Here is a 72,089-nt window from a genome sequence, read left to right as displayed (position 1 = left end):
GAATGCACTGTGTCGGGAGATCGAATGACGAGGGAAACGAACCAAACATTTAATTTATCATGACGGGTATGAATTGAATTTTGTTTCTCTTTCAAGTTCACGCAGGGATGTCAATTTTTTAAGCCCTAATGTCTGCAGATTCGAAAAATCTTGTTTTGAGAGAGCCGCCATTTTGGACGCTATTTTTGACACCTTACACTCGAAAATTTTGATTTCATAGATGAAACCTTAATACACATTTTGCAGAATGGCGCACATGTCTAAGTCATTTTACTTCTTAAAATTATCAATCATTAGGTACTTTTTGCGAAATTATATAACAGGACCCTTTTAATTTATCTAGTATTTGGCTCTTCTTTTTGGGAAAATTTTAATTGTATTTTTTTCATGCAATTAAAGGCGCAAAATATATTTTTTCCCAAGCAAAAAAATTTGGATGAACCAATTTACGTTTGAAGGCACAAAACCTAACTTAGAAAAGTAGGATTTCAATGTTTCGTATTCCACTCGTCAGTAACTGACACCAACTTGCTGTCAGTTATGTGGTGGTAGTTTGGTTTTGTTCCAACGGGTGCAATTTTGTGCAAAATTTAGTTTTTGAAAAAAAATAATGGTTCCAGGATTAGATAATTTAATATGTTAATAAATTTTTGCATTAGCAACTTCAATCAGTCGGAGGGTAGTGGTGAAGGGGCAACTAAAATTGTTATTCTAGACTAAAGTACGTTTTGATATATGCGAAAAACCTCAATCCATTTTGCCTTCCCGCTCTTGTGTCAGAAAACAGAGAACAGAGCCTCCTTAAAATTACAACCAGTATTACATGCACATGTCACATGAAAACATTCATTCCGGTAGAATATATCGTAAAAAGTTGTAATTGTTGTTTATTGCATTTGGTATTATTTATTCAAACTATTTTCATGCTAACGCAGATTGTCTCAAAATGGCCATTTTTTAAATTGTGAATATTAATTAAAAAAAATTCCAAAACCATTTCACAGTGGACCAGAACATAAATTTCGCAGGAAATTTAACTTTTTGTTAATGTTAAATAGCCTAGCTTTATAATATGTTTAGGTAGATTGTTGTACTTTGCAAGGCCTTTCTTTTGGTTTAAACAAAAGCTAGGGCGGTTCTAATTTCAGCAAGATCTAAAATTGAACTTTTGAATGGTTCGAGATAAACCTTGGCAGCCTACGATGTAATTGTAGAGCGACACATTTTCGACAAATTTGCTGAAGACATGTAAGCTCTACCTTTCATACTTTTTAATAGATGTGAAATCCAAATGTAAGCTTCACGGTGTATCTTTCCTTAAAAACTCATTGGCAAATATGCCAAACAATAAACGTATTTCTTGTCTATATTATCAATAGTCATATTGACTGTCACAGCACAAATATCGCGAGTTGTGAGGTCGGATATTAGACAAGCGTCAATATATTCGTAAGCATACATGCACGAGGTGTTTCACGTGGATTTATTATGCCATTTTTGTTGAAAGCTGCGAAGGCGAGATTAAGTAATTTTCCAACATAGAAGTTTTCATTATGGAAACACGGTTCTTGAACCAAATATATGGAAACTATTCCTTCCTGCACAAGGCGGGATAGATTCATGGTTGCTGTACGTTTATGATGAAGATTAATTTGTGCTGCTCTAATCATACTCGATCACAGCACTACATATTTCAACATCGCCTATACTACCCATGATCGCACATTTGTCCCTTTTTCTATGGTATTTCCTATCTTTATGAAACTGATATGCTATCATTGGGAGTATAGCGAACCCCAAAATGGTTATTAGGGACATGACCAGGGATGCATGAAGTACAGTACGAGAGCCTAACACGAGCTGAGCGGCCGCTTTGAACGGACCAAGAGCAATAAGCACTGACACCGCTCGCACTAGGTAACCTTCGTGCTCGAGCTGTAAGATTCGAAGAGCTAGCACAACGAGTTAGCACGATAAGCTAGCACCTTGAGCCAGCTCGGTAAGCTAGCACGAGCAAGCTCGGTGAGCTAGCTCAGTGAGCTAGCACGAGTTAACTCAATGAGCTGGCACGATAAGCTTGTCCGATGAGCTAGAACGGTGCAGTAGTGTAAGCTATGGAACGAAAGAATAGGACAAAGCAAGAAATATGCGTTGGTGAATGTGCGGCAGGTTGCTGAAAAAACGATGCAGGCATCATTACTCACACTAACGCGTTGTTTTTTTATTCTGCTTTGCTATAGCTGAGGTATAGCTCCGTGCAGCGTGCTAGCTATCACCGTGCTAGCGAGGGCTCTCGCTCATCGGTGCTCGTGCTACTTGCTAACTCTAGCTCATCGGAAACCAGCGCAAGCACTAGCTCAATGAATTTAACGCTGACACATTATGAGTCAGTGCACAGCAATAGGGCACGGAGCAGCACCGTTCTTGTGCATGTCTGGAAATGACCACCATTTGAGTCCCCCGATTAGCGAAGAAACAAACGTCCACTGTGTTAGAGTTCCGCTTAACACAGTAAGGGTAAGACCCAGGACACTCCGTGCACGATTGATATATTTTAGTCCTGCCAGCCTCGGTACGGAGAAACACCTCGACTTGAGGAGTCCTGTTTTCAGTCGCCTCTTACAACATGGGAACAAGAATCTAGCAGATTAATTCTTGGTTGATATACTTTAACCCGCCGGATACCACACGTCCTCTAGGCTGGATTTGTCCAGAGAAAGATAATAGGCTGTTATCAACTTCGTAGTGGACCCCAGCCAGATATTCCATAATAATCTATCTCATTATGTGGGGAACGGAAAACAGTTTTTTTGGGAACAGTTTTTGAAGGAAAATACTGTCTCGGTTAGTTGGGCAAAATAGTTATGAAAAAGAAAAAACTTTCCAGTACAGGTTTAGGAATTTATTTTCAATATAAAAACCTCATTCATGCGCCACCCACAGGTAGTTCAGGCATCTGAAGCAGTAGTATATTACTAACTAAATGAAATCCTTGATGATCATCGGACTTGGCATGTGCCTGATGGCGGTGAGTCTCACAATTTAATACAATTTCATCCTTTCAAGTACAAATTTTAAAATATTTTCAAGGTTACCTTCACGGCTCCAGCTTCCATTCTACAGACCACAATTTTGAACATCCTCACAGGCGGCAATAACGTTCTAAGCAATCTACAAACGCAACTGCCTACTCTGACTAGTGCAATCAACGGTCAGGTCAATAAAATTACCGCCGCTCTTTCCGGTGTATTGTCGGACGCCAACAATCAATTGATCACAGAATTGACAAATACTCGCGCTTCCCTCCAAAGTGCTCAGACGGCTCTCACCAGCATTGTTGCCAATGGATTGTCACAAGTCTCTACCGATTTGACCACAACACTGAACACTCAAACCGCTCAGCTGTTGACAGAGATTGCCAACGTGGACAGTACTTTAACTCAAGTTCTGGCTGCTGGAAATAGCGCTTCATCGGATCTGATCAGCGAGCTGGCCAATGCTACTGCAAATCTGAACGCGGCAACAGCTAGCGTGGCCTCAAATGTTAACTCCTTACTCGAAAAGTTGCTGTCCCAGATTACCGGATTGCTTGGATAGTTTGCATTGTGCTAAAATTGAATAAAGAATACCTACTACCAGCGTTGAATAATATGTTTGATTGTCAACGAATTTTACGGAATATCCGGAACATTAAAATAACGTGCGCAATAGAATAACAGGAAAATGAAATTACAGGTAAACGTCGATATAACGTACCCTCAATATAACGTATATCGTATAACGTACATTTTTCCTCGTGCATTTTTCTGGTCCAAATTTCTTTTCAATTACGCATGTATTCCATATTTTAAGAATTGGATATGTTATACACAATCTTAAAACGTACTAATTGGGCTTCTATTGAGGATGTTAGCAATTGGCTACTTCATTGAAGGTTTCGAGAGGTTTTTATCCAATTTTATTTGCGCATGACCGTAGTTTATCAAAACCAACCATTTATCTCAATAAATAATACATGATCAGTAAGTTCTAATTGGAAATAAGAAAAACTAGAATTAATAATATTGGTGTGGCCATTGATGGATGGTTTCGGGACGGCGAAATCTGATTCTCTGGGCTGAATTACAATGTGTAAGTTCCACGTAATGCTGTGCAACATAAAACAGCATGTGAACTGCAATCATACTTAATAACAATCAGATACAGTTGCTTCACGAAACTCCGGAGTTAGGTTCTTCGAATTACAGATTTTTCTTATCATTCACGACGTGTGGCTCACAGGGGCGGCGAAACACTTTACGCCCGAGTGGGTAGAAAGAATAGGGTGAGGGGTCTATTAGTAAGGATTGTTTCCCTTTTCGCAATGCACACGCTTACCTTACATTCACATTAAATCACGTTCGTTTATGCAAATGGAATTGTGGTACATCGATGTTTTCAAATGTGTGTAGTGCGAGATACATGCATTGCGCATCTAAATTTTTGAAAAGGTTCTAAATTTCGAGTGGGTAATTACCCACTCGGTTATTTTCGAGTGGGTAGTACTACCCATACTACTCACGCTTTCCGCCGGCCCTGGTGGCTCATCAAATTACTTCAACCATATGATCTACGAATCATATTGAAAGTAATGCGGACACATTTAACTCCGTTATCGCATATTGCGGAATTCAGTTCCCTAGACTGATGATTAATTTTAAAGCTTGCCATCATGTGACCCATGGAATGACGTCCCCTTGATGACCCACGAGGAATCCAGTAATGTTTATCAAAAATTTTCTGCTAGTTGCTGAGACTCCTGAATCCGGTTACAAGGACCAGTGATTGTTTTCGTATCCTATCATGTGCCATATCAAACAAATAAGAGTAAAAGATATAATTTGTAGTTATAAGGACAACTGTGCACGTTTTACGACCGGTTTGGGTATTTAGGAAACCGGTTAACGGAATGAATAATATTTTCAAAAATTCTTCCATCAGTCAGTTAGTCTATTGTAATGATTAAAGTTTTTAAATTGCTTTTATTTAATGAGACGTATACGGTGTGAATATAAAAAAACCTGTTTTATCCACCTAGTGGTGCAATTGTGCCCCTCTCATTTGTCCAAACTACGATCCCATGGCTGGTTATTTTCAATACAATGATGGAAATGTATATTACATATTCAGTACGATTTGCACATACATACAATGGAACGACAGCCAAGATCTTGAGATACTATGTGTCGACACTGAAACATCGCTTGAAACCAGCGGCGGATCAAGGTGGAAGATCCGGGGGGTCTGGACCCTGCCGAAAATTTTCAACTTGTTAAGAAATTTTAAACTAGTTTTAATTGTAAAGCAGCAACCCCTCATTGCATACTCCTACCTAAGCCTTTATAGGTCAAAAAAATTAGGTTGACGATTTTTAGAGTGATTGCATAACCTTTCTATATAAGAAAGGCAAAAATATGCCAAAGTCCGAAAAAGTCAATCTTTGTTAAAAAATTTTTTTTCGAGATTTCATCAAATCTCAACGTTTCATGCATTTTAAAGTCATTTGGCATGGCATCAAAAACGCAAATTCGATTTTGAAATTTTCCCTTACTGCCTCCTTTGAGAATTTTTCATTTCAGTTTATATGGGAATTTGCTGTGTGGTCGCACTCTTCAACCCGTAACTCCGGAACTGGATGTCGATGGGAAGGTTGAACCTTACATTTGAGACTAAGTTTGTGCAAATCGGTCCAGCCATCTCTGAGAAACAGAGGTGACATTTATTTTCCACATGCACATATACACACATACACACACATATACATACACACACAGACATTGTCCGATCTCGGCGAACTGAGTCGAATGGCATATGACACTCGGCCCTCGGGGCCGGGATTAGGTTGGCGAATTTTAGAGTGATTGCATAACCTTTCTATATGAGAAAGGCAAAAAACATTTTACGAGCTCAGACAGAATAATAATTGACTAATGCCTTAATAATTAGGAAAGGAATAAGAATATTTTAATATAATACTATGATAATTGCATTTTGGTTTAGATTTAAAATTTTATTCTTATAAGTAAAAAAGAATAATTACATGGAACCACATAATTTTCTTATAAGAAAAGTTGTTTCACACTGCTAAGTAGGTTAAATTTTAAAAATTAGATACGCTTTGTCAAAATTCTATAAAATAAAGTACCATGAACAACAATTTTGTGAGCATTTTGCATGCTTCGATATAACGTACAATTCGATACATTTTTTAAATCGAAATGTACGTTATATCGAAGTTTACCTGTACTGCCATCGGGTCACCCCTGTATCGATTCCTAGCTGCACCAGGAATCAGTAGTGACTGGTTCAAATGGCATGTTCCCCATGTTGATCGGAGCTTTGTGCCTTAGCCCCACCATTCTCTGCCCCGAATTGGAACCAAATCGGATAAGATTCTCGGCATTTATTTCCTCAAATCGGTTTGCTATGGTTTCATTTTCCATATGCCTTCTTTTATTTTTCATAAGGTACCATTATAAATTTCTCTTATGTTTATGAGAATCATAGAATTCTCGTATGAAATTCAAATGATTGGCATATTAATCTTATGAAAACATAGTTTTGTTACTTTTCTATGCATCAGCATCACACGTTAATTCTTATGAATTTCGATATACGTTTTGGCTGAGTGTAGCTAACCGATTTGACCAAATAAATGCCGTTTCATAAGCTAATCTTATGATTTACATACGTGTTACTCTTGTAGCTAAAAAAATATACGATTTTCCTATGAAATTCGCTGTATTTTTGTTTACAAATCACATAAGATTAATTGTTGTCGAGCGTTGTTCTGCAAAACCGTGCTGAAACTCAGGGGTCAGGATCGGGATAACAATTTAGCACTGGGTGGAAATATACCCTTTTTGTGTATACACTCCGTAGAGTGTATTGTTTACGTAACATAGTGCTCACCGATGTTTCGTACCGTGTACGTTTATTTGTAAATTTTTGTATAGTTTCGCGTTTGTGAACGGTTTTGTTCGTGCAGATAGGTTAGATAATTTTTGTTGCATGAATTTGTATGATAAATATAAGGTTTAGATAGGTTACCATTCTCCTCTTGCCGTAAATAATGTTCTGATTATGCTGTGCATTGGCGATGACAACTATGCGGCGATGCGGTTGGTGGTTTGTTATCGACGAATTGGAAGGCGGCCATCGAGTTTAGAAAGTGACGAACCACGGTTGAAGACAGACGTCGATTATTTTTGGAAAAGTTTACCGCCACAATAGCTTGTGAGTGAAGTGCGCGTGTGTGACAGAAGATATTCCCGTCGATAGTGCTGGCCCGTGGTTCGGTCAAAAGTTTTAGTGGTGCACGATCGCCGTCGAAGGAAGCTAATTGTAAAGCAGTTTTCGCTTCCCCGGCTAATCGCAAAGGATCCCAAGCGCCTAACCCTCTCGCTGTAGAGTATAAGCCGAACGAGCGTTGCTCTCCTCTACAGTTAAAACCAAGGAGAGGGAACCAGGTAGGGTAACGGCCTTGCCTGGGAAGAACACTGCGGTGTCTTCCGGGATTCTTTGCGGGGAGTAAAGAATCCGGTGATTCATCACCACCGTCTCTAGGGAGGTTTCAACAAAGGAGCCTTGCTCACCTCCCTAGCTAAAAGCAAAGGACCGCTACCGCAGCAGCCAACGAAGACTGCAGGTGAACGCGGCCGTTGGGATCCCGGCCAGTCGGAAGCGGCAAGAATCCGTCAAACATTCCTATCACCAGAAACATCCAGCAAAGGTAGCAGAACGCAACGAGAAGAGAGGAAACAAAAGTCGGTAAATTTAGTTTATTTGCGTTACTATGTTTTAATTACCGCAAGGTTCTACTGTATCGTTTTTTTGGCTTTTTTCGGCAAATTTAAGACTAAGAGAAACGGAAGCAATTTATTTATTTGTTTTTTCATTTTTTGTTTGTTGACATATGACGATTCGAAATTCCGGTAGGAGCACTTAGGCCGCCCTGACAAGAAGGGTCCGCCGGGCAATCAGAACCCGAGTAGTCGCCAAATAGCTACTTACACCGCGATACAACGCGTTGTGAACTATGCTTTCAAATACATTTGCGATGTAGTTCAGGATTTTCTACGTTTTGTGGATTGGAATGACGAATCCGTTTTCCAGGCTTCCGTAAAGGTTGCCTCCCAAATCCATAGTTTGAAGATGTGCGCTATGGGAAGTGACAAAGTATCAGCACATTCCTCTATTTAAAGTGGCGGCAGACCATTGACTCCAGCACCTTTAGAAGTGTCTACTTTCGTGAGTGCGGCGTAAACTTCTTCTTGGCCTGTTGATGATGGAAGATTTAGGTCATAACTCATAATTAACAATGCGGTTCCAGGTGCTAGAGGAAGGTATGCGCACTTCTGTATTGAAAACATTTCGAAAGAATTCGGCTAAAGATTGGAAGAGTCTTTTGGAGGGTCAGCGACCTTTACATCGTAGAAAATGGTTGATGGTATTTGATTACCTTTTCTAACGGGTGTTCAATAAAAAATAAGAATGATTTCAATACATTTCTGTAATTAAAGTAAAGAGCGTAATTTTTTTTTCTCTACAATAGAATTGCTCTCTAGAAATGGAAATGGGTGGCATGTTTCTTTTTGCTCGGGTGCTGTCATTTCAATCGAAGATGGCGTCGAAACAGCAAGCACTCCGCGAGCGTGTTGTACGGTTTTACAAAACGCATGGTCATCGTGGAAAAAAGATTACGGTAGACCACTTTCGAGACGAAAACGTGCCCATGAGTACAGTTTACCGGATCCTAGCATTCCTGAGCGTGGAGCAGAAGACCGGCATCGGCCGTCCGGCGAAGATAATGACGAAGAAGAAGAAGGAAGCATTGAAAAAGCTGTCGACAACAAGGACGGAACGAGTTTGTGTGACTCCGGCCGAAAATATCACTGGATGATGGAGGACATCATCTGTCGGAAGAAGATTCGGTCCCACAAGTACACGGACGAGCAGATAGCGATCGTGAAATAGCAGTGCCGATGGATGACGAATAGGGACGTTGCAATATTAAAATACATCGATACTGGTATCGAATGCAGGTACTGATACTTTCGATATCGTCGTAGTCGTGGTATCGATACTTGAAGGTGTCGCCATTCGATTCCACACTGTTGCAGTATATTCAGCAGGAGCAGAACAAGTTTTACGCTGCTCCTGCGAACAGAAAAATCCGTCCGACAAACACACTTTGGTCCGAATCGTTTGGTGGTGGATCGAGTCGACGATTCTGTCGGACTGTAGATCATTCATCACCTACTGGATTTTATTCATCAAATGCTATGGGTGCTCTAATATTTTTACCAATTCAAACCCAACAACCGATTCCGAAACGGTCGAGACTGAATCGGTAATTGCATTTGATTCGGAAATCATTCCAAAAGCGTTCAGAATTTCGATTCAAATTCTTCGACATGCTGATTGTTTCGACTTTTTTCGATGTCATGAACATTGTATCGATATCGGTAAAACGAGTATCGGAAACAGAAGTATCGATTCCGTACTAGTATCGAAAGTATCGCAACGTCTCTACATTTGATTCATTTGATCCACTTGATTCATTTGATTAATTTGATTTATTTGATCCATTTGATTCGTTTGATTCGTTTGATTCATTTGATTCATTTGATTCATTTGATTTATTTGATCCATTTGATTCGTTTGATTCATTTGATTCATTTGATTCGTTTGATTCATTTGATTCATTTGATTCATTTGAATCATTTGATTCATTTGATTCATTTGATTCATTTGATTCATTTGATTCATTTGATTCATTTGATTCATTTTGTTCATTTCATGATCAGTCGTTCCACTTATTTATTTTATTCAATTTGTTAGTTTGAGTCAATTTGTTCTATTATCTCATGACTATTTTTAAATATTACCCAATTTTCCATTCAATGAGCTAATATAATTTGATTTATGTATTTCATTAATTTGATTTATATAAATCATTCTATTCATTTAATGAATTTGAGAACTTTTTTCGCTCTATTTCTTAATTTCGTTCGTTTTATTGATTTTCTATAAATTCTTCATTTTTTTTTCGAGGTTTTATTCATGGAGGACTAGAAACTATTGTGTGGCTATTTCGTATGAGTTCTGCAAACTAATAAAAGATTCAACAGTGATATATGTAAGAAATGTCTCATCCCACTGCTAGGTGGATTAAGTTGGTATTTTTTTGTTTCATAGATAATAATTTTTAAATACAATTTTTAGAGTATGGTTTACTGTTTTAGTGTTTCGGATGCTCCTCGTCAGTAACTAGCACCAACTGGGTGTCTAGTTAGACGATGTATCTAAACTAGTACCCAAATTAGCACTAGTTAGACACTAAAATCCAAAAAGTCACACGTCCTGCGTGAACACTGGCTTATACCGAGTGATGTCTCGATAGTAAGCACAGAAGTTCTGTTTGCCGACGAGGAATACGAACCGAAACTATCTTTTGGTATAAGCACCAAACGCCTGGTACTATGCAAAATTCCCAAATGGAAAAATTTTGGGAAAAGTGTGTCTTGTGCCGTTATGCCCAAAAATTTGGTCTTTTCCCAAAAATTTTCCCATTTGGGATTTTTGCATAGTACTAGGCGTTTGGTTCTTATACCAAAAGAATTTCATTCTACATTAGAGAGATGCAAAAAATATTCAACGGAAGGACAACCTCGCATATAATGGCATTTCAATTCATTGATAGTATACAAATCGTCGCTATTGTGCTATCTTATGACAAGCGTCATTTAGCACATTTCGAGAAAAACGATTTTTAAACTTTCACTTTAAATATCTTGAAAGTCACAAATGGAAACAATTCAGAGAAGACAGTTGATGCTTCTCTCTATTCTGTATTAAACTGAATTATTACGAAGATCGGTTGACTATATTGCTAGTTTTTACTACAAATGTAAACAAAAAGTCGCACTCATACGTGTCATAGGTGTGCATTGATGACAAAATTTGCATGTTGTGACATAATCGTGCATGGAAAATTTTCCATACAAATAAAGCATCAATTATTAACTTTTATTCATATCTCTGGCTTAATTTGGTCTATAAGCAATCGGTTAGGTGCATTTTGTAGGAAATGAATCAGGGAATCTAGAAAAAATAGTAATTTTTGGTTACAGTGTTGCCAAATATGTTATATTTCCAGTTTAAAACTTAAACTGTATTTTTCTCAGAAATCGTGTATTTTGATTTTTAAAATGATTATGCCATTGTGTTTCTCAGACAGCTTTACATAGAAAAAACATCTAATTCATCAAGATAACTTATGTCAATCCCTAGACACAGCCATTTTAAGCAAAAATCACAAAATTTCTCAGCACGTTTCTCGCTATATCTCAGGAACCCAGCAAAATGTCAATATTTTGAAAACGCCACTTTGTAGAGATTTTTTTGACAAGTAATGTTGCATATCAAACTCAGTTAAATCCAAAATATTGTTTGTCATAGGATCGCACAACAGCGACGAAATGTTTCCGTAGAACTATCATTGATAAAAGAAGGCAGTATTTTATATATATATATATAACGTTATTATGATGTCGTTATAGTATAGAATAATAAAAATAAATGTGAGATTTTCATTTCGAAGAAGGGCGTTTAGCAGACATTTCGCATAACGATTATTTGGCATAATGGCCATTATGTTGGCATAATTTTGAGATGTTGTCGTAGATGGTCATTTGACATAGAGTAAAGCCATGTCAAGTGATCCTCGAATTTTTCGCAAAATCACCGATCTTCATGGGGTATATTTTATTGTATAGGGATTATGGTGAATAGCTTTTGGTATAAATATTTCGTTACAATTCCATTTTTTCTTTAAGATATTAACCCTTAAACTTTATTGCATGATAAAATTGAAAATTTTATATCTCAAAAACTACTGAAGATAATTCAATGAATTTTTGCACACTTATGGCATGATATTTGCACTATCTTATAAAAATATTTTTACTTTATAATTGCGTGAATAACGGTACTTTGCATCTATTTAAAATTTTCAATTGTATTTTTTCTTGTGTTCTTCACGCTAAAAATTTTCAAAACGTATGTTAAGTTATGCGGCAATCTTTCACCTTCAATAATCTGTATTTATAATTTTTCATTTTTGTTCCTATCGAGAGTTATGGAGGATTTTGTAACAGTGCGCTGTTTCAACGCACGGCCCACTTTGATGCAGCCCGCGAGAACGTTCATATTGGCAACGTCGCACGTCACTACGTCAGAAAGCGCATCGTGTAGGAAGTGCGCATCGCATGACTAAAAGAAACCATATCTCTCGATTGGCGCAAAAGGGCAAACTTTTCAATACGAATTATCGAAGGTAATTTTTTTCCGGATATTTCAAGATGCGTTAAATTTTTTTGACTGAAGTGCACAACGAAAATTATCGTTGTTAAATATATTTTTTATTTTTATAATTTAATGCTACTAACGATTAACATCTTTAAAAACACTTTTGTTAGTCAAAATACATCTACGTTATATCCAAATTCTTTTTTAGTCTGCAACATTACTATATGAAAGTGGAAAATCTTATGCCAACAGCATTTTATTTCACGTTTTTATTTTCACCGAGTGAACAACGATGTGTCTTTTGAAAAAAGTTTACATAAAATCTGTTGTTCAATCGCATCGATGTTGGGGTTTTTTATCACTATTGCTTCTGTTAATTCTGTTGATTGGTGGTTCTCCAAGTTCTGGTACGATATTATTTATTTTTGTCGAATTTCAATTATTCATCAACGATCTTTATTTAAAAATCCTCGTTACAGTTTTCCGCGTGTACCTGTTGAGTCATCGAATATTCCAGTTCCATTACTTTGGCAAACACTATAAGAAGAAAAATTAAACGCGTAAATTTTCCTATATTTTAAACGCGTTATAGTGGAACCCATTACTATAAACATTGGATGTAAAATCGAAAATTTAAGGAAAATTGTGTTTTGTTCATGTCCATATTTATTTTCGTTGTATTTTTTGCGCCCATTACGACATATGCTACACATGTGGTGACCAATATAATTTTTAAATTTATCACTCCACATGGATGCCATAAAAACAAGATACGACGAACATATTTATGAATTTTTTTTAACGGAATACATCATTCGTGTGATCGACCCATATTTATAACATAAATCAATCGAATGTTTTTTTGAGCAAATATTGTATATCTTGAGATAATATAGCATTTCGTCCAGTTCTCTCTATATGGGAAACACCCAAGTGCGATCGAAACAAAAACAAACGTCAAAACGTTTTCTCACTCGCACTGATGCAAATTAAATGAGCGCGTAATTTAACGCACGACCCGATGACGCATGGCTGAAAAGGCGCTATGTGGATTTAAGAAAAGATTCACAATCTACTTCTTAGACAGAACCAAGTGAAAATAAAACGTGGTGAAGTATGTCAATTTGTGAAAAATATGCTAACGCAGATTAAAACATGCCCACTGCTCAACTTTGCTCATCGGCTGGCAATAACCGAGCGCACTTGTCCGAGGTATTGAGTGACAGAAAATTAAATAACTCTTGAACAATATAATAACGCTAAAGAGCATGCAAATTACTCAGAAAACATTCACTTTCAATTATCCATAAAGAAAAGCTTGTCTTTTTGCTTTAATCTCAGAGATGCCAATTTTGAACATGAGATACGCTCCTTCAAAGCGATGCGCATTAGGACGTTGCGACGTGCGGCATTGCCAATATGTACGTTCTCGCGGGTTGCATCAAAATGGGCCATGCGTTGAAACAGCGCACAGTTACAAAATCCTTTATAACTCTCGATAGGAACAAAAATGAAAAATTATAAATACAGATTATTGAAGGTAAAAGATTTTTGCATAATTTGACATAAGTTTTGAAAAATTTTAGCGTGAAGAACACAAGAAGAAATACAACTGAAAACTTTAAATAGATGCAAAGTACCGTTATTTACACAATTATAAACCAAAAACATTTTTATAAGATAGTGCAAATATCATTCCATAAGTGTGCAAAAATTCATTGAATTATCTTCAGTAGTTTTTGAGATACAAAATTTTCAATTTTATCATGCAATAAAGTTTAAGGGTTAATATCTTAAAGAAAAAAAGGAATTGTAACGAAATATTTATACCAAAAGCTAATCACCATAATCCCTATACAATAAATTATACCTCATGAAGATCGGTTATTTTGCGAAAAATTCGAGGATCACTTGACATGGCTTTACTCATATATTTTTATCTTCTGGAAAAAATATGTAACTGTGCAAGAAGCCATGCAATTTGCTATAATTTTGAGCTGTGCTACTGTTGAGAGTAATTATTTTTATACTCAGAAAAATTTTAATTTAGCATAATTGTTCGTTTGGCATAGCTATTAAGATTCTATAACATTAACCCGGAAAACTTCCCTTAGAAAATGAAATGCTAAAAACTCCCCAGAAGTACATTTTACAGAAAGTACCAATTCCCAGAGAACTTATCTCCTAAAAATACCAAAGCACAGACAAATTTTTTCCAGAAAGAATAAAAATTCAGAAAACTTCTAACCAGAAAGTACGTCAACTTGTTAAAACAAAATTCGTAAAAATGGTTGCATTTCAACTTGAGCTTGAGCTTGCGCGACACAGTGGGACCAATCCAAAAAAGGTGGGACAAAACCTATTTGAGGCCTTAGATGTCATTTTAGAGCCAGCATTTCTTCTTAGGATATGTTCACAATATTATTCTGCAACTTTTTAAATAGAAATTTTTTTGTTTGGACTAAAGTAGAGTACCCGAGCAAAAAAAATTTTTCAAAAATTTTTTTTAGAGGGTCCATGTCTTCGACAAAGTTGTAGAACATAATGCTTTGAATAACTTCTTCTAAGATACCACAGACATCAGGCCTCATTTTTGAGGCAAAATTGTTGTTTTTTGTAAATATGACTAAAAAATCAGTTTTTCGACTTTTCCATGCTAAAAACCTCAATTGATTAATTCAATATGTTCTACAAACTTGCAGGTATCACTAAAATACAACTTTTTGTTGAAGGAACTAATAACGTAAAAACAATTTTTTGACTTCTAAAACTATTTTTCATATAAATTTGCTCTATTTTCATCAAAGATTTCTGTGGTTTTGGGCACTTTTGGGCAGCCAAACTTTGTCTATTCCGATACTCCATTATTCCTAGAATACATTTAATATTACATGGAAACAGGATATAGTTGGACGTATTGCGTGGGTGACCATTCATGTACGACAGTTTGTAACATAAAATGTGGTTATATTATTTTTAATTTATATACATTATTAGCTATTCCCAAAATATTCCTTTTACACGCACTTACAAGCATGTAGAACATATTGAGTTGATCAATTGCGGTTACAACATGTAAAAGTTAAGCAAAATACAAATTTTGTAATTAAACTACCAAAGAACAACGATTTCGGCTTAAAAAATAAATCGACAGTATGTGTAAGGTACTTTCGACAAAAAAATTCGAAATTGAACATAATACAACTTTGCTGAAGTCCTCAACCATCTAAAAAATAGAAATGTTTGAATTATATTGTGAATGTTTTTTTTTTCCAAAGACGCCAAGGTTCTATAATATCTAAAGCCTCAAATAGGTATTGTTCAACTTTTATGAATTTGTAGAACTAACCTTATTGGTTAAACTAAAGTAGAAATCCCGGACTAAAAAAATCAAATTTTGTTGAAATGGTTCAGATCTTCAGCAAAGTTGCCAAATATTGTCTTTGGAACAATTTTGTTGAAAATACCATATACATACTGTAGATTTATTTTTTTAGCCGAAATCGTTGTTCTTTGGCAGTTTAACTTCAAAATTTATATTTTTTTCACTTTTCCATATTGTAAACGTAATTCATTATCTCAATATGTTCTATATGCTGGTAGGTGCGCGCGAATTATAAGATTTTGGGAATAGCTAATAATGTATATAAATTAAAAATAATATAACCACATTTTATGTTATAAACTGTCGTACATGAATGGTAACCCAAACAAAGCGTCCAACTATATCCTGTTTCCATGTAATATTAAATGTATTCTAGGAATAATATAGTATCGGAATAGCCAAAGTTTGGCTGCACAAAAGTGCACAAAAAAACAAAAATCTTTGATGAAAATACAGCAAATTTTTATGAAAAATAGTTTTAGAAGCCAAAAAATTGATTTTATGTTATTAGTTTCTTCAATAAAAAGTTGTATTTTAATGATACCAGCAAGTTTATAGAAAGTATTAAATCAATCAGTTGAGGTTTTTAGCATGAAAAGGTCGAAAAACTGATTTTTTGGTCATATTTACAAAAAACAACAATTTTGCCTCAAAAATGAGGTCTGATGTCTGTGGTATCTTAGAAGAAGTTATTCAAAACATAATGTTCTACAACTTTGTCGAAGACATGGACCCTCTAAAAAAATCATGAAATTTTTTTTTTGCTCGGGTACTCTACTTTAGTCCAACCGAAAAATTTTCTTTTTAAAAAGTTGCAGAATAATATTTTGAATATATCTTACAAAGAAATGCTGACTCTAAAATGACATATAAGGCCTCAAATAGGTTTTGTCCCATCTTTTTAGGATTGGTCCCACTGTGCGCGACTACCCTGGCTGCTACTCCGTTATTGATCGGAAATTGCTGAATTTGCACATAAAATGATAATGCCCGGGAGTATCCTTCAATGTACAACTCCTCTCAAATTGTGTATTTATCAATACCGGCGCCGGCCAGGCCCAACCGTCGATCGCAGTTGGAAACGGAAGGAATTTTAGTCCGACTTGGTTTCATGTCCACAACTATAGTCATTTTACCTATCAAGCTAAAGTGTCACAATAATCGCCGACTCACGCTCTAGTGGGAGGATTTCACTCGGATTTTCATTTCGGATTTCTGAGAAGAAATCATTCAAGGAGTGAGTCTGTTATGAAACGAAGCTCTCTATCTGTGTATGTTGCGCTGTCTAGGATTCATTCAGAGAGAATTTATGCTACAGTGCCAACATATGCACCTTTTTATGATGAAAATAGAAATGCTTGTGCTCGCACCCGCACAAGATATTGAGAGAGCATAAATGGATAGCGCAAGGAATGTCGCACTAGTGCAAAGCGGCTTGAAAACTCATAAGCCACTGTTGTCATTGTACCTACTTTGTTTATGTTTTCGCTCCCATATATTATGCAATGCCGGCGCCTTTTTCGTCGAATAGAGCTATGTGAAAAGGAAAATTTAATTCATCGCTAGCGGAGAGCACACGCTTTGAAGAACAAGACTGGAAAGTGTGGGAAAGGAAAATATAAATATGCTTGCTCGTAAGGGGGAATCGGCAAGTGGCGTTCCGGATGTTGTGAAGAGCCAAGATAATTTATTTCGAAGGTAGAGGTCGAGTGAAATGTATCAGCCCATTCGCTGCTAGTAACCAACTTTGATCGGTTGCAGAATCGCGACAGTAGTGGCTTTTAACAATTTGAATTCAGCTGAATCAAACTATTCGACTCTAAATAAAATTATGGGTTGCTTCTAGAGTGTTTTCTGCACTGAAAAAAATGTTCCCAAAATCGTGAATAAAGTACCACAAATTCTGGAACAATCACGTTTTTACGTTACGAAAATAGGACCGTGAACAAAAATCATGTGTTTTATAATTATGTTCCATGTATGCATGTATCATTTCTGAAAGCATTTGCGAATCTTTAATTAAAATATCATTGGACGCAATGCCATACTCCGTGACAACTTTTTTTGAATTCTTTACAAAATAATGTAATTTATAAACAACGTAACGTCATTAATATTTCATTTTTTACTCTGTATGCTCAAAATCGTCTGAGAAGTCTAAAATTCTGCAAATGGATTGTAAAGCTAATGTCATTATTTACGAAGCTCTATGTTTACAAAGGGGCATCATTCGCTTGACAAAGGTATCAAACTCCATGGTTGGCGAGAGTATAAACTTGCCTTCATCCCCAACTGTGATCCTTTCTGATGATTTGGGACTTCCATTCAGCGTCCAATGTGCGGCACGATTGAGGAAAACTTCCTTTCGGCTCTGTCACCAAATAATACTCATTCTCTAAGTTATTCAGACGTGTGGTTTTCAATGTTTTCGTTCGTATATGATCAACTATGTAGCAGCATATCCATAGAACCGATACCAGTGAGAGCATAGAACATTAACGGGAGAACGATTGACGGACGAAGAGAGCATATTCGGTACGCGTTTGCGTGAATTTCGGTGGTATGAATTCTGCTTTGTGTTACACTTGCTGTTGCTGCTTCTGGATGCACACGTTCTGCTAGCGTCAGTCAGTTGCCCGCGAGCAGTGAAATGTATTAGACCGCTGGTCGACGAGTAATATCAGTGCACTGTGTGCGACCTGTTACGGAATTGACTTTTCCTTCGGTGGGTGGGAGAGGTGCTTCCGTGGAGTAGTGGATTCTCTAAGGATAACCGCATATTTTCTCTACCGTTCTCGCACTAAAGCTGCTGTCATAGAACGGGGGTGGAAACTGATTCATTCTGCTGCAGATAGGAAAATAATCTCGTATCAGTGAAAATGTGGATAAAGAGGAAAGCGCGCGCTTGTGGGTATCATTGTGCGAGATGAAATTCAACCAGATGTAATAGGTGAAAAAAGGAAATATAATATTCAGTACAGTGAACATCCCGGAGTGTAGCGAAAAGGAAATTGTACCATAGTGTTTTAACCTTCAACATGCTTCTGAGCAAGCAGGAAGGATGCAAAATAATATGTGGCTAAATTGATGTGATAGAAAATCTTACATATTACAACGGAAGTCTGCAGTGTTAAGAGATAGTGTTGAAAACAAATAAATACTAAAGTGCTGGGTCAACATAAGGAAACATGTGTCATTTCGCAACATTACTATCTGCCGCTGCGGATTCTCACTGGCTGCAACGAATATGTTGCGCAGAAATTCAGTACAAGAGAGCAGTGGTGCGAATTTAGGTTAATTTGATAGTAGTGTCACCTGATAATCAAAAGGCGAAGATACCCAAGGTTGAATCAAATCTTCCCCGTTTTTGTTCAGCCTGTTTGAGCAAGTTGCAATTCGTTAGTGTTTTCTTTTGCATTTATTTATTCACTAATTTATTTATTTATATAAAATATATGTACACAAAAATTGCAATCATGACCACAATGCTACTAGCGGGAAAGTCCTCGGTTTACCTACTGGCGTTAATCGTGGAACTTAATCTTCTAATGATGGCCAATTGTGGCACACTTGGAGGACTTGTGGCTCCCATAGGTGAGTTGTTTTGTGGCTACTGTTACAGATAGAATTAATGGGAGTTTATTTTACAATTCAATGCAATAGTCTTTTCCATACCAAAGATGGGTTTGGCAGGTTGCGTTATTTACTATTCTGTGGTACTTTGGTAAAAAGTTGTTTGCATTTCGCTCCTTCAATATGCTTATATTTTAAAAGTAATGATGTTAACCGTACTAGATGATTCATAGAAAAACACGCGTAGGGATTTGATGTCTGCTTGCAGTACTGATGATCTGACGTACGGTTGGTCATATGCAATAATATGAAACTACACTGTGAGGTCGTGCATCACTTAGTAAGTCATTGGTCGGGCTTGTCGCTTTCTTATCACTCGAATATCTTTGAGAACATCTGGGTAGAGGATCTTTTAAATGAAATTGATACCTTCTCTCTTTATTGCGACATCTTTGTCACCGTCTTTGTACCCAAGGATTTTAATCGTCAGACGAATAAGAGTACGCGGCGTTAGGTATAGGTGCGTTAGACATACATGCGTTTGGCATAATGAATAGCTTGTTTTACTATAAGAATTTCAACCTAATTCTCTTTTTTTCGGGTTTCACGAACCTACGTTATACAATACCATTCCCTCGTAGAGTTTTTACGAGAGATAGCAAAATAAACAATACTACGCAAGGTATTTTACATAGGTAGATTTTTATTCTATTTGTTGCCCGTACTATTGCAAAGAGAGGGCTAGATGCTTTTCTCATTTGTGATCAGTTTTGGTTCAATCACATTTCAAACCGATTACATGGATCACTGACAGACTTGCAATCAAGTACACTAGATTACAGAATTTCTTAACTCAGTAAGCTGGTGATCATTTACAATGTAAAATCGTGTGCTGAATTCGAAAATGAAATCCAAAAAATTTACAGTAAAACAGTTTTCGAGTTAGACTAAAAAATGAATTTCACCTTTAAAATAAAAAGTACGTTTAGTAAAATCCATATATTTTCGGTTATAGAGCTTCCATACAAAATATAATTACGATAAATTAAAGGTGAATGAATGTACTTTTGGTCGTCTGAACATTTTGTTTTAGTGTGACTAATGGTTCTGATGTTAGTTACGAGTTTGTTAATCTTTTCTCTTAATTTTTCCTCATTTTGAAGGAAATATAAATGTTTGGTCAAGATTTTGGGCAAGATGAAGCAATTCTAAAAATCACATTTTTAGTGGAACGTAAAACCTTCTAAAAACCAATGAAAGTAAGCCCTTATCAGTTTAAATCGGATGAAAATTGTGTAAACTATTCTGTTGAAACTGTTGAAAACTACAGAGGAATCTCGCTGCTGAACTGCCTAGCTAAAGTTCTGGAAAAGTTTGTGTACAATGCGATGTACGCTGCTTCTTCCAACATAATCGACGAACGACAACACGGATTTATGAAAAAACGCTCCGCCACTTCGAACTTGATGACGTACACGAGCCTTCTAGTTCCAGCTGTAGAGAAGCGTCAACAAGTGGACGCTATATATTTTGATTTCGCAAAAGCATTCGACAAGGTGCCCCACAACATTGCTGTTTTGAAGCTGGAGCGACTAGGCTTTCCTGAGTGGGTTACCAGATGGCTGCATTCTTACATCTCACAACGATCTGCCTTCGTTAGAATTGGCACTACATGCTCAAGCGCATTCGTAACACCAACCGGTGTGCCTCAAGGAAGTCATCTAGGGCCACTGGTCTTTCTCTTATTCATCAACGACCTCAGCACCCGCATCAACTCTAAAAAACTGCTCTAATGCTGATGATCTGAAAATCTTTCGTTCAATTGCTTCAGCACTCGATTTTGCTTTGCTCCAAGACGATATAGCCAATATAGAGGAATGGTGTTTGCTGAACGGTATGCAGATCAACATTGATAAATGTAAGATGACAATTTTCGGACGCTCGGCAAATATAAGGCGTTGCGAATATACTCTTCAAGCCTGTGTCATCGAGCGGGTGGGTTCTATCCGTGACCTGGGAGTGTTATTCGACAGAAAACTTCGTTTCGCCGACCACATCACTGCAACAACGGCGAAGGCTTTTGCAACATTGGGTTTTCTAAAACGGAACGCTGTCGATTTTGTGGATTTTTTGGAGTATGCTGTACATGTATGGGCGCCATACAACGCCGTTCAAAGTAGCCGACTGGAGCGCGTTCAAGGATTTTTTTTATGCGATTTGCTCTCAGAAAATTGCCTTGGAACGACCCTATCCGTCTTCCGCCGTATAATAATAGATGCATGTTGCTAAATTTGCCAACGCTGGAGTCTCGCCCCACATTCTTGCAAAGAATGTTCATTTTCGATATGTTGTCGAACAATATTGACTGTCCCGACATTCTCTCAAGGATTCATTTATTTGTTCCCCCTCGTGATATAAGGCATCGTCCGCTTCTGTGGATTCCCAGGCACCACACAGCATATGGCCAGAACAATCCGCTAGACAGATGTTGTAGCAGATTCAACGAAACTGTTTTAGTTTATGACTTCCATACCACTAAATCTAATTATAAGTTAGCAATTAGAAATTTTTAACATTGACACTAGCAATAGCATTAAGTGTAATCTGTACGATATATATCGAAGATGTAATAAATAAATAAATAAATTTTTGGTGGAATGGAAATTTTTGAGTTTCTCGGGGTCAACTTATTAAACCCAATTTTTCTTGGGTTTGTTTCGTAATATATGAGGGATTTTCTGTTAGAACTCTGTAAAATAAATAAAATGAAGAATTTTGAGAGAATTTAATCTGGGGTAATATTCGATCTCGTTTTTGTAAACTGCACTCTCTATAATGCCCTATGGTAAACTTATGACTGCGCAAAAGGTTAAATGCTCTCACTAGTTTCACAAATGGTGACTTGCTCCTTTTTTCGACACGTTTTGTTCTACTAATAATTTATTTTACGTTAATCAAACGTCTAGAAGTTTGTATTTTCTACGATGTACCTATTTGACTCTACTGGCCCACAAAACTTCAATATACTAGAATGCATGCCATAAGACTTCTAAGTGTAATTGGAAAATGTTCTACGTTCTTCAAATCATTCTGAAGTTTAGACTTTGAGGTTTTAAACGTAAAATAAGTCGTGTTCGATATCGCACATAATTTGAAAATACGAACTCAAATAGATGTTCTAGTAGGGAAAATAAATTATTGGTTTTACAATACTTGACGTATGCATTGGTATGTAGTATCACATATATACTTAGGGATTCGTAAAGTTTGTATTAACATTGTACAAAACATAGTTGAGCACTTATAGTTTGAGACGTGGTGTCCGGCGCATACCCAGACAACGTGATCGATATCGTGATAACCTTCATTACAAGCGCACCGACTACTCTCTGTGAGCCCATTAGAAGAGAGCTATTTTCTGTATGACACGTGTCAGTATTGCATACTAATCATTCGATGATTTATCCCTTCACTGCGCCTGAAATTATTATTATCAGAAGACTGGAATCATTTGGATAAACGAGGTCGTATGATACTCCAGATCAAATTTTCTCAAATTCTTTATTTTATTTGTTCAACACAGTTCCAACAGAGAAACCCTAACGTTTTATAAAATAAGCATTAGAAAAAAAAATGGGTTAGAGACGGTTCAATAAGTTAAACCAGAGAAACTCAAAAATTATCATTTCATAAAAAATTGAATAACTTTCACAATTTTCAATCGATTCAAACTAGCAAGGGCTTATTTTCATTGGTTATAAATTTCACTAAAAATATAATTTTTAAAATTGTTTAATTTTTTCCAAAATCTTGACCAAAAATCTTTAAAAAATGAGAAAAAATATAAAAACTCGTAAATATCTTCTGAAACATTAGTCATGTCAAAACAAAATTTTCAGACGACCGAAAGTGCATGCAATAACTTTTAATTTAACATTATTATATTTCATATTGATGCGCTATAAACGAAAATATATGGGTTTGACTAAACGCACTTTTTTCTTCAAAGGTGAAATCTACTTTTTCACTCTAACCCGAAAACTGTTGTACTGGGATTCGAGTGTGTGTCTTCGTTGCGAGCGGTTGACTCTCGTAGAGCTCTCTTCGAGTCAGTTAATTTTCATCATTTTCGGCACAGTTTACTGCCTCCCGGTGTGTGAATAACGGTGCAATTTAACGATTATACAAAGTGAAGTGGCTTATAAAAGCATTTTTCGGTATATTTTGGACTGACGCGAGTGGTAACAATTTATGAAAATCGAATTCCGGCAAATGAAAAAAATCTTTTCCTCGCATTACGGGCCGTCAATTCCCGATGCAAGGACAATAAAAGTGCACAGAAAACAGCTAGAAACACAGTGTACATTCTAAAAATAGTGAAAAATGGTTTTTCAGAGAAAAAATTCGATCCGAAAAGTGAAAAAATACGGCAATAAGAATAATTGGCATATTCAAATAATTGGCGTTTCACCGGCGACTAGCGACTACCAGGTGTCGCCCCAAAATTCTTCGCCCGAATAATAGGTGGCAAACCAGCCGCTTGGTGCTCAGCTATTTTCGTCCGCGTCCCTTGTCACCTATTTTTATTGGGTGTTTCATCGGCGGTGCCATCTTTGAAAATGAGCCGCCTTGGATATTAAACTGTTTTTTGCGTTCTTGTTTTGTTGCAAATTAGTAGAGGTTTTGATTCTTTTATATTCGGGATTGCAGATATTTTGTCGCATGTAAATTTTGGGTGTACGTTGATGTGATGGCACTGTAAGGAAACACGTATCCGCCTGTCGGCCAACTTTTCTTATGGCTGTGCAAACTAATTTCTATGTTTGTTTGGGGTTTGTTTTACCAAGGGGGAATTGATCCAGAGAGCATTCATTGTGCATAGAGAAAGCACATGGCCTTATTTAAGTGAAATGATCACTTCAATCATATATAAGGTTTGAGAATTGACAATTCGCGAGAGGGATCGGGGACCGCTTGGCAATTACCTGCAATTATGTCAGCACGAAGAATAACTGTTTTGCTGTCATTGGTATGTATTGTGTATGTATGTAGCTTTCAAATTTCTCATGCCTCCATGCGAGTCTAGGTCTATTGCTGACATTTGGTCCTTAGACCGGCGACGACTGGATGCTGTCGGCCTTATGCCGATAGTGGCAGAATGAGAGGGCGCGAACGGATCTAGCCGAGAAGACAATACCGTAAAAATGAATAGTTGTTCAGAGGTCGGCTCCTATGGAACTTTGATTTGACTGGTATCGATGATCCCGGGTCAATACGTACTGAAAATTCGCCGCGTTTGTTTTAATGAATGTAATTTCAAGTTCCGCTATTGGTAACAAGCCCGTACATCAGGTTAAAGATCCTCTGTATTTCCGTTTAATGTTCGATATAATCGTTCGTATACGTGTCTTTCACAAGCAATCCGATATGGAAAATAGGGAATACTTTCGTTGATTTATAACATGTCGAGCTATCATAACTCTTTGTCTGTATAACGTGTTATCACTCGGTAGTTTGCAATCCAAAAATATATCGTAGAGAAGGAATAGCGAAATTAGTCTAAAAAATGCCGCAATAAATAGTGATCCGGCCCATTACGCAGATAAGATTAGCTTTTCTAGGCAATACTCCCACGATCGGCTGTGTGGAGTTGAAATTGTTTTTGTTTAGAAAACATAGGATACTCTCGCCTATGCTACCCAGAGAGAACCGAAAAATAAACAAGATCTTCTTTTTCGAGTGATCGTGTTCTCGAAAACTAACTAAACTACTACCTAATAAACTATGCTTTACGGGTCGCATCAATTGCTTGGAGCGAATCCTAGACTCTATTCCCTTTCAAACCATCAACTCCGCGACATCTATGGAAGAGTCTGATGAATTTGATTCATCATCGTCGCGTAATTCAATATTATTAAAAAATATAAGCTGTGCTCCTTATAGCCGGCTATCCGGAGTTCAAGTTGCTTATTTTGCTAATCGTATTAATACAACAAATGATAAATTTCCCAAATTCTCGGCAGCCCAGAGCAATTATTACATGATAACGCTACTGGCACAATTACTAAAAACTCTCCACTTCCCGTGATACATGTGGAGATGCAGAGGATTCCTCGGTTTCTAGTAGCAACATGTATCGGACTAGCATTCCTTCCTTTCCCAGAAGATCTGCATTCGGACGTGGCCGGCGTCGGTATTGATCAGCATGCAGGGATCAGTATAGATTGCACAATATGGCTCATCGTGTTATTCCCAAGCATGTTGTTCCAATGAACAATTGGTTCTGGTCAATAACGGAGTAGCAACTACGGGCGATCTCTTATGCTTATGCTTATGCTTATAGCTTCATGTCTAAGGTGACCAACTCTGACGAAAAAATCAGTACACTATTCTGCAACGAAGCGCTATCGTTCACCACGGTCAGACACACAGTCCGCAAGGTGTACAGAGTTTTTCGTCAGAGTTGATCAGCTTACTGATACCCAATCAAACTCACATTAACCACTTTTTAACATCTTCGGCGGAACCGAAGGCTTCCGGTAAGTGGTCAAGTTCCTAAATTGAATGCACATTTGCTTCTCAAAAATGTCTTACTCGATTTTTTTTCAAATTTAGTCTCAAATGAAAGCCACAACATCCCTATTGATTGCTATTAAATTCCATTAAAATCGAAGTTCTGGTTCCTCCCGATCAGAATGAAATAACAAGATTATAACAGAATGTCGTAAAATACTGTGTTAAAAACTTGGTCTCGTTAGTAGTTAAAATAACAGAAAATTATAACAAGTTACAGAGCGAGATATAGTTTTGAAATCTTTTTGTTATGAGTTTCTGATCGGGCTGTGTTACGAGTTGAAGTATGCGGTCACATGCCATACAAATCCTTTTAATCATTATTATGATGCAAAATTAATTGAGATGAGTTCTAAAATGCTTGAAATTGTTAGTCCTAATCACTAATCCCAAATCAAAGTCTCTGTGACCACTTTGGGAACCTTCGAGGATTCCGGAAGATCCGAAGAGCTGTTCAAGTTCTCAAATTAGAGTCACACCTGTTTTTCATATATTGCTGAATCGACTCTCACAATTTTAGTCCTAAATGAAGGGTATAATAGTGGGTGGAGGGTATAGTAGTCATTGTCTTAAATGAAGGGTATAGTATTTCTTATTTTTTCATACACCCACTCCCACATGCCTACATAAGCAAAAAGATAACATTTGACTACCGTCAACTTCAAAGCGGTATAATTAAAAATGCCGAAAGGGCAGTATGAGTAATAATCAATTCTAGTTCTATATTGAAACATTTATTATAAAATGAAACACTGTAGAACATGCACTAAGTTCATTGTTTTAGTGTCAAACTAGAACCAGTTTAATTACACTGTATTTCATTTGAATTATCATTAATCTATTAATAAATACTCAATCTCAATATTGTTCACCTAAGCTCATTAGTACATTATTAAAAATTTAAATGGAAAATGAAACTTCATATTTCGTGGAAGAACTGAATATTTCCTTTGGCGAACGTGGGCTTCTTCATCACAGTCCTCAATATGGAGCTACTCGTTTTGAATATATTTTCTAGGCAACTTATTTTTGCTAGATGCATCAGCTAAATAATGCCAATCAGCTAGTGAGATAATTGCTTAATTGAAATAATAGATTAGTTTAAAAGTATAGCAAAGAGCATGTTTTAATGAGGAGGGAGGGAGCAGGAGAGTAAGCTAAAACGTGAGTAGAAAGTTGTGATAGATTAAAATCCAACCCGAAATATTTCACGCTCTTGAAAAAGCTACTTTTTAATGTCACCGTGGTTGTGTCCTGTACACAACCCTTAAATTTTTCATTTCTTCGTCCCGCACGAGTAGCAATTGATTCACTAGTTAGTTCTTTTCAACAAATTAGTTTCGTCGTTCTATCGTTCGAAATAGCGGCATCCCTAACTATATAACCCCAAAAATCGTTCTGTCAAAGTTTAGAGTACAATTCAATATTAATCGCTGCCATATGTGCTTCCACATGACGATAAATTGGGTGTTGAGCCAATTTTCACCCTATTCCTTTAATCGTCCTACTTATTTAAAGACTGGTTAGAGCAGCTTTTGCCATCGCTGTTCAATGCATTAGTTCAAATCGCAAGGTAAATATTGGAGCATTCCAGCAATTATCTAATCAGCGTGGCACTCTCCCAAATAGGGTCAAAATGCGCTCATAATTCTACATATACTATCGATATCGGAGTGTGTGATATGTGTGCAAGGGCTAACATGAACGCATCGAGCTACGACGTAGGGGAGCTGGTTTCGGTTGAACGCATTTGCAATTGACCCAAACGAACATACAGGTACATACAAATACTTTATACAACATGTTGCGAATCTGCATATCCTTCTGATGTCTGCATAAACAAATATGGGGAGAGATTTGTCCACTTCCCATGGCCACAACAGGTATCGTCAATATTGATACAAGAAAAAGAGACGTCCGAAAAGCAATGCAAATGGGTCAACGGCGTTGACCCTTTAGAAATACATGAAGGGGAAGTGTGTCTAAGATGGACATGTCCTCAGTTATGAAATAAAACATGTTTAAGATGGTTTGGCCAATACAACTGTCATTGAATGTATTCAAAAGCTTCTGAACCACACCTATAATACCTATTGAGGTAGCTTCCAGAGTATTGCCAGAAGCAAAACAAAAATTGCAGCCATGAGTTCTCCTGTCTTTCTTTGATTCTTTGTTGTTTGCGCTGTTCCCATTTATGGAGGACACGGATACATACTACCTCCTGTTTGCGCCACCGTATCTCTACAAAATTCCGTATATATCTAATTAAATGACGGGAAAGTTGTGAATTTATTGGAATCAATAATAACAATTCTATTTGACTATAATGCATATCTGAACAAATTTATTTTCATGTGCACAATACAAATAATAATGGTACTGAAAATATCTTACAACACCGTAAAAAAGATTTCAAACCTTCAGGTGTCTATCATAAGCACAGTTCCCCTACACATGTATCAAAAAAACCTTGATCGTTCGAATCTAAAACGGAAACGAAACGAAAGATTAATAGCACGCAGCATCCTTCAACGGTGAAACAGAGGATTCATTTTTGGGTTCTCTCATTGGCTCGAATATATAGATGCGGAGATTTATCGGAAGTATGCATTGGTTGTTTATTCGAAATGCGGAGGAAGCTAGGGATTAAAATTGTTTTCACATGGCCTTTCTAGGGCCAAGCGTTTTGGAAAGAAAACCAGCCAGGCGATTCGTCCATCTATTATTTAGCCACAATAAAGCAGCATTCAATTGTATCAGGAAAATTATTACTTGGTTCGCGGATGTAATATGGATACAGTAACTGTTGCAGTTTGCGTGGGTATTTTTTAGAAATAAAGTGAGCTGTACATATATGAATTTTCATTATTCAAAATTTTCACATTAATTAGATAAGACAAGTTTTTAATCAAAATTCTATTGTATTGTTATATTAAATAAGGCAAGGATTCTATTTTGGCTCTGTTAGAGAGAATATTTATTTCGTTAATTATATTGGTCGATTCCTGTAAATTGAGATCAATCTCGTTGCTTCGTTCTCAAGAAACAATATAATAACAGAAATTGTTTGAGAATTGTGACATACTTGTGTCGGACTTGCGTTACGTTGTTACAATGATTTTGGCGAATTGTATACTGCCTTCATCATGCCTGACTGCTGATTATTATTATTTATTTATATTTATTATTTACTTTACATTCATCGGACAACTAGGTCTACATGAAGAACTTAAGACTATACACTATCCCAAACAAAATTTGGTCAAGTTATATATCGTTTCAGTCTGTTTTTGAAAACATCAATTGTTTCTGCAAAAGAAAGGCAAAATGGACATAGTAACTATTAAAAATAACACATTTTTCCCTAATTGGTTCGTTTTGGCCGTATTCAGTACGCTGAAAATCAAGTAGCAGAAACTCTCTCGATCTGAACTTTCTAGTTGGCACGTTGATGTTAGTATGCGCCAGAATATAGCTTGAATCAATAGATCCGGTTGGAACCTTTCCAATAAATACAGCTCGACTAATGCTCCTTCTTTTGACCAATGTGTCCATGTTGAGCAAACGATAACGATCTTCATAGGGCGTTAATTCTGTTGGATTCTGTTCTGTATAAATTTTCTTTGTACTGCTTCTATTCTGCTGCTCCAGATTTCGGTGTAAGGGCTCTAAACTACAGCCGTTCGAATAGACCGTTCGAGTGAAAATAAAGCACTCTCAAGCAATACGGATCACGAAATTCGTTGGCAACTCTAAAAATGAACCCGAGATTCCTGTTAGCTTTTGTCACGATACTGGAGTAATCCAATTTGTATCCAACAGTATTCCAACTACACGGTCGTTCTGCACAGCATTTCACCGGACACGTTGTAGTCCCAAACAATTGGATTCTCCTTCCGAGTGAAAGTGATCACGGTGCATTTCGACACACTGAGTATCAGCAAATTGTTTGTGCATCATTCTTCGAAAAGATCTATGTACCTCTGTACCTCCAAAGAGTCTTGAACTGATCTGACTATATGAAAAATTTTCAGATCATCGGCGTAAATTAACCTGCAACCTGGAGGAATCATGGAGGAATAACGTAGCAGACATCATTGAAAAATATGGAAAAAACAGCGGGTCGAGGTTGCTACCTTGTGGTACGCCGGACGTATTTGCGAAGCAGTATGATTCATTGAATTCCAATTTCACAGATAGGGAGCGGGATGTGAGATACGGCTTCAGCCAATCCACATAATTGGAAGCCATACCAAGTCGTTCCACTTTTGCTAATAGTAACGTGTGGTCGACGCAATCGAACGCTGCTTCGAGGTCTTTATATACGGTGTCAACTTGTGAACCTTCCTCCATATTTCTAATGCAGAATGAAGTAAATTGAGCCAAGTTTGTGTTGGTTGATCTTCCTGGAAAGAAACCATGCTGATCTACGCAAATGTACTGTTTAGCAGAATTGAACAGTCGATCGTCGACTAGGATCTCCAACAGTTTTAAGCCGATAAGAGTTACTTAGGAAATGGAAAGTAGGAATTCATGTCAGTTCGATCCATATTGAAACCTCAACAGCGTGATAGCCATCATTGCAGCCGCCCTTGTATTCATCTTTTACGACTAAGGATAAAGGATAAGTCGGATGGGAATAATATGTGTCGTATAAGGTATATGATTAGTTCTAAACAAGCGATGAGACCTCCTGGCCGTTGATTCCTGATGCCGGAAACTGAAAGTTTATATCTAAGATTAAGATCGCGTGAAATGTTATAAATTAAGGAAAACATTTCCTATTCTTCAAATCGGATTATTTGTAAAATACGCGTATACGGGCGATAATAACGTCTATTGAAAGAAAAAACAAGGTATTGGTAATCTGATGCACGGGTTTGTTAGCACTAAAGGAACATAAAATTAGATTCATAAATGCATACGAGCCGAATTTTCAGTATCTATCGACCCGTGATCATGGATACTAGTTAGATTAAAGTCGTATAGGGACTGTTGTCCGATCAACTATTCATTTTTACGATAGTGTTTTCAAGCCTACATCAGTTCGCAGCTTCTAATTTTGCTACTATCGGCAGAAGGCTAATAGCACTCAGTTGTCACCGGTCTAAGAACCAAATGTCATCAATAGACGTAGACTCGCATGGAAGTAAGAGATAGTAGACTTGTGAGAACTATATTATCTCACCATTTGACAACCATGGCATATTTTTGTTTGATTTTAACGAACACTCTAACCTAGTGCCCCAATCATTTCAGCCGATGAACAAGAGTGTGAATTTCGCAGGCGTTTTAGTTGTACTAAAACTTATAAGTCTTATAATAAGCGTAGGAAACTTTTTCTGCTTTGCAAGGCCCTCTGTTTCGTTTAAATAGCAGCAGGTGGTTCTAATTTTATTTAGAGCTGAAATGGAGCATTTTAACGGTTCGAGATAGAGCTTGACTGCTTGCAATGTAAAATTTCATTGCAGACAGTAATGCTAGACAAATTTGCTCTATCTTTCATACGTTCCATTCCAAAAAAATCCAAAAGAAAGCTTTAAAGTGTTCCTTAAAAACAGTTTTATTCATATACGTTTCGTATTTTTTACAATACGATAAAGTTACCTTTAGACATCTTCATAACATTAACACAAATAATACATGCAATCTATTGACCTCATTCAGGTGAGAAAATGAGGAAGTGGCAAATGATGTGAAATATCATGAAACCGCGTTGTTGAAAAAACATTTTTTTCAGTAGCTGCGTCTGGCTTTGTACTTGCGAATGATTTCTTTGGTGTTTTCGTCATCGCAAGAGTGTGGAATCGAAGTTGTGCATTCCGGTTCACGTGGTTGCTTATTTTACGCTTCGGAGAATATTTTTTGTATTATTTTTTCTTCTCTTTTCCGATCATGTTTTTTCGATTATCTACTTCAATAACACCTTAAATTATTATATTGTTCACTGACGCGAAATATCTGATGCACTTTCATTCATGACGAGAACATAATGTTTTCAATGGAACCTTGAATTGCTGTATTGATTTTGTTGACTATTTTCGGCAAATTTGAGACTAAGAGAAACGAAAGCAATGAAATTGAAAGACGGATAGGTATTCTAGAGCGAATCAATTCGAAACTTAGAACCGAAAACTAGGACTAGGCAGGCTCATATGGGCATGATCGATAGGAAATGTGAAGAGTCTTTTGCCTTCTGCTAAGTAGGAGTTGGGCGTTGCATCCAAGTCTACCGCATGGTCATTCATAGAACCTTGAATTGTTTAGAGGCTGATCAAATACTGGCGCCATCTTGAAGAGATGCAATTGTGTTCTTTATGTCCTTTTCACTTCGTTTTGATGTTTTTGGCATGAAATTACGCACAATTTTCCTGTCAAAATAATTCTAATTTACATTTTATCGAGGCCCTTAGCGTTTGTTTCATGTTAATATCCGTAACTTCGTAAACTCGTGTCCAGCATTAATTTTTACATAAGAAAAACTCATTTGACATTTATTTACATTGCACAGTGGTCCAGATCGCTAATTTAGGAGGAATTTTTACTTTCTGACAAACCTGTATAATTTAGCCGTATCATGTCTTAGGATGAATTTGTGTACTTTAGAAGATGCTTCTTTTTATTGGAATAGTTATTAGGGTGGTTCTAATTTATCTAAAATACGATAATAAACTTTTTACTGATGAAAGATAGAGCTCCACAGTCTTCCACAAAGTTGTAAAGTAACTTATTTTGAATAAATTTGTTGAATATATTAAAGCTCTATCTCTTTTGGTTTTTGTTATACAAGAAATTAAAAAAAAAAGATTAGGGTGTTCCTGAAAAAACGTTTTTTTAGTATAACTTTCGTATCTTTTACTTTTTGTTAACACAACCTTTGAACAGCTTATTGAAAACTTCAAGCCGAGTATTTTTCTCCAAGACACCGAAGGTCTAACTTTTTTCTTTAAAAAGTTATGGACACTTTTCGTTAAAAAAATAGCCTATTTCAAGGCTCAATATCGCTGATGCGGGCACCTAAAATTGAATTCTGTTTCCACCACATGAAAGACCATACTTATTAGTATATTTGAGCAAAAATTGGCGAATACGATATTTTTTTAAAATTTGCAATTTAGATTTAAAGTTTGTAGTTTTGCAGGTTCAACGCATTAAAGCATTTACACACATATCGTTGTATTATGAAAAAAGCCACTTTCAAATATCATTCTCTCATCGCAGCAAGCTTTGCATAAGTGAAACGACTGTCAAAAAAGGTTTCTGATTTTATTCGTTTTAAATAAAACTAGTAAATATGGATATTAGTCGAAGAGAGTTGGCGAATTTGCTTATTGCTGGTAAAAAGACAGATGAACTGCTTAAGTTCATTACAAGTAGTAATCCAAATGTAAAATTGAGACTTGTTAATGTTCGAAAGAAATTTTATATTTTGTTAAAACAACCTTTGAACAGCTTTTAGAAAACTTCAATCCACGTTTTTTCATAACTCTGAAAGTCTAACTTTATACTTTCAAAAGTTATGGAAACTTTTCGCTCATAAATAGCCCTTTTTCAAATGTCATTATCTCTGATTGGGGCAAATAAAAGTAAGTTCGGATTGAACCATAGAAAAGAACATACTTTTAAGTATATTTGAGCAAAAATTGGAAAATATTATTTTTTTAAGCATGTAATTTTAAATTTACTAACCAAAGTTTTAAATTTTATCGCATAGCGACATAAAAGAAATTGCCTAAAGCCTTTGTATTTCCTTTTCTGTTTTGCTTACATATCAACAATACAGAATGTGTTCATTAAAAATAATTTGGCTATGACAACAATTTATGATTTATATAAGGAGAATTTATTCAATGCCAATTAATTCAAAAGTAGATGCATTGCATTTTCAGGTATATCCAGCGGTGCTCGTTGAATTCGACGTTTACATTTAAGAGAAATTATAGGATCTGATGAAACAAGAAGTCTTTTGAAAACGTCATCAAGATTGACGAGTCGATCGAATTTGCGTGCGTGGAATTCTCGGAATCTGCGAATACTTTTATTCCTGGTTTCTTGAACTTCTTCACTGCACATACCTACTGGCAGCATGTTATGTTGAATAATGCTTCCTCCATGGACCAGGAGTTTATGCACGGTTGGTGAGAGAGCGTACCAACCATACAGGCGTACATAAAGCAATCGTGTATCTTCGGCGTAACTCCGGTAAGCATCCGCGTTAATTCCCAATTTGCTGTTGATGATTGTTAATAGCACATACATACGTTCTGGCAACATTTCGTCCAACCCGGTTTCTTCTGCAACGACATCTCGGTTTCTGAAAAATTTTCGAGCTGTGTTACCATCGTTAGAATTTCCGCCACCTGGCAAAGGTTCGCTAATACGAAGAATTTTTATTTGTCGTTCCTTAAGCTCGCTGGTATTTTTGCCTACGCGCCAACGCGGTTTTGCTAGAGCTAAACGGTAAGCAATATTCAATAGTAACTCCATTGCTCGTATTAATGCATGTAAAGGTGAAAAAACATATAAACTATCCGGTGGATCGCTGGCTTCCAGTAAAGGATCATTCAATCGCTTTCCGGAGCGTTTGCATATATAACACGCTTGAGACGGTGTGCCTGTTACGTCATTCACTACCTTCGTATCAACCATGGAAAATATGAAGCTTGAACTAATCGGAATCTTGCGCATATTAACATTTACTATAGTCGGGACTAATTCATCGATTTGCTTGTTCATCGCGGCAACTTCATCCTTTGTTAGTTCAGGATTTTCCTTCTTGAAAATTAATTTTACTGGTCGGCACAGGGATACTGAAGATGGAAAATCATTATTCCAAAGAATGCAATCTCTTGACTCATCTTTCCGGCGACTAACTACACGTAAAGGTACTATAGATAGAGCAAATATATGCGAATCGTTATACTCGAATAGTTCTCCATTTTCATCTTCGTCAACGCACATTTGCTTGTATCTATGTTCAAGTGGAAAAGAGACTGTCAGTCAAAGTTTAGAAGAAAAATAATGTTGCCTACCGGGAATGGTTGCTGCTTCCATCGCAGCCCCACTTAAAGATAACAAACGTATTATCCTCAGGATGCAGTGGTAGAACTCCAATATTCAGAAACGAGATGAGTCGTTCCACGGTATGGTTAACAAGAGCTTGAAGGGGAACATACGCACAAGAAGGCTGAACAGAAATTCCTGAAAAAAATTGTTGATTCAGGGACGAATCTTTGAGAATAGTACATACCGATCGGATAGCATAGTTTCTTTTCTTCTACTATTTTATTATACGCGGGATAAATGTCCAAACCCTTCTGCATAACTGAGCTGCGTATGTTTTGGTACTGCGCCTTAGAAAAATCATTTTCACAAATAAATCTAAGTGCCTCCTCCGCAGTAAACGCTTCTGCAATCGGGACAGCCATAGATCCTAAATTCTCTACGGTAGATCTGACGGGACTTTTCGACAATCGTTCGATTTGTCTGCCAACTAAACGGAAACCAGTAGAATTAGCGTTGACGGCTGACGCTAAACCAAGTTCTTCCGTGGAATACTTATCGCGCAACTTTCCTAATCTTTTTATTTTGGCTCTGCGACATATTTCGGAAAATGGTTTCCTCTTTCGGCCTTTACCTTTACCTTCGACTTCGAATCTTAGCTTTCCTTCAAGCCACACAAAATTTTCCAGCTCAAACCGAATTTGCGTGCGCTTACTCCGAATCCACAACCTTCTAAATTCCAACATGAAGATTTTTATTTTCTTCCGAGCACTAACAAGTCTCAATTTTACATTTGGATTACTACTTGTAATGAACTTAAGCAGTTCATCTGTGCAATAAGCAAATTCGCCAACTCTCTTCGACTAATATCCATATTTACTAGTTTTATTTAAAACGAATAAAATCAGAAACCTTTTTTGACAGTCGTTTCACTTATGCAAAGCTTGCTGCGATGAGAGAATGATATTTGAAAGTGGCTTTTTTCATAATACAACGATATGTGTGTAAATGCTTTAATGCGTTGAACCTGCAAAACTACAAACTTTAAATCTAAATTGCAAATTTTAAAAAAATATCGTATTCGCCAATTTTTGCTCAAATATACTAATAAGTATGGTCTTTCATGTGGTGGAAACAGAATTCAATTTTAGGTGCCCGCATCAGCGATATTGAGCCTTGAAATAGGCTATTTTTTAACGAAAAGTGTCCATAACTTTTTAAAGAAAAAAGTTAGACCTTCGGTGTCTTGGAGAAAAATACTCGGCTTGAAGTTTTCAATAAGCTGTTCAAAGGTTGTGTTAACAAAAAGTAAAAGATACGAAAGTTATACTAAAAAAACGTTTTTTCAGGAACACCCTAATCTTTTTTTTTTAATTTCTTGTATAACAAAAACTAAAAGAGATAGAGCTTTAATATATTCAACAAATTTATTCAAAATAAGTTACTTTACAACTTTGTGGAAGACTGTGGAGCTCTATCTTTCATCAGTAAAAAGTTTATTATCGTATTTTAGATAAATTAGAACCACCCTAATAACTATTCCAATAAAAAGAAGCATCTTCTAAAGTACACAAATTCATCCTAAGACATGATACGGCTAAATTATACAGGTTTGTCAGAAAGTAAAAATTCCTCCTAAATTAGCGATCTGGACCACTGTGCATTGATTAAATGTGCTATACTGAGGACAAAAGATAATGCGTTTTCGCAGAACAATACACGAAACGATGCGGTAATTAATACAGCTAATCCAAGGTAACAGCCGAAATGACAGTCGGCAACGATGTTCTCTATCGTGTATCTAATTCACGCAACATAAGCAACCTCTGCAATAACATAGCAAAATAATATAATAATACCCTATACCTCTTGTACCCCCTACCTATTTAACCCCATTCTACTCTACTTATAACTTGATAACACAAGAAACTACAGGTTTGTTATTTTGAGACAAACTGTTCTCTTCCAAAATATTTGAAAATATTTCTGTAGCCAACTTGACCAAAAACAAAACCTGCACAACTTATACAGGGTGTTTGGTTCATGGTTAAGAACCTCTCGAGGGGTGATTGACTGTCATATTTGGAGAAAAAAAATCGTTCTACACATACCATCAAATCTCAACCATTACAAAGTTATTGAACTTTTTGTGTTAAAAGCTTATTTGTCTTAAAATACCTCTAAGTATACTTTGTATTTCAAATATTTTAGGTCCACTGGGAAGGTGAGAAAATTTCGCATTGAGTGATGCTCTCACATGTTTCAGCTAATGAGTTTAAGTAGCCTTTTCAAAGCAATTTATTGAAAATTAAACAATTTTAATCGATTTTTCGTTCATTTCTTCAAAATCCTAATAGTTAACCTCATCATTTTAATAATCCAGATTGTTAGTCTTGAAGAGCTGCATAATTCGTTCTTTGACATAATACACTTACCTTTTCTTATTTTCATGAGTTTGGGTTATTCAACTTGGATATTTTTATCTCATTTTCATTAATACCAGCTCTAATTGAAAAAGTATGGCACTTATTGTACTTCTTTTTCTTTTTATTCGAAAGCCAGGAAAATTTTATAGAGAAAAATGTATAATTACCTTTCAGTTAACTGAATTTAGTATTCTTTTAGAAGTAAATTAGTTTAAAGTTAGTGCTATTATTAGCATTTTCATTAATTTTCTTAAAATAGTAAATAATAAACATCACTATTATTATCATGGAAATAATGCATCTCAGCAAGTTCTACAGTTTTTTCTTTGACTCCATTCATTTATCTCTTTTGGTTTTGACGCAAAATCGTTTTTATCACATCGTTTCATATGCAAAAATAACGATTTCGAACCCACTACATTTGTGGCGATGTCATGCTGTGTTAACTATTCAATACCAGCAAAAGGAAAAGAGATATAGACAAAGTGTCAAATAAAAAGTTATAGAGAACATTAAGGGGCATCAAATGAACAATAGTAACGATAAATTTTGTTGATTAATAATTAGAATAATTAAAAAAACTCCAAAAAACACAAATTTTGAGTTATTTTGTTAGTAAAAAAATTATTTAGTACACTTAACTAAAAGATATTTGTACATACACTCATAGGACATTTTCTCAGCTTTCCAATGAAATCTTGTAAATAACGATACAAAGCATATCTTTTAGATTATAGTCTTTTAAGCACGTGCAAGTTGGTTACATGAAAAGTATAGTAATGATATTACAAAGAAATGAGAAGAGATAGGAATATGACGTCCAAGAACAAATTATGAATCGTCCTAAAACCAACCTTTTGGATAATGGATATTGCTATAATCATACTTCATTATTTCGAGAAAATTAGCAAAAACCTCCTCAAAAACACTAACTTTTAACTACTTTACAGCCAAAAGGTAATTAAAACTAATTAACTAAAAATATGAGAACACCATTCAATAGGAAATTTTCTCACCTTACAAATGGAACTAAAATATTTAAAATACAAGGTATACTTTTAAGATTAGAGATATTTTAAGACAAATAAGTTTTTTTAGACAAAAAGTTCAATAACTCTGTAACGGTTGAGGTTTGATGGTAGGTGTAGAATTTTTTCTCCAAACGTGACAGTCTATCGCACCCCGAGAGGTTCTTAACCATGAACCAAACACCCTGTATAAATAAAATCATTTTTAAGAGACACCCTCGTTTTTGTTCTTCGATAAATTTTTTCCAAATATAATTTTCTTCATTCTTCTGGAAGACTTCAAAGGTCTATTTTGAGTTATTCTAGAAGAAGTTTTCAGTTTTTGGTGAAATGGAAACCTAGCCACTATTCAATATAATAGAAAAGTTTTGGGCAGCGCAAATTTTTTTCGTATCTTTATTGTCTATTGTAAAAATGATTTAAACATATTGTTAAGTGATATTTTTTTTTAAATCAAATTTTTGACATGACCTATGTAGTTTTCATTTTTTGCTAACGTCTTTTTTAGAGTGGTTCACGAAGAAAGGTTTCATACGATAATGCTCTAACCGAATTTTGAAAGTATAAGCAAAAATAAAACAAATTACCCTTCTTTCATGAAAATTGCAACCGGGACCACTGGCACAATCCAATTGAAAATATTGTAATTTTCACTGTTTCATTAAATTAACAATCTTTATGCCAACTTAGTTTGTAATAGATTATTGGAAACATCCTGCATTTTGCATCAAAACATAAATTTCTCATCAATACTCATCGAAGCGTATAATAAATTCTCATATTGGAGATCAAACTTCCTCAATGATGGATCCTTAATACACTCAAAACATTATTAAGCGAAAAACCATAAAATTGAGGTAACCCAAAATATAATAAGAAAATAAGGCATATTTTGGTATGAAATGTTTAAATTCAATATGGCGACCAAACCAAAATTCTCATAGGTGTTTTTCTTGAGAAGAAATTGTCCAACTTTACCTTTTTGGGTTTTAATTGAGGAATTTCATATTTCATTTCATTTTTTATTAAAAAGCCTCGGGCTCCCCTAATGTATGCTAATAAATAACTGGAAGTGTTATAATATAATATTCTTTCGTATCGGGGGGCATATCACAAAACGACGATTATGAAAATGTATGCCTCATTTATACAAATAATACGAACCCTTTTGACATATGGACTCTTGATTGAAGTGTAGCAAGCTTCCTTCTTAGCGCATCATTTAAAGCTCCAGGAGTTTGAATTGTTCGTGTTCCAGGAAACTAAACTTAAACTATTTTCGAAACTAGTTTCGAACTGTTTCGAAACCTTTATGTATAATTTTTCCTAAAGTGTTAATCTCATCCATCTATAAAACTCAGCTTGTTTCCTGTTCGCCCTGTAATGTTTTACAAATATACCAGCATAAATCAACGTGCAGCTTGCTAACTGGGTCAAAAGATCCGCCATTATAGGACTGCAAGAACAGAAAAACTTTTTCTTGCCATTTTCGGCGAACTTTACCGCAGAACAAAAACGAATACGAAACGAAACGCTGGGAAACGGAAAATTTTCCCGTTATCGATCGCATACCGCAAAAGTTTAATCCTTTATTCTATCTTATCACGTTTTACTTGCTGCTAAAGTTCAATTCTTCTTCTCTGTACCAACTTTCGTTTCATGCGCTACCTTCTGGAACTTCTGGAACTACCCTATGGAAAAACATGTCCTGACTACTCGCTCTGAATTGACACCGTTTGTATTGGCCCCGGATGATGATGATGATGGTCTGGAGAGCAGAAGTTATCGAAGAATGGGGCTGCTACGATTCAGAAATTCGGTTAACCTGTGGGAATTTAGATTCCACGGTGGCAGTCTTGGAAGCCAAATTTACACCCCGCTGTTATGAGGACCGAGCCGAGGACTGTGTCTATCTGGACGAAGACAGGTAAGTGTAGTACTAGGTGGAGCAATATATAAACTTCACTTCCAATAAAATAGAAGCAAACAAAAGTTAGTAGTTCGCTTGACTTGAGATGACCGTATTTGTACAACCGTCAAAATGGCCCCCGTGTCAAAAGAATTCGATCCACGTTATTGCCAAGATGTGGCATTTTTCTTCAAAATGCTGCAAGTTTTTTTCTGATTATTTTGAATTACATTTTCGGTATTATGTAGCACTTTAAAATGAAGGCATCGACAAACAGATTCAACTAATCAATGATTTTGATAAACTGATGCTCGAATATCGTTTTATTTCATAATTCACAGCTTGGAATTTAAAATACCAGTTGATATTTTCTCCTTTCCCTGAAACGTGTCCATCATAGTGCAAATTATTCATTTTTGGATTACAACGAGCATAGAGAACGACTTCAAAAGCTCTTTCTAAAATTATTCCCTTGAAGCGGGTAAATTATTTACTACTGGTTGAAATAACACAGGATAACACTTAAGACTCGGACAGTATAGTCCGTCACTGACGAAGCATCCAAGCCCAATTAAAGCAATATATCTAACTATGGGTTGCTCTCTGCAGTGAGCGAGACGATGTTCGGTGCTTTAATCGTGCCAATCTCTGCGGAATTAGTTGATACATCAATTGTAGGGAAAACCGTGGTGAATTGAACTAGAGGACTGTTGAAACAGTGACCATTGCATATACGAAAGATGTAGAACAAAAATGCTTTTACCACGAACAACATTCCAAAATTGAAGATTGGTCGGTGAGTTGGTTCACAAGATATTATGATAACCGGAAATGATATAAAAATATTGACATTCAAGCACAATAGCTGCAGTTTCGAGAATTTCCAATGTTAAACATGAATTCTCTTTCACAAACACATCAAAACATGTAGGGTTGATGTACCAATAAAAATCGAAGAATAGATCTATGGGAAATGTTAATACGTTTAACGAAAGCTTTCAATCCCTATTTCATAGAAAAATATAAAGAGTGTTAATTACCCAATTTATGTATTCAAAACCGCTTGTACCACTATAGGACCCCATGTACCAATAGTGGTGCAATCGCCATGAAACCCGATGGCGCGATGCGGAGAGCAGGAACGGAATGGCAGCAACTTACGGCGAAAGTCACACGATGAGCTAGGAGGTGAATCGGTTCAACCGTTGTATCGTTACAATATGTATAATACTTGCCGAGAAAGGCGGCTTGGAAGACCCTTTCTCCACCCACACTTACAGCTCCGAGACGACTGCTGAACGCTATCGGCAAGGGGGAGTGTAGCGAGGGGATCGAGGGCTTCCATCCCAGTATGCGATCGGCATCGATACTCATTCACAAGGACGGTGTAGCTTGGTATAGTGGCATGGCCAATCGTTGTGCAGAACTAGAGGCTCCAAATGTGCTGTGTACGGCTGTCCTCAAATTCCCTGAACAGGATGCCTTGCGGCCATGTATCAGGGTTAAGAGCTGCATCACGGTACTTTGGGGGAACTCCAACTTTGAAGGATATGCAGTTCAAAGGACTGACGTCTATGCTTTTTTTGACAAGTGGAATAACCTTTATCTCCTCGTTACAATTTAATCCTTCTTTAGACATTTTTTCGACAGTCTCTTTGCTAACGCTAGGTTGAAATCGGGAAAAATACATCCAGAGCAACGGCGCGGGAGGGGGAACCGTAACAATGTTGCTATTATCGACTAGCGTTCGATGACCAACAAGAATATTGCTCGGATCAGGGCCATCCTCGCGACGACGTTTCTGAGGTGGTCGAGAGGATCCGGAGTTTGGCCAGACTGGAGTAGCTGTTGAAACCTTTCTAGCGAGTCGCGAAATTTGTTGGTTATTTTTGGATAACTCAGCCTTTAGTTCAGCACAGACGTCATCCGTTTTTCCAGCGATAGCAGCGATAACACATCCAAGCGAAGAAACGGTGTCGCGAAAGCCAGCAAACTTCATCAGCTTGACACATTCATTGCACATCCAAAATAAATTTGGGTTTTCCGCAAGTTTTTTCAAAAAACGGCTTGTTAAGTAGTTTCCCACATTGCATATGTACCAGATGGCGCTGCGTTCGGTGGAAAGTTTTAGTGGTTAAATCACAGAAGTTCACTCAATTGCGTTCTTCGCTGGTTTTTTCGCAACACAAAAGCAAACAGGAGACACTTTCACACTGCACAATAACAATGTTAAAAACAAAATTCTCGGTCGATTAACACGATGAACAACGATAAAAATTTCACAAATCTCGTCAAAAAGTAAAAATAGTTGAAGCGATTTATGTAAACAACTAATCGGTAGGAATACACTGAACCAAAAAAAGCCATTAATGATCTAGACTTGTAAATGCAATATATGGAAATTTACTGTGTGATCGCACTCTTTAAATCGTAACTCCAGAACCGAAACTTCGAACGACAATAAATCAATAGCAGCCTATAAGAGCGGTATTCTGTTCGTTTGAAACTAATAGCATTTTCGTGTTCACTTGCCGTTAAACTGATGTAGTGCAAAAAAAGAGATAGACTGATTACACCCAACTTTGAATGGGTGTAGCACCGACTACACCGGTGCACAGTGTCTTCAGCCTCACAAAACATCAGAATTTTATTTTGGATTTTTTATGATTTATCTTTTTGTCTTTCTCATATAAAGAAAGGCTATGTAATCACTGTAAAAATCGACTTTTTAATCGAGGCCCGGAGGGCCGAGTGTCATACACCATTCGATTCAGTTCGTCGAGATCGGCAAATGTCTGTGTGTGTATGTATGTATGTGTGTATGTGTGTGTGCATGTGTGTGTGCGTATGTGTGTGTCATTTAAACTCACACAATTTTCTCAGAGATGGCTGAACCGATTTTCGCAAACTTAGTTTCATCTGAAAGGTATAACGCTCCCATAAGCTGCTATTGAATTTTTAGTTGATCCGACTTCTGGTTCCGGAGTTACGGGTTAAAGAGTGCGGTCACATAGCAAATTCCCATATAAACTGGTACCACCATGATGTTCAAATGATGTAAAACATATTAAAATTGATGTAACATTACTCTAGTTTGCGGGTATGGATCACTAATGATCAATCAAAGCAGCTTTGACCACATTGGCCACCTATGGCGGTTCATGACGCCCCCGGGGAACCCGCCAAGTTCCTAAGCTAATATCACACCTATTCCACAACGAATTCTCTACCGATTTTTACAAACTTGATTTCAAATGAAAGATACAGTAATGCCATTGACTGCTGCTGAATTTCATTCGGTTCTGACTCTTGCTTCCGGAGTTACAGGGGTGTTAGTAAGGATACACTGGAATTTTCCATATAAATCGGTACAATCGTAATACCTCAGAGGCTAAAAACTATTGAAATGGTCACCAAATTACTTCTAATCGCAGATCTAGATCACTGATTGCCAATCAAACATTCTTTGAATATATTGTCCACTATCAACGATTCCGGAAGTCCGGAATTCCGGGCATATTCCACAATTAAAGTCACATCGGTTCTTCGGTGATGACTGAACCGATTTTCTCAAACCAAGTCTCAAATGGAAGGCAAAATATGCAGTTGAGTATTGCGTCGCCGCCCCTCCCCCCACTCGTTACCCTTACACCTCCCTCCTTCATCACTCCCCTCCCCTTGGACCACCCTCACGCCCGCATTTCCTTCATCCACCCCGTATACCAAAATAAGATGAAGGATTTCTGACGCATCCTCCACTCCCACTCTACTAACCCCCCATTCCCTCCACTTTCAAACCCATTCCACCAACATTTCAAAATATAATCACATGAAGATAACATTGAACTCATGCTGATTAAGCTAATTAAATATTATTCTTTTGCCTTTCTCATATAGAAAGGTTATGCAATTGCTCCAAAAACCGACTTTCTAACCGAGGCCCGGAGGGCCGAGTCTCATATAACATTCAACTCAGTTCGCCGAGATCGCAAAATATATGTGTGTATGTATGTGTGTATGTATGTATATATGTATGTGTGTATGTGCGGATTTGTTAACAAAATGTCCACATCGGTTTCTCGGAGATGGCTGAACCGATTTTTACAAACTAAGATTCAAATGAAAGGTATAATATTCCCATAGGTTGCTATTGAATTTCATTTTCAACCGACATCTTGTTTCGGATTACGAGTTGAAGAGTATGTATACAAAAATTGTTGATTTGTCCACATCGGTTTCTCGGAATTTTCTGAACCAATTTTGACAAACTTGATTTTAAATGAAAGGTCCATCAGCTGCTGCTGAATTTTGTGCGGATCCGAGTTCTGGTTCCTGAATTACAAGGTGATACGTACGATCACGCAGCAAATCCCGATTCTAACGAATTCTGCGATGAATGTAAAAAGATAAATTTTTCCAAAATGTAAACACAACTGTTGAATTTGTAGATCTAGGTCACCAACAGTCATTCAAAGTCTCTTTGGCCACACTGGCCACCATCGACAGATCCGGAAGCATCCAAATTCAGAATAACGGTTATATTGGTTTCTCGAAAATAGCTAGACCGATTTGATCAACTTAGTCTCAAATGAAAGGTGTTGCGTCCCCAGAAACTGATATTAAATTCCATCTCCATCCGACTTCCGGTTCCGGAGTTACGGGTTGTGGAGTGCGATCACATAGAAAACTCCGATTCAAACCGACACCGCGATGAATGCAGAAAGGTGCTCTTATATATACTTACCAAGTGGTATAAGAATGAAAGACATTTCCATAATGTTATATTGTACGAACCAGCTATTAAATCATAGTTTGGAGAAATGAGAAAGGCACAATTGCACCTCTAGGTGGATTAAAACAGGTTTTTTTTCTATTGTTTTAATAGAGTCTTCTCAAATTATTAAATCTTGAGGACGAAAGTTAGATTTTTTACAGAACTTCAAAGGTGAAATGGATGTTCAATTATGGAAAAAATTGTCTTGGAACCTATGCTATTGAAATGAAATTCATTTGAAAGATAATAACCTTTCAAATGAATTTCATTTTAATAACATAGATTAGACTTATAATTTAGTCGATACAAGCTTTTCTTCTCGCTCTGATATGAAGAACAAATAATAAATAATAAATAGAGCATTAAATTCAAATAATAATGTTCAAAATGGCTGCACTTTTTTTAAACAGTTCTGAAAGATCGCTTGTAGTTAATGACACTTGAAAATTAGTGTACTTTCCGAAAATTAATGTCTCGTTCAGCCCCTTTCTGCCCCAAAATATGAAAAAAGATGTTTTTTCATGATATGTTTGAAGGAGACGCATGGTAGTGCTTGATTACCCAGAGTCCATAATATCTATCTATCTTTCTATATATATAAAAGTCAATGCTTGTATGTATTTGATTTATGGACTCCCAAACGGCTTAATCGATGGTCGTCAAAATTTATACATAGTAGGCATTTGTTCTGGAGCATGTTTGTGTGCTTTTTTTTATTCATTTCGTTTATTTGATAGGCACAAATGCGATAGCTTGGCGGTGCCAAATTCTTTTGTTTTTACATTTTGGATATTTTAAAACTAGGAGGTTACAATGTTGAAATATTTTTTTTATAAAAGAGAAAAATTGTACAGCTATCTTAAGACTAGAAATAAGTTTCTATATACAAGAGAGGGGCCAAAAGATTTTTTTTTTCGAAAAATTTTAAAACAAGGAATTCATTAGTAATAGTTTTTTAGGAAATATTTACAGTTATCTTAAAACTAACAATAAAATTTGGTACACAAAAGAAGGAACAAATATTTATGAAAAAATTTACAGGTGTTTTAAAACTAGGGATACAATTCTATTTACAAAATAGGGGACAATAGTTTTAACAAAGAGGTAAAATTACAACTATCTTAAAACTAGGAATACGGAATACAAATTTAAACTTTTTTACCGGAGACTTATGCTTGGTCAAGATATTCAGAGGGAGGCTTGTTTCCAAAATCGGTGTAGAAGCAGTTGTATCAAGGACAGGGGAGAGAAGGCGTAGATGGTGACCTGGAGAGAAGAGCAAAACTTGCAACTTTCGGGCAATCGGGAGATCAGCGAAACAAATTAGCGCCTCAGTCTAGTAGGTCGGATTGGCGGATGGTATTCTTCGGACCCGCGGGGAATCCTTCAAAAGTTATCGGACCTCGAGCCGCACTCGCTTCAGTTTCCGTAGTGGTAAGGGCGGCGGCGGTTACATAGTGGCACTCTGGAGCTGATCGGTTCCACAAGGCAGGAGGAAACTTCTAAAAACGAGAAATAAAAAGAGAGGGGCTAAATTCGTGTTTGTGTGCTATTGGTTGAGGAGTTTCTGCCCGACAGATGGCGCTTCGGAACAAATTGTGTTTTGCTCCTATTTTGTTGAAAGTCGCAGCAACGCGCGATGAGTATCAGCTAGTATTTTATAAATGTCTCTCAGCATTATCCACAATTGAAAAAATGTATATTCTGCCAAAAATTCACTGCACCAAATTTTTCATTAAAAACGCTTTTAATCCACCTAACAGTGTGATGAGACATTTCTTATAACTCTTATCACTCTTCGGATATTATATCTTTTGAGAACATTTATAACTTGATGCTTCGCGATGTTTTTGATAACACATACTACATGGGATTGTGGCAAGACTCAGAGAATCGCTCAAATCAGCATAGGACAACATCAGTGCTAGAAATCTCAAACCAAATCAATGGGAAAGCGAAAAAATGGCCCATAAAATAGACATACCAACGAATTTTTGTTAATGCTCTGTTAATAAAATATCTAAATTGTGGTGGGAAAACTGAATTTTCCTAAAGGGGTTATATATTGTACTGAGCCAAAAAAATCGAATTTTTTTTTGAATCGATTTGAAGTTTATATTTTACTCAAATTTCCAATGCGACTGCGAACTAAGAAATCAACGCTTTTTCTTAAAAAGGGCGATACTAGCAGTGATACCATTCAAAGAAAATCAACAGTGAATATTTCCAGACTTGGTTTTATTTCCTATTTAAGAACTATTGTGTTTTTTACATCCTAGATTGCATGATTCAGTGATCGAAACCCAAAACTTCATAAAGTATTTAAAATTATTAAATTAAAATTTGTTTTTGCTATTGAAATTGACAAAATGATAGTATCGCCCCTTTGGCGATTGTTTACTTTTTCGGTCCCACCTATCAGCATTGAAGTATCGCCCTCACGTTTTTTTACAATAACTACCGTTTTACACCGCCGATTTCGTCCGGGTTTTTTCAATAGCGATCATTGTTACTATTTACAGCTGGTATCAGCTTGATAATCCAAAAAAAAGGAAAATAACAGTTTCGCCTCTAAACTGCTAGCAAAAAAAGTATCGCCCTGTTTGTTTGCATGGAGCGTGGAGGGCGAAACTTTAAATAAAAAAACAAAAATACAGTTTCGCCCGTTGTATTTTTTGTTGTAGTTTAAGAAAGCAATATCGTAGAATCAAAATTTTTAGGTTAATTTGTTGCGTTTCAAATCCCTTATTCGCATGTATGAAAAAAGCCTTATGTTTACATTTGTAATTATCGCCCTTTTCACAAAAAAGCGTTGAAATGAAATCGCAGCTCCTGATATCACGCTATCTCTGAAGTGCATGCGTGCATAGTTTCAAATTTTACTTCGACATCGACTTTTTCTAAAGGTGACTTCCCAGTCTCCCAGTATCCTTGATTTGAATTATTATCGCTAATCCTAATGCCAAAGAACAAATAAAAACCTCTCGAAAACGAATCGTTTGGGAAAATCATCATCATTACTGGAATTTTCATTTTCACGAATCTTTTCGATAACCTTCCGTCACTTGCGTTAATGCACTGGGTGCACAGTGCTCTGAAAATCTAGCGAAATCGTCTTAGGGCACCAGCGGATCTAATTCAGAGCCATCTGCGCGGCGAGTTAAATCTGTAAAGAATACTAAAAATCAATTTCTATTCCATAATTTTCAGTTCAGCAATTCGAGAGATCTTGCTCACCGCAAGCCATGAAAAATAGACTACGTTGTGAAGCGATGGTCACTATTTATTAAAAAATCACGGTTAAATAAAAAATAAAACTATTAAAAAATTTCAAATAGTTTATAATTTTCACAAACATATTAGGAAAAATTGTTTAATAAGCTTTCGTAATATTGTGTATGAAAAAAGCTGAAAATTTCAGTATTTTCTCTATCTGCAACATATAAACCCTTAAGTATACCAATTAATTGGTATACGAATTGGAATAGGTTCGCCAAATTTTGGAAGAAATCTATAAAATAACCCCTTGAAAGCTACCTAAAAATTGTTGTAGTTCGATGCAATAAAAAAATCCCCGAAAATGAAATGCAATAAAGACCCATTTTTATCAATCTCATGGTGTATTTTAGGCTGATAAAATGGGGACATTGACTAAATCGGGCAATTTTTTTCTTTATAATAAACTGAAACTGTTAAAATATTCTTCCCGTCCCTTGATGTAGTCTGATAATTATTTCTGATTATGATGAACTTTTTATTTTTGCATATTTCCATCTTCATGATAAGGAAAACATGCTCAAGAAAGAATTTACTCGAATTCAGTCTTATTCGTCTGCTAGAGCCCATCAAACATATGTTCATATTTGGATGATAAAATCGGGGTTTCAATGTATTATAATAGATATTCAGCATTCGAAGAAGTTTCTTGTGAACGAGTGTAGAACGACTTTGTTTCTACTTACTTGAAGTCAGCGGCGTAGCCAGAAATTCGGTTTAGTTGGAGTTTGGTGATAATCGATCATTCTGTCCAAACGGCATAATTCCGAAACCGTAATTTTTAAAGTTTTAAAATTATGCAGAATTAATTTTTCAGAAAATAGTAACAGAGTTCGTGTCTTTAGCGAATTTGTTGAGACCTGAGAAAAGTCACCATAAATACTTCTTGGACGATATACCGTCAAAATAATTTTATCAAATGATGCGCTGTTTAACGTTTGTAAAACTCATCGAAGATACTAAACCTCCGAAATTGGCGGTTTCAAAATGATGTTATCTTGACCTTAAATTACTGTTTTTGACCTATACATATAATTGGTCATACAACAAAAATCAAATTCCCATCAAAATCGATCAGGACCTGCTAGAGTCGAATGGAAATCGTCATTTTTCATAAATTTCTCTCTACATTCGGAAAGTGTTATCCTCGTTATTAATCATATTACGTTTTCGTCTCAACTCGACGCATTCCCAAAATAAAAACCTGTTTTAATCCACCTAGTGGTGCAATTGTGCTTGTCTCATTTGTCCAGACTACGATTACATGGCTGGTTATGTTCAATACAATGGTGGAAATGAATATTTCATGTTCAGTACGATTTGCACATACATACAATGGATCGACAGCCACGATCTTGAGATACCATGTGATACTGAAACATCGCTTGAAACCAGCGGCGGATCATGGAGAAATATCCGGGAGGTCCAGGTCCTGCCGAAAATTTTCAACTTGTTAAGAAATTTTAAACTAGTTGTAATTTTAAAGTAGCAACCCCTCACTGCATACTCCCTCCGGGCCGGTATGATTGACGATTTTTAGAGTGATTGCATAACCTTTCTATATGAGAAAGGCAAAAATGTACCAAAGTCCAAAAAAGTCAATTTTTGTCAAACATCTCAATGTTTCATGCATTTTAAAGTCATTTGGCATCAAAAATACAAATTTGATTTTGAATTTTTTTCAATTCAGTTTATATGGGAATTTGCTGTGTGATTGCACTCTTCAACTCGTAACTCCGGAACCGGAAGTCCAATCAATAAAAAATTCAATAGCATGGGAAGGTTGTACCTTTCATTTGAGACTAAGTTTGTGCAAATCGGTCCAGCCATCTCTGAGAAACAGAGGTCACATTTTTTCCACATACACACATACACACACATACATACACACACAGACATTTTTCGATCTCGACGATCTCAGTCGATTGGCATATGACACTCGGCCCTCCGGTTCGGGATTAGATTGACGAATTTTAGAGTGAATGAGAAAGGCAAAAACATTTTTAGCAAATGTTGAAAGTTATGCATTTTTTTGGTGAGCTGTTCTATGTTTCATAGACATTAAATCAATTTTAACTTCGCATCCTATTAAATAAAGACCCTTATTACAGTACATCTATACAAAAACGAGCTCAATTTGAAAATAAATTTGAGTGGGGGGGGGGGGTTGTATGGTGTAAAACCCCAAAACCTTCTCTTGGCTACGCCGTTGCTTGGAGTTATTTACTTCGCTTTTCATTTTCCGATATGTTTCAGATCGATCCGATGGTCATAAGTTAGAAAAATGGCAGTCAGAAGGTTAGCACAAATGAACATTTTTGCACTGATAAGTTATCAAGTTCCTTCCAGACAACTTGGAAGTATTCGGTGATTATTTCTAGCGGTTGTAGATAGAAAAATGAAACACGAAATTCGTTTTATCGAAATAATGTTTGGCTTATTTCAATGGATTATTACTATATTGAACAATAAATAGGCGACAAAGAGTAATCCCCAAACAATAAGCCATAACTTTTAAAGTATTCAAAATAGATATTTGAAGTCTTCAGTAAAGTTATTCGCAAAAGTAAGAGCTACAAATTTGCTGAAGGCATCATTTCGATATAATCACTTCCACGAAAATTTGTGAAAATATCTCACTCATAGGGGGATTAATCAGCAAAAGCACAATACCAAAAGAAAGGGCATATTGCCTCCATTAAATTCTCCGAAGATACTATTGACCTAAAATAAGCCGTTTTGGCGTTAATAATAGATTACATGTTTTTGGTCATATTTCTGGCAATGGGAAATGATAAAAATCTTTCGTCCGCATTTAATATTGAATATCTCTTTTGATAATAGTCCGATTTCAAAAATCTATAGCTTGTTCGAAAGGTATTCGTTAAAGCTGTCTAAAAACATATAAATTGTTAATCTATATTGTCAATTTCGGCAGATAATTTAGAAAAACTGCAAAAAACGCCTTTTTTACGCATTCAAACATTTATATCTTGGAAACTAAACATCAGAATCAAAAACAAATTAATAGCGTTCATACTGTTTTTTAGTTCTTTCATTCAAAATTGGTTTGGATAAGATCGGTTCAGCCATTGCTGAGAAACACGAATGAGAATTTGTCCGTTACATACACACACACACAGACACACACACACACACAGACATTGTCCCAAATCGTCGAGATGAGTCGATTGGTATATAAGACTCGGCCCTCCGGGCCTCGGAAAAAATCTTGAAAGTTTGAGCGAATTCTATACATTTCTTTTATAAGAAATGTAAAAAATATATTCGTAAATATTACATTTTCGAACCATTCTTATAGTCAAAATTTTGAGGCAAAAAGAATTAAAAATTAACTTCAAATATGTATTTAGCGCCACCAAATTACCCCAATGTGAAGTTTTCATCAAATTCGGGTCACTTTGATGTTTTGTCCGACTTTTGTATGGAAGGTGATCACTGTACGGTGTAGTGCACTGTTAAAAACGAAAATGGCATAAGTTTGTGCAAATCGGGTCAGCCAACTTTAAGAAAACTATTTAAGTTTAAATTACACATACACCTAAACACAGACATTTTTGATATCGACGACCGAAGTCGAATGGTATTTGAAACTCGGCCCTACACACTGCATAGTCTTTCTTTATAGCACTTTAACTTCTTGAGTTTTGTAATGTATTCGAATGTATTAAATGTATATAATATATTGTCAAGTATCCAAAGAAGAAATGTTCGTAAATAACCAAAATATCAGAATCGATATACTTCCTATATCTATAGATACAAATAATTCAATTAGAAGTAAAAGTACTACTTAATTGATAACTGCAAATGTTAAAGGTATTCATTCTGGACAAGGTAGCAATTTAGATATTTTACCTAAGTATGCTGTTTATCGCGTAGGGGAAACCGAGGAGAGTTGAAATAGAGGAGAGTTCAACAATGCCCATTACTAGCGAAACCAAGTCGTTAAAAATCTGCGCATTTTTGCAAAATTCCTTGCTAGAAATTGGCTTTGCTTGAACTCTTCTCGGTTTCCCCTACTTGGCAGTGATAAATATATGATACATACATGCATACCTTTAAATTTTTCCAATGTAGTTTCCTTATTTACTTGAAAAGCTAACGGAATTTATATTTGTACATTAAATTTGGCCATACAATATAAATTGTTTTTGCAGGTTTTTAAATCATTTCTCTGAAAATACATACGAACGTCTTAAAGTATATACATCGTCAGATAAAGGGTTAAATACATTTGGTTCTAGCCTAAACGTCGGTTATCCGTGGTAATATGCTAAGGTGTCGTTCACCGGCGGATGTTTTGGTAAACAGGCTTTGAACTTTCTGGGTAACGTTTTCCTAGCTAATTTATTGGCTACTTTGTGGAGCTGCTTCCTAGAAACATGCCTTGCTTGTGACACCAAGAGTATTATAAATGAGTAAATAATGACTTAGCATCGTCTAGTAGGTAGGTAGTTGTTTCGCCCAATTCGCGAAAGCTGCCTCGGAGCATGGAGATACAACATAATGGAACCGTTCACAAATTACGTAATCCTTTTATAGGGGGTACGAAAAAATGTGACTTGTTGTGACATAAGCTAAAATGGTACTAGGATTAAAGGAATTGATGGCATTTTTTTTGTATGGGAGGAGTCAATTTAGAGCAATTTTCACGTTCGTAATTTTTGAATGGTCCCTAACAAAGATAACAGCAAAGTATAACCTTGAACTTGATAATGTTTTTTCGATATTTTGCTACTGCTACAGTTTGTTGTCTCGCAGATTCTTTCTCATGTTGCTTTCCACAGCTTTGGAGAGCTGACAAGTCGTAGCAAAATTGGAACAAATTACCATTTCATATTAAGGGACTAAATTCAAGTCTCCATTTTTTTTCGCTCACTGAGGAAAAGTATGCAACATCGATGTTTGGATTAATGAGATGTATCACGTTTGGATTGAATCGTTTACAGTAAAACGTTTTTAATCCAGTTAACAGAGTGATTAGACATTCCTTTTAACTGTCAAAATTCTCTCTTCGAATATGATATCGGTTGAGAACGTTTATGATGTTTTGCGATGTTTTTGATAACACACACTACATGGGGCAGTGGGAAAAACTACCAAATCAGCATGGAATAGAACCTTTGTCAGAAATCTCTGAAGTAAAAATGAAATCAAGAGCAACGCTATTTTCTTTTCCTAAATTAGATGAAACAATCGGACAATCGAATTATTACTAATGCTTAGCGGATCAAATATCTAAGTTTTTGCATTATATATGGAAAAACTGAATTGCCCTCAAGGGGTTATAGTCCTTTCTGCGAAAAAAAGCGGAACTTTTAGATTTTTTGGGTGTATAGCCATGATCTCATTACATCAAAGTTATAGTACATTTCTCAGTGAAAAAAACAACATTTGTTTAGAAGAATTAATAATTGGTGAAGTTATGGGCCTTACCACACAACCCCGTCATTTTAAGATGAGGTTTTTTTGCAGCGATCACGAGCAGCAGATCAACTAAAATCTTAACACACAAAAAATCGATTACACCGAAGACTTGTTTTTATCAGCCCCTTTGGTGTATTTTTGGTTGACAAAATGAAGGCAATGACAAAACATATTTATTTATTTTCTTTAATAAACCGAATCTGTTAAAATATTCACCATTGCTTCGTGGACATAACATAACATAACATTGATGGGTACGTACAAAAATCGTTACCAATAGTTGGTGGTACTGAGTTTGGATAAAAAACATTCCTGATTTTACGCCGATCCGGCTCTGAACACTATTCTCCATGGCGGGTAGTGTCAACTCTAGTATGACCTACCTGCTCGCATAGATCACCATGGGCGACAATGACACACAAGAGGCGACTCTGTGTTGATACAGCGGCCCAGAGTAGAGACCCAACAAAATGGAGAAAGAGCAAGAAACCAACACATACGGAGTAGACGCGGCTAATCCGTTTGAAAGGGGTGGTTTAGTGAGGTCGCCACCACCACCAGCAGCTGAAGTTATTCAGCAAAAGCAGGAGGAGGAGAAGCAACTGCAACAGTCGCAGAAGCAACAATAGCACTGGCAACAACAGTAGCCGCAGCCTGAGTATAGCGGGGTGAGCAATACCCCACCGAAGCCAAAAATAGTGACAGTGAAGTGCTTTACAAGTTTGTGGATGCGAGAAGCAATGTCCGTAAGGACATTAAGGAGAAAAAGTCCCAAATGCGCTAGTGTCTGCTGTGAAGGAGTATGACATGGCAACGTTGAGGGCTGATGTAGTTTAGCGTGCATTGGCGTCGGTTAAGGCTCCCCCCACCACGAAGCAGAAGAAAGAAAAGTTAGATGAAGTGGAGAGCACACCAGTGTCCATGACTCCAAAGAGGGCAAGATCCTCGTCCGGAGATGGAAGACCAGGCGGACTCAAATGGAAGACGCGCAAGGGCGCCCTTACTGTCGAAGGGAAGGACGTCATTCAACAAGGAGAAAGCTGGAGTACCGTTGTAGGCCGAAAGGAGAAACAAAGGAAACAGCAGAAGCGCAAGGAGGGTAGAAAAGTGAAGTAAAAGAGGAAAGAAAAAAATCTCCGGCTCTTCAGAAGAGAGAAGCCGTGCTCATTAAAGCTAATGACGCGCTCCTCAAGAAGATTAAACAGGATCCTGAGCTGAGGGATTTGGATGAACACGTGGTGAGAACCTGGCGTTTTTAAAAAGGTGAGATGCTCTTCGAGTTTAAGGAGGATTCCACGATTAACAGCTCGAGTATACAGGAAACTATGACCAAATCACTGGGTGAATAGGCAGAAGTCCTCAAGCCCGGAGATAGTGATTGTGTGCAAGGACCTGGATGAGATCACGACAGTAGACAAACTGAGAAGTGCACCGAAGGTACAGTGCGACCTGGGCGACGTGCATATGACGTTCGGTAAAAGAAGGGATACGGAAGACGGTCGTGTGTTTTGCGATGATTCGTTTACAGTTTACCAATAAAAGGGGCTGGAGTAAGGCAAAACTACGGGTCGAGGGTCGAGATGCCCATTGAGAGTCGCCCCACGAGTGAATAAACAAGCTGAGAAATTCTTTAATTGTTTGGGGTTTTGACATTTGGCAGGGGCTTGCAAAGGCCCGAATAGATTCAGGATATGCTATAAATGCGAGAGACAGATCGTTTTGCGAGGGACTGTACGGAGAAACCGAAGTACTTACTTTTCACTCCAGCGAACGATAACGACCATCAGACGGGTGGCTTTAAATGCCTTGCCTACGAGGGCGACTGCAAGCCAACGGTAATGGAGATAACCTAGATGAATCTGAATCACTGTGACTCCGCACAACCACTGTTGTGACAGTCTTCGACAGAAGCTATGTGTGACGTCGCTTTGATTGCTGAACCATATTGAGTCCCACCTAGTAACGGTAACTGAGTGGCGGATAGAACGGGAACAGTTGAAATACAAGTTATGGGTAGATTCTCCATTCAAGAAGTGGTAGAACGTTCGTACGAAGGCTTCGTGGTCGCCAAAATCAACGGCGTCTTCATGTGCAGCTGTTACGCACCTCCAAGGTGGACAGCGGTGCAGTTCAGCATGGACTGGAGAGCAGGTGAAAAGTAACCCATAGCGACCACAAGACTCGCTACCGTGTACCTGCTGCAGCACGGAGAAGGATGACCGGCGAGCGAAAGCGGAAGACGAAAGCCATTAACAAAGACCTCTTCGTGGAGGCACTTTGGCTGGACAGTGGGTCCGAGGACGTGGATGCAGTTGATCTTCCAAGAAGGATTGTGACGGCTTGTGACACCACAATGCCAAGAAGACTGAAATCACGCAATAGACGGCGTCCAGCTTACTGGTGCACGCTCAGTATGTTACATGCTGCTAGTCTAAAAGCCAGAAGGCGGACTCAAAGAGCAATTTCGAAGCCGGATATAGAGAAGCGCAAGTCGACGTTTCGGGAATACAGGGCCGTTTTAAAACGGGATATAAGCTTAGAAAGTCAAATTGCCACAAGGAGCTGTGCCGAGAAGTAGACGTTAATCAAGGGGGCGACGCATACCGAGTCGTGCTGGCGAAAATGAAGGGCTCGTCGACGCCAGTTGAAATGCGCCTGGGTAAGCTCAAGATAATCGTTGCGATCCTACCATTCCCGGATATGTTCAGGATTCTTCAGAATTGTCTAGATGAAGGCAACTCCCTCGAAATGCGGAAGGTACAGAAGCTTGTGAAATCCACTGGGCGATCCGGCCTCGTATAGGCGTATAGGTTTGCTGGATACACTCTGAATACTCCTTAAAAGAATCATCCTTAACAGGCTGACGAAATGCACGGAAGGCGAGCGCGAAGTGTTCAAGATGCAGTTCGTATATCGTAAAGGAGTATAGTCAATGGAGGCAATTTGGACAGTGCTAAGAAGGCACGGCAATACGGAGAAATGAAGCTAGACCTATCGGTTCATCCTAAATCTGTCGACATGGGTCTATAGAAAGGAGGAATTTTCACCTGACACAGCTCCTGTCGAGCCACGATTGCTTCAGGAAGTATCTTCATCGGTTCGGGTTCAGAAAGTATCTTTACCGTTGCTTCCGGAGTGTGAGAACGTCGAGAAGACACTGGAGCATGTGGTCTTCGAATCTACGAATCTCGGAGAAGTGACGCGCAGAGAGATGCTTGAAGCAGGAGTACTGGACAGTACGCAGATAGTGATCGCCGTGCAGCGGAAATGGCGTGATGAACAGCGAGCAACGGTTCGGGGAGAGCAATAACCGCCGGGGAATTCTTCGCTGGAGTAGGCTAGATCCACTGCCGGGGACTAGTCGAGTATACTGCGACAGAGCACCGAGTATGGGTCGTCTGGGCGCCAGCGGACCGGACGCCACACTCCACCCGGTATCGCCGGATCGACCACGACACCCTTCCGCTTGGCCCGAGAGAACTATACCGAAAGCCAAAGAAGAATTGGTATCGGGAGAACTTCTTTCGCTGGGGAACTTTCCGTCAGCGTCAGCTGCATTCACCGTCGGTGGCTAGACTGAGTGTGGATCGCGACGAGACACCACCAGTCGCGGGTCGTCAGGATACCAGCGAACCTGACGCCCTGCTTCATCTGAATCGCCGAACTGACGTCAGCACCTGGCCGGTTGGCTCGGTTTCAGGAGAACTTCTCTCGCCGGGGAATTCTCTATCGGAGTAGGCTAGGTTCACTGTCGGGGCCTAGACCGTTTAGTTCGCGAACAAGTCGGGAGCTGAATGGGTCAACGAGAAGATGGTGGTATACGACACGAAAAGGGAGCCAAAATGCTTAAAGGAGTTGCGGTTCTTAATGGCAGTGGACAGGGAGCCAAAGGGCCCAAGAAGTTGTGGTGCTGAATGGCACAAGGGAGTCGAAGGGCTCAGTAAATTGGACAATCTGGATTTGTCTGCCCAAATTTTCCTGCTAGGGGAAGAGCACTAATGCTCGACCCAAAGCTAACTTTCGTACTGCCATACAGAAATTGTGTGTTGGGGAGTGGTTCTGTAACCCTGCTGAAGGAACTAACTCGTTGAAGTAGTGCCGTTAGGTAGTGTCGGAGAGGAATCAGCCTAGGTGGCAAGCGTAGTTATTTTAGCGGGTCGTGGCGGCGGCCTAACCCCATTTCCTGAGTTCAGAATGTTTTTTGGTTGAATAAGAAAAAACACACACATGGTGAGGCAAAGAGACACACACGCACACAAACACACACACACAGCCGCACACCTGGAAAAACTCTTAAAAGGTTGCGTGAATTTTTAGAAGAAATCTAAATGTGTTACACTACTTAATCTATTTAGGGACCATTCGTGAATTACGTAACGCAAAAATTACTAAAAATTGACTCCTCCTACCCCCATGTAACGTAAGGTTTTAGCTTACTCCTCTTCCTCTATATATCACAACATGTCACGATTTATCATACCCCCTCCCACCGGACTAAAAAACAAAATTGGACTGTTGAAAACATAAATACCAAACTGTAACGTTAATTATTCGCACTCATCCACTAGGGTGGTCCTCTCTGGAGGAAACTTTCGCGTTGATAAAGAAAGACTTACAACAAAACTACGTAAATTGTGCTATATGTTCCAGTGCGCTACATGGTTTTAAAATGTACCCTACACCTATAGAAATCTACCGACAATACCGGAAATGCATCGCGAGGATGCCACCCCTCATGTTAATTAAACCGATACTGATTAGGTAGCAGTACACATTCTCAATGCAATGTACAGTTAATCGATGTCGCGGTCTTTTCGTGCGGTGTCACTTTAATGTTACAGTATTAGATAGAACAATTCAAGGTGCCGCCACACAATTAGAAGGCGAGAATTGAAATTAGGCATTTAAATACGTGTTTCCAATAGCAATGAGGGTGATTGGTGTGAAGACCGATTGGGATGAACATTCTCTCGGCCCAACAACCAGGGCTTTCTGTGTGTGTTTAATTTTATATAATTTGATTGAACAACGATGTGTACAAGGATAGAGACATTGCTTTTGTATACCAAACACAAACACTGGCAATGGTAGTAACTGCAACGATTTGATGCTAGGTACTGTTTCTTATTATTGAATGGAAATCTAAATAATATTCAAATCACGTGCGAGCATGAGTAGAATATGTTGTCGGTGTGACAACGCGGGAAGTCAGCTCTTTAGTCGGAATGCATATATATAAGCTTCCACGAGTAGATGTGATGTAGGAATAAAAACCCTTGATTTTTCTTTATCCAGGAAAGATTCCCTTTTGAGCGAATGCTCGTTTATTTTCTTCGTCCGCAGTTGCTGGATCACATTTTAAGTGTGTCACATCCGCAAAAGAATAACTATCACGTGCGTTTTTTTTCGATCGGTGTACTCCATGTTCTATTGCATTTGATCCGTGATTTTTATCAGATGGAGAATACATTCTGGTTGCTCAACATTCAATGTGTTTTGCCTGTCATAGTTTTATTATTCTGAAATTGTTCCGCAAAATATTTTAAAATGGTTTTATTTATTCATTCACAGCATCACCCGTTCGTTTTCCTCTCGAAAGGTAGACAAACTGACGTTGGAGGAAAAGGAAGCTGGTGAACGATTTCTCCACACATTGAGACGAAACCATGAAAATAGGCGGCTTATCGAGGAAACTAGTCCATCCGTCGGTGCAGTGCAAGTAGCCAGCGTGCCGCGAACCACGAAGGATAAACGTAGCTCTCTGCGGAACACTTTGGAGCATATGATAGTTCGATATTTGCGACGGATTACTAGCAGTGATGAGGATGAGGATGGTAACGAGAACGGTGGTTATGAGTCTTCCTCAACTCGTTATCGTCGCCAGGCGAGGATTGATGGCAATGAAACAACGGACGTGACCAGTAACGAAGGCTTGGCCAGTTCGGTCGAAATCACTTTGCTCACCAATGATACAGATAGTGAAAATGGAAGTGCGTTTGGTGATACAAGTGAATCAACCAGATTACCATCAACGGATGGTGTCTTTGAAAGTGTCGTGGAAAGTGTCAATGTGCCATTAGGCACGCCCGTGTCAAGTGTCGGTGGAAGTAATTCGAAAATGATCGACGATAGTGATGATGGTGAGAAGCTGACCGATAAAGAGTGGAATCGTAAAACGAAATCGCGCGAATGTACCAGCATTCGTAAACGTGTCGCCCAGTTGGATAAGATCGAGTTGGAAAAATCGCTGCGGAATGATTCCTTCCGGGAGTACAACATTCGCAACGCTCTCAATTACCGGTAAGTCGTTAATCCATCTCAATTCTGTTATTAATACTCACCATCCTTAATGTGGTTGCACTTTGATTGATTGGAAACGTTCTTCGCATATGCAGTCAATTGGAAAAATAAGACTAGGTTAAGTTACGAATCGAAAAAGGAAATTCGCATTTGCTTGGCAATGCTCGATCCAGATGACACGCACAATTTGAGTTGATTGAATTTCTTGTATTGATGTAGAATAGTAATATACTATAGAGCTATGTGTATATTTAGTGATAGGCTTCGGTGCAACTGTCTTGATGAATTGGTTTACCACTGAAGCGTAACGATGTTATTCATTTAGTTGCTCTATTTAATAACAGAACGTACTGAGTGCAAGTGATTTGGGAATTAAGGTGTTTTTCTTGAATTTGATATTACTACGTGTTGGGAGCACCAACTTGGTGTACCATTGTGTTTTTGAAATTATTTCTACTGAATTATTGCTTTTGCATTTGTAGAGTAGTCAATATAGATAGGCTACTGTTCACAGTAACTTATGGACAGTTAAATGACTTGAACAGTGATGGAAACCTGGGATTCTAATTGATTGAATTCTAAACTCAACTTAATCAATATCTTTTCAGTTGTGGACATATACTTATGAAAAGGAATATAATAAAAACTAAGTTCAAAGAAGGGTATATTTGAATTTGGACCTACTAATGGTTTGTGAGCTATAGGAATGAAACTTGTCTTATTTTTTAAAGTCAAACGTAGACGACGTAGTAGACGAGACCCAATTCTTGACGAGATAGATAGTGCTCTTTTGCAGATTTGAAGTAAAGCATTAATGAAACGTGGATAGGGAATACGTGGGAATTCTGAAAAAAGCTTTGGTAATCTCTTGATTTATGCGGTTTACTTTATTGGAAGTTTTTACTCAAAGGCCCATTTAAACCCTCAGTAAAAGGGAACGTGAACTCGATTCGGCTAACATGTTATTTTTTTCGAGAGTTGTCCTACTGGAGCTATAGAGCGCAATCATCATCCAGGGAAGGGCTCCCCGTCAGAATCACACACTACAATTGCAGACGAGACAGGCAATGTCGCCCTGTTTAAGTCGGTTGTCACGGTAAAGATTGACAAGTCTGTCTATGGCAAGACACATGCTGGTGAACTCGGGTGATTCGTAGTTATGCTGCCCAAGCTCGACCCTCATCAGCAGAAGACAGAATTTAAGCCTGTTCTAATGACCCTGCCACTTCTAGTTTTCCGATCTGTTTACTTCACATCCTTGCTTTCACTTGAGTACTATGGCTCTAATTTTCATAACTTTCCCTACCCAGTAATCTCTATCTAATTGAATGTCGTTAAAGTAAAAAAATAATTTTGACAGATAAATCTTATTACGCAGTTTTTTTTTTGAAAGGAGATATAACGTATTTCATTTTTTGGCATCCTCAAAGCAAAAATAATTAAAATGGTAAAAACCGTGATTAAAGTAAAAAATAAAATTGAAAAAATACCAGGAACATATTTTGGAAAGCTTGAGGCCCCTATTTTATGGAATGATTTTTGTTTGGGTGAAAACACAGATATTTTCAAGACGCACACCACTTTTTTGCAAAATGAGCACCCCGGACCCCCTATTCCATCAATTATCGTTCAGCGGCTTGCAGATGCGCACACGATTGCCCACACCACAGCAAAGAAAATACATGATGCTCTAATCGACAGCTGTGACTACCTAGATTATATAGATAACACAACCTAGATAACACTATTTATTTTTGTTTTCATCTCCAGGAGTTTTCTCAATAAAGATTTCATGGTAAACACAATTCCATTGTAAAAACAACTGCCGCAACACCTCTTGTGTAAACCTCGAGTGTTCTTAAAACTTTAACCGCATTTTTCTCGAAACCACTTTTTTTGAGCTGACCGGAAATGTAACTCGAACAAATGATTTTTGATTGCTTTGAAATTTTCACAGTATATTTGAAATTGATATCTCAAGTGACGTACGTTGGATTTTAATTTTTTATTCCTTAATTTTTTTTTAAATTAGCATTTTTGTGTCGATTTTAAGACATTTTCGGCGTACGTTGCTTCCTATTGTCAAAAGAAATCAGAAAAATTTAAGTTTTTGGCTCTAGGTCAAAAATTGCGGGAGATAGTTTTCCGACCGTGGACCCCTTCCAAAAAAACGCGCATGGGGAAAATGCCGCGATGGAAGTATAAATTGTAACGCATTGTAACATTAAGCTACATCCTCTAACAGTACATTCAGTATAAGTTGATTCTGTATTTAACAAAGGTTTTGTCATTGTTTCACTGTGTGCTGTTTGTAAGTAGTCCCATTTACGCGATCACCATCGTGAGTATTCGGTGTTACACAAGTGTTACACAGTGGTTTTACATGCTATCACCATAATTACCGTAATTACTCAGTTCAGCCAAATATAATAAAATGACGTCATCTGACAAGATAATGTGTTTGTTTCCGCCATATCATTAACCTAGTAGCTCCCCCTCTCCTAGGTTGAGGGGATTCGAAGTATTGCAAACATCTTCAAGCATATTGCGTGCATCAGTGCTAAAGAATATCTGACAGACAACAGCTTCAATATGGTTGGTAGCATTACACCTTATGTTTTGTGTTTTTTCATACTTTACACCAGCCCAAACTATCGGATCGCCGTGGATTGACTTTTTCTGTGGGCTGTGTTTGCAAACATTGTTCAACAGCTTTGTGGGCAATCGGCCGGTTTCATCATTGCACACAGGCTAATGTAATAATAGTAGCATGTCTGTAATAACATACGTACATGGAACTATTGAGAACCAGAGCTACAGGTCCAAAGCCCTGGTAAAGGAGGATGGTTGTGATGATCCGGGCCGAGATCACCACGTAAAGCAAGGTAGGGCATAACCCCAATTCCAAGGCGTGAAGCGACCCGTGCCGAGGGATGAGTGATCGAGGGGGTGAAAAAGATGCTCGATCGTTAACGGAGCCTGTGGGGTACCTGGGCAACCCCCACAGTAAGCGTCCCTTACCACGCTAATGCGGAGCTCTGGCGTGGCGGACATATATTTCTCGCGCTACTCGTGGGACTATACATGGAGGCAAATAAAAATAAAAACAAACAGACGGAGGTGCCAAACCCCTTCGCAAGAGGTGGTTTGGCGAGGTCTCCCCCCCGTGGGGAGAGTAGTGGAGCGATGAGTGCTGCACCCGAAAGCACCAGTGACCCCCCAGCAGCGGTAGGCAATACCCCTACCAATGCATCGGAGGGGCCAATAGCTGCGATGCGCAAAGTAGCGAAGCAACTCGATTCTATAATCGACTTCGCTAGCGCAAAGCAGAACATAGCCAAGGAGTTGAAGTTGAGCCTTCTGGAGCTCCGGAAAGCTGTTCGTGTCGCAAGACAGGAACAGCAGGCATATGTTGAGAGGGTGGAATGTCGGGAGAGGCCCGACAGAGAAACCCAGACAGTGGCCTCCAATAGGGAGGAAAGAGAGAAGGTCAATAGAGGTTCACAGACAGTGGCCTTTACCTTCTACGGAGCAGCCACGTCGATCGGAGCGGCGACCGAGTTCCCCTCGAAGGGAAAAGGAAAGGGCAATCGCAAGACGGCATCGAATGCGAAGCGCCCTAGGAAGTCGCCAGGAGAGGATGCCAAAACCGACACCACTCGGCGTGCAACCGTCAAGGTCAAACGCCGCCTGGGTGAGGTAAGCGAGGGCGAGAGTGACCTCGCTGTGGAGAGCGATGGTACCAGCAACCCGACACGACCGGGGCAGGGGGGCTCAAACCCCTGGACGCTGGTTACCAAGAAAAAGCCGGCACCGAAACCGGAGGTACCGCGGCCTGCGAGGAAGGCCAAGGACAGAGGCGAAGCCTTGTGGTTAAAAACCGACAAGGACAAATACGCCGATGTCCTTAAATCGATGAAGGCGGCCGAAAGTCTCTCGGCCCTTGGGCAGGATGTGCGTAGCGTAAGACGCACCAATACGGGAGAGATGCTCCTGGTGCTGAAGCGAGGCGCACAATCAAGTGCAGTATATAAGGCCTTGGCCCAAGAGGTCCTTGGTGAGGGCGCCCAAATCAGGTCGCTAGGTGCGGAAACAACTCTCCAGTGCAAGCACTTGGACGAGTTCGCGACCGCAGAAGACGTCGTCGCAGCCGTCAAGGAGCAATGCGGCGTCACAATCGAGCGGGCCTCTGTGCGATTGAGGGACGGACCCTCTGGCACCCAAGTAGCCTACCTCAGGCTACTGAATGCGGATGCCAAAAAGGTAACCGAGAAAGGGAAGCTGAAGATCGGCTGGTCGGTATGCCCTATTAGTATACCCCAGCCGCCTTCAGTGGACAGGTGCTATCGGTGCCTAGAATCCGGCCATAAAGCTTACGAATGCAAAGGCATAGACAGGAGCAAGCTATGTCGTCGATGCGGCGAGGAGGGGCATAAAGAGCGGGGGTGCACTAAGGCATATAAGTGCCTTATCTGCACCGCTAAGAAGCAAGCCCATAAACATGCTATGGGCGGACCTTCGTGTCCCTTCGGCGAGTTAAATAAGAAGAAGCCGTGAGAGTCACACAGCTAAATCTTAACCATTGTGCAGCAGCCCAACAGCTGCTGTGGCAGTCGGTCTCGGAGTCGAGGACAGATGTTGCCCTCTTATCAGACCCGTACAGCATCCCTGCCGGCAACGGCAATTGGGTGTCGGACGAGTCTGGAATGGTGGCAATCTGTACAACGGGAAGGTTCCCGGTTCAAGAGGTAATACACCCCTCCGCCGAGGGTGTGGCGATTGCCAAGATCAATGGTGTGTTCTATTGCAGCTGCTACGCCCCACCAAGGTGGCCAATAGAACAGTTCTACCAGATGATCGACAGGCTCTCGTCGGACCTCGTGGGCCGGAAACCGGTAGTAATAGCGGGAGACTTCAACGCTTGGGCAGTGGAGTGGGGCAGCCGCTGTACAAATAGCAGGGGTCAAGCGCTAATGGAAGCGTTTGCGAAACTCGATACTGTGCTAGCTAATGATGGCTCCGCTAGTACATTCCGTAGAAATGGAGTGGAGGAGTGGATTGATTTGACCTTTGCCAGCCCGAGTCTGGCTCCAGGCATGGAATGGAGGGTAGACGAAGGCTACACCCATAGCGATCATTTAGCAATCCGCTTTAAGATCAACTATGGTGTGCAGCATCCGAGGGCGGGAGATCCCTGTCAGGTACGCGGATGGAAGTCCAATCACTTCGACAGCGAAGCTTTCACCGCGGCCCTGGGACTGGAGGCCAACACCGACAGTCTAAGCGGGGATGCGCTGGTAGCTGTTCTATCACGCGCGTGCGACGCCACTATGCCGAGAAAAACACTGCCAAGAAACGGTAGATGCCCGGTATACTGGTGGAGTGCCGAGATTGCAGCTCTACGGTCAGCCTGTCTCAGAGCTAGACGTAGGATGCAAAGAGCTCGCACCGAGGATGCAAGAGAGAACCGCCGTGAAGTGTTTCGAGCTGCGAAATTAGCCCTTAACAAGGCTATTAAAAGCAGCAAGAGAGCGTGTTTCGACAACCTGTGTGAGAGTGCCAACGCGAATCCGTGGGGTGACGCCTATCGGATTGTTATGGCCAAGACCAAAGGGGGCTCCTCACCCCCAGAACGGTCTCCGGACCGGTTGGCAACGATTATCGAAGTACTCTTCCCGTCTCGAGCCACAAGCCCCTGGCCACCTGCACTACGAGACAGTGCGGGCACGGTCGAAATGGTGGCTCCAGTGACGAATGAAGAACTACTCGCAGTGGCTAAATCCCTAGCAATGAACAAAGCTCCAGGGCCGGATGGAGTTCCAAACAACACTCTCAAGGCAGCGATCATAGCGAACCCGAACATGTTCAGGCTAGCTATGCAGAGATGCCTTGACGAGTGCCGTTTCCCCGATAGATGGAAAAGGCAGAAACTGGTGCTGTTGCCGAAGCCCGGGAAGCCGCCAGGCGACCCATCGGCGTACAGACCAATCTGTCTGATAGACACGACTGGCAAACTGCTTGAGAGGATCATCCTCAACAGGCTCACCCCGTACGCGGAAGGTACGGACGGTCTGTCAAGCAACCAGTTTGGCTTTCGGAAGGGTAAGTCCACAGTGGACGCTCTCAACTCAGTGATAAATACTGCCGAGATAGCGATCCAACGAAAAAGGCGAGGTATTCGATACTGTGCGTTAGTGACACTTGACGTGAAGAACGCATTCAACAGCGCAAGCTGGGATGCCATCGCGCTCTCGTTACACCGGCTTAGCCTACCGGTGGGTCTGTACTGGATCCTGGAAAGTTACTTCCAAAACCGCGTACTGCTATACGAGACCGATGCCGGTCAGAAAAGGGTTCCGATTACCGCCGGAGTCCCGCAGGGCTCGATCCTAGGCCCGGTGCTATGGAACCTCATGTATGACGGGGTTCTGAGACTGAAGTTCCCTCCTGGGGTCAAGATCGTCGGCTTTGCCGACGACGTAACCTTGGAGGTCTACGGGGAGTCAATTCCTGAGGTAGAACTAACCGCAGAACACGCGATTAGCACGGTGGAGGAATGGATGAGCGCGAGAGGCCTGGAGCTCGCTCATCATAAGACGGAGGTAGTTATCGTCAACAACCGCAAGTCGGCACAACATGCAGTTATCCATGTGGGAGAAGTCGCGATCACTTCACAGCGAAGTCTGAAGTCTCTCGGAGTCATTATAGACGACAAGCTGACCTTCGGCAGCCATGTCGACTATACGTGCAAGAGAGCGTCGACTGCTGTTGCGGCACTATCGAGAATGATGTCCAACAGCTCAAAGGCGCCAGTAGACGTAGGTTACTGGCAGGCGTTGCCGTATCTATCCTCAGGTACGGCGGCCCGTCATGGTCAAGAGCACTGAGGGTAACCAGTTACCTACAGAAACTGGAGAGCACCTACCGCGTGATGTGCCTCAGAGTGATATCTGCCTACCGCACAGTATCACACGATGCATCCTGCGTGATAGCGAGCATGATGCCAGTCGGGCTGGTCATTCGGGAAGATGAGGAGTGCTTTGAGCTACGTGGAAATAGGGGAGCCCGCGAGCGCACCAGGGTGACCTCGGTCGCCAGATGGCAGCGTGAGTGGGACAACTCCTCGAAAGGTAGGTGGACCCACCGGCTGATACCTAGCATATCGAGCTGGGTGGGAAGACCCCATGGGGAAGTTCACTTCCACCTGACACAATTCCTGTCAGGCCATGGCTGTTTCCGTCAGTACCTCCACAGGTTCGGGCACGCGGAGGTCCCAGTCTGCCCGGACTGCCCAGGTGTAGATGAAACTGCCGAACACATACTGTTCGTATGTCATCGGTTCGACGTCGAAAGAAGAGCAATGCTTGACGTCTGTGGCTGGGACACAACCCCGGATACCCTTATCCAGCGGATGTGTCAAACGGTGGAGAAGTGGAACGCAGTCTCGGCTGCTACCATCCAGATTGCCAGTAGGCTACAGGTAATCTGGCGAACCGAGCAACAGACGGCGGGCACGGCTAACTAGTGATCGGTTAGCTGGAGCGAAAAAGGCCAAGCGCAAAATAAGAGAGTGAATGGTCTGTTCATGCCGAGGTAGGTTGGCGCAGCGAATGGCAACCGCGTAAGGGGTAAACCCAGCCACCCCGAAGCAAGACAGAAGAGTGAGTGTATAGGCGTATAAGTGGACTGCCTCATGCCAAGACGGGAGGGTCGTAGCGTAGTATGTTGGAACTAAGCTATCGATGCCTCATGGCGTGGCAGAGGAGTGAAAGGGTGAGCATCCAAGTCAGTCTCACATTGCATGTTAAGGGTGAGCATAAAAGTCAGCCTCACAGGTTGGTAGAGGCTAGCACAAAAGTCAGCCTAGCAAGGAATGAAAAAGGTGAGCACAAAAGTCAGCCTCGCATGGTATGTCAGAAGTGGGGCCTAAGAAAAATGTCCCACATGGGATGCCAGAGGGAGTGACAAAGGTACAATAGAGTGGCACGATTGAGAGTGAATCAGGTGATAGGGTGAGCACCCAAGTCAGCCTCACATGGATGGGTAGGGCGAGCACAAAAGTAAGCCTAGCAAGGAATGAGTAAGGTGAGCACACAAGTCAGCCTCGCATGGAACGTAAAAGGTGAGCACAAAAGTCAGCCTCATGTGGGAGTGTTTGAGAGTGAATCAAAGTGTGATTGAGAGAGCACCCAAGTAAGCCTCATACAGGATGTATGATCGCGCAAGTGAGAGTGAATGAGTACATTGAGTACAGCCATCCCCCCAGAAGTAATACCGAGAGGTAGTTCCTGGGAGGAATGATGGCGGAGCCCAATGGAGTTTAGTCGGTATTAATGGCTGGTCACCATTCGAGTCCGACACGCCCCCAGTGCACCCCGTGTGGTAGATTGGACCCTACCGTTAGCACGTGTACTGGGCTAGGACATAAAGGTCTTCTCCATTGTAAAAAAAAAAAAAAACACAGGCTAATTAAGGTTATGTAGTAATAATTATTAGTGATTGTGTAGTAATAATCGTAGTTTTTAGCACTAATGTACAATTTTTATGTGCTACTCGTATGTCTACTTGTGTATTTGTTCGTCTGAGTATTTGGGTCAGGAAGTAGATGTAAAACTGACGTATATAATAGAATAGTGGGTTCCTAGGATTTATTGGTAATTTTTTACCGGTGCTCCATTCGTGCATTCGATAGGATTCATTCTGGAACATCGGATTGGATGAATTAAGGTACGATTGATTGACTGACGCACGTGAAGCATTCCCAGTCAGCATAGCATAAAAAAACTATAACAGAATGTAATTGTCGTTAATGGCAAACAAGTATCATTTGCTGGCATTTAGATGATTCCAAGTAGTTTGATTGCATATTACATGTGTTCTTTTATTCTGTCTGTTTTTTGTCGTACTTTTGGTATTTTGATTTTCCACTATTCACCAAAAATAATATCGATCAATTTATACGCTTCTGCTTAAGTTCTTTACTTTTTTTTCTTTATTCGGCATGTTATTCTTACTTTTATTATTGCATTTTAAAGTGGATTTATACTAATACTAAACTAATACAATAAATTGCTTATTCTCTCATATACATTCACAATCTCTCTCATTCCACACATACCTAGTCACAAATGCGAAAATGCAATTGCAATCATCCACACATACTTACGCCCACGATCTCACCATCATTAAAACACTCCGGTAATTAAGTAAACGTTTTAGTATTTATAAATGTACAAACGCGTTCTCAAGCATTTACCCACCGCTCGCGCTATCATGAATCGGTCACGTCCGAAACTCACTACCCTCGATCCTAGCTGCTTAGAGTCATGCCTTCAGTTGGACCAATGAAAAAATCACATTCATATTCACTGGACAACACGTCGACATGACCGGGACTCTAGTTAAATGGGAGAACTCACTCTCTCCTAGCATCTGAACCATACAATAAAAATTAAGTATCAGATTCACGGTCCCCTTGCGGTAATTCAAGAACATGCGAATGACCCAACGGTTATCGAAACTAATTTATACACACGATGTTACGTACACGCTAGCACACGCGACAAATACGTTAACATACAAACGCTCAAGTCTTTCGCGATCATCCACGCGCGCATGCGTCCGCGTTCTGGCAAACAGGATAACACCCAGGTGACTAAGTGATCGTTTGAGCACTTATAAATTCACCAATGCGGTCTCAGGAGTGAACCCACAAACGGTTGTATTCTCGCGGTCATAAATCGGTTTCGTCCGAAAGTCCCTATTCTCGGCCATAGTAGCATAGGTTCAATGCCTTCAGGTGGCCCAAGCAAAAATTGACGCTCTTGTTCACTAAACAACACGTTCCAAGGCGACAAAAAATCGAATGTATACACGCGAAGTCACATATACGCGACAAACACGTTAAAAATATAAATGCTTGAGCCCTTCGCGATTTTCCACGCAACGATAGCATGCCGATGATAAGATGAACGTCTCAGCACTTATAAATTCTCAAACGCGGTCTCAAGCGTGAACCTGCATACTCCCGCTCTCGCGAGATCATGACTCGATCACTTCCGGAAGATTCTATCGCCGGTACCAGCAGTCTAGGTCCATGCCTTTAATTGGACCAGCAAAAAATAAAAGAAAACTCATATCCACTAGACTACACGTTCCATGGCGACATGATCAGGAACTCTAGTGATATAGAGTAACTCACTCCCTGTCAGGATGTGAACCGTACACCGAAAATTAAATATCAGAATAACGTCCGCGTGATCATCCATGAACACACGCGAATATGTGAAACAAAATCGAATCGCTTAAGCCTTCGCGATGATCCACGTATACCTACTCCCGCGATCACGCAAATAGGATAGTACCCCGGTAATAAGGTGAACGTTTTAGTATTTACGAAGTTACAAACGCGGTTTCAAACGCGAACCCACAAACGCCCGTGATCGCGCGATCTTGAATCGGTCACGTCCGGCAATCTTTACCCTCTGTCCTAGCACTTAGATCCATACATGCATTTGGACCAATTAAAAAATAATCCATTAGACAACACGTTCCATGGTGACATGACCGGGAACTCTAGTGATATGGAAGAACTTACTTTTTTCTAGCATTTGATCCGTAAACTCAAAATTATGTATAAGATTCACGGTCCGCACACGACCCAAGAACACACGCGAATATGTGAAAGGACACACGGTTATAAAATAGAATTTATACATGCGAAGTTACATACACCTTAGCACAGGCGACATAGAAACGCACACACGTTAAAGCACAAACTCTCGATCCCTTCGCGATAATACACGCGATCGTGAAGTACCTACGCCGGCACATATCACGGCCCACTGCAATTTGATTTAAGCAGTATTTTAGTGGGTGACATTTCCCATCTCGTCCGCAATTGTAGTGAGTGATTCTGACGGAGAGCCCTGCCGAGACCCTAGCTCTACAGCTACAGTAGGGCAACTCTCAATAAAAATGTCAATGACATAGTAGCTCCGTAGTGACATTACTATTTTCGAGTTTAGTTCGAATAAAAATGATAACAACGAAGAAGAATCAAGAACTCGAGCGTGGTCTTCCAGCGCCCTTGGCGGAAGCTTTTGCTCAATTAGACTTTCGAATAATAACTTATTGTGTACATGGAAATGGCACACTATTTTTGTTTCTATTATAGACAATTTAGTCTTAGGGTCATTCGTCTCATTTTTATGAATTGGTAAAATCTCTTTGTAGAAAAATCTCCCAAACACTATGTGCGGGGTTGTGAATCGAACCCATGGTGAACTGCGTACAAGGCAATCATTTTACCAATCACGCTGCGTTATTACATTAGATTAGCAAATATGTTCATCGCCTATTATACACTGAGCAAAATTTACTTTGAATTTCCATAAAAACGTCTTATGACTTTCAGACATAAGGATTTTAAATGGATTTTATAAGTTTGTCTTATGATTTGGAGGGGAAATTTTCCAAATCCATCTCTTATTATTTTCATAAGACAGTCTTATGAAATTTATGAAAATGTCCGAATGAACGCCATAGGTGCCCATTTATGAAAATTGTTGATATTTATAAGCAGAAAATATAGTAGAAATAATGAGTTCCATAGAACAGTCTTATGAAATTCATTATGATGTTCGAATGAATGTCATAAGTATTTTTATGGATATTATTGCACATTGATATAAAAAATAGAACATGGCTGACATTTCTCGAGCATTTTTAGTAGACAAAAAATCAACAGTAAAAATCAACCTTTAGAGGATATTAGGTTTTACACCAACCGATATAACCCCAAAATGAGCCGGATGAACTTCGTTTGACAATTCTCAGTCGTTTGTTTACATGGGAGTACGTGAGATTGAAATTAACAGATGGGAACCCGTTGCACTCGAACTCACGCAACTGACAAAGTAAACAAACCACCGAGGATTGTAAAACATGAACGTCATTCATAATGAATTCATTAGTGTGGTCATCTTGTTGAACTAAATTCGGGACAAATGAACCGCCAAGTGTAGATCCCTTCAGAAGA

The 72,089-nt window shown here is 38.8% G+C and overlaps 2 protein-coding genes across 2 annotated transcripts in view; both read left to right on the top strand.

Moving 5' to 3' along the window:
• The window catches only part of LOC131696071 (uncharacterized), a 7,413-nt gene extending 3,787 nt beyond the window's left edge, over window positions 1-3,626 (top strand). The window contains exons 2-3 of the mRNA XM_058984602.1: window positions 2,944-3,028; window positions 3,091-3,626. Coding sequence (XP_058840585.1) covers window positions 2,984-3,028; window positions 3,091-3,597 — 552 coding nt within the window. The 5' untranslated portion in view covers window positions 2,944-2,983 and the 3' untranslated portion in view covers window positions 3,598-3,626. The remainder of the gene's footprint in view (window positions 1-2,943; window positions 3,029-3,090) is intronic.
• A 14,732-nt stretch (window positions 3,627-18,358) lies between these two features.
• LOC131696073 (uncharacterized) lies at window positions 18,359-60,049 on the top strand (the record flags this gene model as incomplete). Its single annotated transcript, XM_058984604.1, has 3 exons — window positions 18,359-19,330; window positions 40,119-40,266; window positions 59,321-60,049. Coding segments are annotated over exons 1-3 (1,016 nt in total), but the record flags the coding sequence as incomplete, so codon positions are not given.
• Window positions 60,050-72,089: the final 12,040 nt, after the last annotated feature.

This window comes from Topomyia yanbarensis, unplaced genomic scaffold, assembly GCF_030247195.1.
Source record: "Topomyia yanbarensis strain Yona2022 unplaced genomic scaffold, ASM3024719v1 HiC_scaffold_68, whole genome shotgun sequence".
NCBI classification, from domain to species: domain Eukaryota; kingdom Metazoa; phylum Arthropoda; class Insecta; order Diptera; family Culicidae; genus Topomyia; species Topomyia yanbarensis.
This window is presented reverse-complemented; position numbering and strand designations above follow the sequence as displayed.